Below are 71,052 nucleotides of genomic sequence, written 5' to 3' on the forward strand. Positions count from 1 at the left end.
AGGAAACGGATCGCTGCATAACATCCGTGTGATCCGTCAGCCGAAGTGATCATTTTTAGTTTTATGAAACAATCAAGCAAGCATGACAAAAGCAAATGTTTAAAAACATTACGTAGAGATTTTTACTGTATATATATATATACTATGCTTTATTGCTAATTTACTTTATCTGCAATAACTTCCATGAGTCAGTAGATTTTAGCCACGAGAGTGGTTGTAGCATGATTTCTTTTAGCAATCTACACTAATGGTAGCAAGGGAATTTAAAGGAAATTGAGCAGTACAGGATTAAAGGGAGTATCATTATACGCATTCAGTGTTATTTATCTTCCTAATTTTTTTATGACTTTTTATTGAATTATATCCAACCCATATTATATTTTAATGACCTGTCAAAAACTTCAAAATATTGAAATCAAAGAAACGCATGAAACAATTTAAAAAAAGTTCAGAGAATTTAGATGCATTTCCACACTCACATTTCTTTGTAATGCCTCTGTAAAATTTGGGCCCCCAAAAGTTTTCCACTGATACCTGGAAACAAAGTATTTTGGACACTTAAAGATGACCCAAAATAATTTCCGCAGAACATTATTAATGTCTTGTTAACAGCAGAGAGGAAGCGACTCCTCTGACAACCAGGTTTTGGTTCTGTTTTTATCTGATGAGAGAAGGGAAGTGTATAATTGGTGGCAACATGAGGTGTAACAAGGTGGCTTCACTGTTAAGTACTGAGGAAACAAACATGAACCATGGGGGTTAAATTGACTCACTTAAAGAATTTTTGATGACCAAGCCATCCCATTTTTGCCATTACTTTCAATGTTGACATGTTTTTTTTAAGTGACTCGCTACTTATTGATTGAAAAATCTTATGTCTTGTGTCATGCCTTGTTTTGCACATGGGACTTTACAATCTGTAAATAGAAAGGATTCATATAAGTGTATCCAGACATCAGTCTGAATTATAAAACTTTTGGAGCTTCTAAAAATGAGGGTTAAATGACGGTTTTCACTTATTCACTATAAGTTCACGTTTATGTTGCTTTCCCACTTTTCCATGAATTGAACCATCTACACCAGTACAGATGAATTTCCAGTTTTTTTAACCCATCTTTTTGGATCTAATTACTCACAATTGTACTATTTGCTCAACCTAACGTTACTTTATAAAACATATTTGTTAATGTAGGAATGAAAAGGGAAAAAAATGTCACGAGATGTCAAAATAAAGGTAGAAATCATAATGATGACGTTTCGTCCCAACTTTGATCGAAGCAATATTATGCTAAGTATTATATATATTAAATAAATACTCCTGATTCAGATATATGAAGTGTGCCTACAATTATAGATTGTGGTATTGAACAGGTTCTGTCTTCCATGTAAATGTGTGTCTTTTGTATTCATTTGCATTGTATTAATTTACTGTATTACTTTGTAAACGACAAAAGCATCAGTAAAATTGTAACTGCACAGTCCGGTTCCGCACTGAGCAGGGGAAAAAGGGTGTCCTGCACCTGGTAAAAGGTGAGAAAACATGGACAGCACTGATAGAATAAACTGAACTGGATGAAAGTGCAGAGAAAAACAACAACAAAAAAACGCTTTTAAGATGAACAGCTTCATCAAACTGTGTCAGACTGATAGTGACACACAGCTGCCTGCTGAATGCTGCTGGTGAAGGAGCACTGCATGTTAGCTGTTCATACAGACAGCCTGAGAGATGTACCTAGCAAAAGAAAGCACTTACTTTAACTACACATGCACATTGTAGTAGTGAACACACATGCGTGAATGTAAACAACAGCAATAAGCCAGCAGATGAACGATGTCTCTGGCCTAAAAAATAAAAGTATGCACAAGCTTTCCACTGTAGCGATGCCTTGGCTTGATCATAAATCAGCGCTTTGCCTTGTAGAAAGACATGGTTTGTCTCATGTCTGTACGGTTTATTGCTTTATAGTAGAACGTCATGCTTTGCTCTGTGTGCCTGGATGTTTATGACAAAAATAACTTGTAGTTTGACTCGTTTTGGTTTTTTTTAATTTACAATGTTCTTTGCATATTGTCACAGTTGCTTTATGAGTCGTGTAGACAAGAGTTCTGTGTTGAAGTCTCACACGTGGAGAGTTGTTTAGAAAGCCTAAAGTTGTTTTTTGACAGATGTGAATTTGTTTTGCTCATTGAGTGTAGCTTCACGTAGCCACAGGACAGCCTTTTTTCCATCAACACACATCACCTCGTCTCTGCAAGGCTTCTCACAGGGCAGCTGTGGGCAGCAGCATTGACTTATTTCATGTGCTATTGATGTGACAACAATAAAGTCATTAAACATCGTCAAAGCTCACGTTACTCTGTTGTATTTCAATTCTTTTAAGCCTGGAAGAGTTATACTCAATGATGTATAGTGGATCGTGGTCCTGACGTTGTTCAATGGTAGATCTAAATGGAGTCCTTCGTATAGTACTTGTGGACTGATCTCACAGCTCCAAACGTGTTTTACAATGTTAATCTCATTATTTACCCAATCACACATGCACTCACACAGCAGTGGAGGTTATTTCGTTCCCACGGTGAAAATATCCCCCGTTCTCAATTCCAGGATCTTCTGTCTTTGTATGTTTTCCTAGAACATGGGTTCCATGTACTCCAGTTTCTTCCCACAGTTTAAAGACACGCAAATGATAGAACTTGGTATCTCCAACCATCCAACTGTTTGCAGGTCTGAATGAATGTTTTGTGTTTTGATGGCTGGTGACCTGTGTCAAGTGTTCCCTGCCTCCCATCCAATGTTAGTTGAGACTTTATACAGCTTAAGTTAGATAAATTAGCATCGAAGGTGGATGGATGTTAAACCATTAATATAAGCTATATATAGGCAGTAGATCTCTGGCGGATTAACCCAGCTCTATGACTTTATATTGTTAATGAACCAGCATCATGTTTTTTTAGCAGCAACAATTACATTCTAAAATGAGTTCAAACATTCTTTACATTTCACCGGACAGGCTCTTATTTAGGATTGAGGGGGTTTAACCTCAATTCTTCACACTGCTCTGCACACTGTACAGCATTACAGCTCTAACAGAGAGACAGACCATCATGCACAGATTCATACCTCCTTGTAATTTAGAGTCACTAAATAACCCCCAAATCTTGTTTTTGGACTGTGGGAGGAAACAGTGTCAAGAGAAACTATGTAAAGTCATTCCATGGACCCGGTTAAACCCCCCTGTTTTGAACCATGAGCTATTGGTTTGACAGCTCTGCTGTCATTACCTCATTATGAATTAAACATTACAATTCAGCAATGTTAAGATTAGTGTAAAATTACTCAGAGGGACCACCAAGATCTGATCATAAATAAGAAATAATCCTGATTAGGGTGGTTGATGTGCTTTGTTTGTAGTGGTTTGCATCGTGTCTGCACCACCAATATTAACAAACACCCTCAATACATCATGTCATTATCACGACACCATAACTCCTTGGACAACCTCTTGCAGAGAAGGATTTTTCTGAATTGTGATCTCGCCTTAAGTGGAAATCAAAGAAGAATTAGCCCCTTCCTGTATAACCCTCCCGCCATACATTCTTTAAACATTAAAATATTAATTGCGCGGCTTGCCAAACACATACAGAAAGAAAACATTGTGAGAGTGTAACAGTGTCTGTAGTGTATTTATTATGTGTGTTTAAATGAAAAGTGTGATCTTTGTTTGACTGTTTTCAATGAGGATCTGATATTATGGAAATTACTAATGTGGTTGGATAAGCATAGTATTTCTACCATCTCATCATTTTAAAAGTCAGATGACAGACGAGTGGAAGGAAGAGAAAGCAGTAAGACAATCAGCACATTTTCTCTGGTTAGTGATCCACAGCATGACACACCATGAAAACAAGAAAACAGCAAACGTGCCACTTTTAGTGACAAACCACAAGACACGCCTAAAACAATTATGACCTCAGAGTCATTGAAAAAAAAAACCCTCAAATTTGTCTGTTACATACTTGGTGAGACGTTGTAACAAGTTTGTTAGAATTACTCAGCATTAACATACTGTAAAAATGTGTCAGCCATTTTAAAAAGTTTCCATGAACATAAAAATAATTGCATTGTATTCTATGTATTCTATTGTAATAACAGCTACATTAAATGTTGGGATACAATTATGTGAGAAAAGGTAATAAATTGTCCCTAAATTCACAGTTTAGGGACGAGAGTTAGTTTATAATAGATACAACAGTGTATTTAATAATCAGTATCATATATCAGTTGTTATCGTTAAGTTTTATTTCAAATATAATAAAATTAGTTTACATTTTTTTTAAACATAAATCGGTGCACGTTCTAAGTAACGTCAACCAACGAGTTTTACCGCCATCTCGCGGCTGTGAGTAAGTACTGCAGATCAACCGTGTCACTATCGCTTCAAACTTTCACGATCAAAAATGTGATATCGTGTATTCAATTCACAATTGATAATAAATAACTTTGCGTGTGGTCGGTGGTCAGCGTCCACGATGGAAGAGGAGGCTCACTCAGGTCAGTGGAAGGCGGTGACGGTTTGGTCACATGAGCTGCGTTCATGTGACCCGTTCACGTGCTTCAAGTGTTCATAAAGGAGAGAGAGAGAGCCGCCGAGCTGAGCTCTCACACTGAGGGGCTCTGCAGCCGATCAACACACCCGCTACACCGACAGATCACCACCCGACAGCAGGTACATGTCTTGGATTGTTATTTGAAGATTTGAGGTTATCTGATCTCCATAGGGTGTTGTTGTTTTGACCGGCTGATCCATTTTTAGCCTCAAAGGTGAAACATGTAAACACCCCTCTCTCTCTCTCTCTCTCTCTCTCTCTCTCTCTCCCTCTCTCTCCCCCTCTCTCTCCCTGTCTCTCGCCTGCATATCAATCACTTTTAGGAAATAACCGCAATTCTGAAGCTTCACTGGCTCCGGAACATAAAACTGATGTTTGCCAAATAAATAGAAAGTGAAACTTGTTCATTCAAACGAGTCCAGCTCCTGCTATAAGAATTAGGTTGCGACTATGTTGTACATATGTAATTCTACCAAGAAAGAAAAATACAACTTATTTTACAGCTCAGGCTGGTTCAGTTGATGTGCTTAATGTTTTTTGGTTTTTTTTAAGACTATCACCACACCTTCAAACCTCCTATCAGCAGGCCTCCAGCCTCATGTGGAGAAATTCGGAAATAAACATTATCTCACTTAAGTCCAGTTTGATCTGCCTGACTGTGGTCATACATGTGAAGGAATGCAGGATTGAATTGGCAAAAAGAAAAGTAGAGCGTTGAGACGTGTGATAAGCTGATGTGTTCACAGCAGAAGCAGATAAGAGTTGTAGCAAAGGTCTGCTTCACCTGGAATCACATCAGCATGGCACGATTTACATAACAATCAGTGGCTTTGCTCGTTTGAGGAAGTGAAGGACTTGGTTCTGTGGTGCTGGTGCTGACTCATTGCTTTGGCAGCACTACATCTTGCATGTCCCATAAATGGAGAACATTTCACAACACTGGTATTAAACAAATTGTCACCAACCTGAAAGGGGAGACTTTTTAACTCGGGGACCACAGAGGAGAGCAAAGATTTCAGCCTGTGATGACAGTGCTGAGAGTAAGTATGGAAACTGTTGTGTCATGTGAAAATAGAAAACAAAAAGAAGCATAAAACAGTGAATGATTGATTCTGTATTAGATATTTTATTTGTGTTACACACTGAACAGGTTGTGCAGAAATGGTATGTTCACAACCAAAGTAGTGAGAGTACGTGATATGACCGTCTACATGACAGTAGATGAAGTACTGTCGTCGTTCCAGTGCCACTCTAAAATGTGGTTTACATTGCAGTGGGTGGAAGTGAAGCTGATTCTATGATGGAAAATTATATGAAGTGAGAATTGAGTGCACATACACTTTGGTCTGCAAGGGGATTTTTTGTAAGTTATCACTTCCCCTTTGTACTTTTTGCTGACATTGATCAGTCACACTCACTCATGTGATGTGAAACTGGTTTCTAAAGAAGTCAGATGTTGTGTGTGTCAGACTGGGACGTGCCTGAACAGGTGTGCCGGTAAACACCAAAGTCTGTGTTGGCATGTGGCAGGGACTTGGATTTTTACCCCACTATAGCAGGAAGGGCATCGAATGTAGAAATGAGATCTCAGTTGTTTTTTTTTGTTAAAGAAAGCAGCCCAAATTGCCACTAATCATCTTTGGGTTTTTTTTATCTGAGGGCGTAGTCAGCTCACCCCACCAGAGGCCCAGGGCCGGATGTCTGCATTAATATTGATTTTAGTTTTCATACTAAAGGCACTCTCTTCTGCTTCTGTTTCAGAGCTTGTATTATGATCTCTAATGGTTCTCACCAATCCCCAACAAATTCACTTCCACTGGAGCCATTTGTGAAACACCCCAGTGTTTTTGCATTTGCCTCACGGATGATAATCTCTTTCTACAACTCACCTGACATTGACATGATCTCACAAAAACAACAGCCTGGATGTTTTGAACATGGCATTCCCTTGTTTTTGCAGTTTGTGCCTGCGCCCGTCGTTCAGTTGTGTCAGTGTGCGCCGATGCAGTCTGAGCCCTCGACTGACTCTGTATATGTTGGTCCCACTTCGAGCTCCGGCCAGCGTGACACTCTCTTAATCAGCTGGGAGCGTTTTGTTCTTTTGTGCTGGTCTGGTTCCCTGACCAGTGTGTCTAAAGTAGAATGTAACATGTCCTCAAGTGTCGCATTGCAATGCTTCAGCTTTATGTCACGCTTGAAGCCTTGAGAGTTTTCACAAGCTGTTCAGGTTCATGCTGATGTTGTGTGAACAGGCTTCCTGGTTGAACCACTGTGTTTGCAGTCATTAAGTTGTAAAAAACTGCATGTTTTGTCCCTTTCGTTATTATGGAAGCCTATGCATTCACTCAATCAAAGAATTGACTCTTAGAAGTAACAAGATAACATTTCTTTATATAGTTTTGGATCAGTTGTAAAGTCCCAAAGTTCTTCCTTAGAGTAAATATCAACGTTAGTTAACGCCACAAGTGCTCTCACATACATTAAAATGGGATTGAACTAAGTAGATGGCACATTGCACATCCGTCCAAGCGAAATTTATCATTAATAAATCAGAGGTCAAATCGTGTTTTTCCATGGAAATCTATTTTTAAGACAAAAAATATTTTGTTTTTTGATTACAGTATGTTTCAGTTTGTCATCTCTCTTTACAGTTGGAAAAAAAAAAGTCAAAAACACTGGGGGTGGCAGTGACTTAATCCGTATTTGTTATAAACAAGTTCAGCTGACTTGTGTGCAGGTTCAGGGATTCAGAAACTCTGAAGTTGCTGAAGTTCAGAGTGCATACAGTGTGGATAAGAGATCGTTTTGTATCCCCCAGGCAGAATGTGGCGCGCGGCCCTCCTGCTATTGGCGGCCAGCCTGTCGTTGAGCCTGGCCAGACCTCAACTCCGACCTCTGTCCAGCGAGATGATCAACCACATCAACAAGCTGAATACAACCTGGAGGGTAGGTTTTTTTTTTTTTTTTACTTCCTCACAGACTTGTGTCAGCCAGTAAAGTCAGTTACTCAGACCAGATGTTGGCTTTTGTCTTGCAGGCCGGTCACAACTTCCAAAATGTCGACTACAGCTATGTCAAAAATCTCTGCGGGACATGGCTGAAGGGACCTAAACTGCCTATCATGTGAGTTTCAACCATTATTTTCCTCATAGTTGTGAAGTAGAACATATTTACCTGCATTTTAGTATGAAAAGTTGTTTTTTTGGGGGGGTAAATGTGACACTGACCTCAGTGTCACTGAGCAAATATATTTACTACCTTCCAGAGAGACACAACTCGATCAGAGTATACAGTAACACGCAGTAACGGCAGTTTTCCTCCTCAGGGTTCAATTTGCCGGAGACGTTCAGCTCCCGGATGAATTTGACTCCAGAGAGCAGTGGCCCGACTGCCCCACGCTGAAGGAGATCAGAGATCAGGGCTCCTGTGGATCCTGCTGGGTGAGAGCGAGCTGCTGCTCCATCCTCATGAACACATGTGACATCAAGGGCTCTGCAGTTCATATAGTCTGAGGTTCCCCTCAATTCAGATTCTTTAGTATCAATAAAAAAAAAAGAAAACCTCTAACTGGTGGTCATGTCACTAGTAATCTATTCTCATCCTACTTCTGTCCTGCTTGTTTCCTTCAGGCTTTTGGCGCCACGGAGGCCATGTCTGACCGTACGTGTATCCACAGTAATGCCAAGGTCAGTGTGGAGATCTCTGCTGAGGATCTGCTGACCTGCTGTAACGCCTGTGGCATGGGGTGAGAGGCAGAGAATTTCTTACATTTTTTTTTTTTTTTTTTTACTGTGACATACTACTACTGTGGAAGATAACCCAGCCGTGAAGCCTGCCAAGCGAAATTTCAAATGACTTGGAAATTTTTACGTGGAAGATGAGGTCCAAAGATACACTTGAGCCGTCTGTAGAGAGCCGGACGAGCCGGACTGACCCACATAAAGTCGGGTTTGTTTTGCAACGTTGATTATTGAAGTCAGTCGCGGTGGTGAAGTGGTCACAGTGTGGCTCTCGTTGGGTCCTTCAGCTTCCTCGCGCAATCAAAAGCCACGCTTGTTTTGTTGCAGTGGATTTAACTGTTATCATCACTGGCCAGGAAGTTGCACAAGCTTCTATGTGGCAAAGTTGACGTTGAATACTCAGAGTGCTTCAGCGAAGTATTATCTTTTTTCTGTTTGGGGTTTCAGGTGCAATGGTGGGTACCCTGCAGCTGCCTGGGACTTCTGGACCAAGCAGGGCCTTGTCTCTGGAGGCCTCTATGACTCCCATATTGGTGAGTTTCTGTCTGGGATGTAATCAATATTGGATTCTCACAAGAAGAGTGGCAGACAGTTGTGTGTATGTGTCACTGAGTCTATGTGTTCATGTGGTCAGGTTGCCGGCCCTACACCATCGCCCCCTGTGAGCACCATGTGAACGGCAGCAGGCCTCCCTGCACTGGAGAAGGAGGCGACACGCCTCAGTGTGTACATTCGTGCGAGTCTGGGTACACCCCGGCCTACACAGCCGACAAGCACTATGGTACTTTATTTCTAGAGTCCCTCGGCTCATTTCACAATTGTAATTGTCATTTCCAAAGAGAGAAATTAAATCTAACCTTTCAAAGGTTTCAGCTTAAAGTAAATACATTTTAGCTCTGTGACAGGATAAAGGCAAACGGTCTCGGAGCGTTGTTGGTTATCTTAACTAGCTTTAGAGAGCTTCTTGATTCCTGGATTTTTAGAAAAGCTCATTTTCATTGGAGATTCAGGTGGCTCTCACATAGAGTTACAGCTTGGTCACGGTTTTAACAACATGCATGTCAAAGGAGGTGCTAACTCACAGTGTGTTGCAGGTAAAACGGCTTACAGCGTGCTGTCCGAGGAGAAGGAGATTCAGTTAGAGATCTTCAAGAACGGTCCAGCAGAAGGAGCGTTCACAGTCTACGAGGACTTTTTGCTCTATAAGACCGGTGAGACCGTCACTGCATCACTGACACATGTCAACACTGAGCCCATATTTTCACTCAGTGACTCTGCAAAGGGACATTTCTGACTCGTCTGGTCCCTCTGCGTATTCGTGAGCGGGTTTGTTTTTGTGTTTATTTTCGTTCTGCAGGTGTTTACCAGCACGTTACGGGCCCTGCTCTGGGCGGACATGCCATCAAGGTCATGGGCTGGGGCGTGGAGGACGGCGTCCCTTACTGGCTCTGTGCCAACTCCTGGAATACTGACTGGGGTGATAATGGTAAGCAGAGATGTTTATTTAATTTTTGTGACCTTCAAGTCACACAAAAATAGACAATTTATGGTACAGTGCTCAAACAATTAGTTTCCGATAAATATGATAAACATGGGTGTTTGATACTGAATGTGACTGAGTCTCCTGCCTGTCGTCACCAGGATTCTTTAAAATCCTCCGCGGATCAGATCACTGTGGCATCGAGTCTGAGGTTGTAGCTGGGATTCCCAAATAAAACCTGAGGTAAGACACCAAACTGAATTGTAATGGAGATAAGATGGACAAACCTACCTGCTTACTGTGTTTAGCAATAAATAACTCTGGTGTTGTGTTCTTTCAACATTGTAATCTTATTATCTCATCAAATAATTTAAAGTGATCACGGTTTGCTTCAAATCCTTTTTTTTTTATTTCTCTTGCAGGCTTGAGCTGCAGTGTTATTACATCGACAGGAGAGGGCGACACACTCCGCTTTCTTGCAATGGAACAACACTGACAACTTATAAATTACAATCTTACTGCTTCTAGAGCTCACTGATCACTTTGCACAAATGTCACAGGGTTTTCTGTTCAGCTTATATGAAAACATTACGCAGGCTTCCGCTTGTAGAGCTTCACCTCCAGCTGGAAAAACGACAGCAACAACATACCTGTGAATAAAACCTTAGTGATAATCTGATAGTGGCTGTTTGTGAGCTCATGCCCCTTTCTCAGACATGGTCTTTTTTTAGTTGCACAGGATAAAAATGTGGAACAAAACACATTCACATTTTATTTTACCTCAGATTTTCTTAAGCGGGTTTTTATAGAAGTGATCAAATTGGATCCCAGACCTCATTTGTTTGCACCTGTGGAAATAGTGGGGAATCTTAGAGCAATGAAATTATAAAGCTCAGCCTAATTGGATGGAAGGTATTTGTGAATATTTGTATTGATTTCAGCTTTCATATTGATTGCTTTTTGTAATTTGGATTTTAAACCACAACATTAGGATATGCATTTTTTTTAAGTATTTGGAACAGTGTTTTGTCTGCCTGTATTTGTCATATTATTGACAAGAATCTGTTCTGTTTTTGAATTAAATCAATAAATTGTTCCCTGTTTTGAGATATCATTCAACTTGTCTCTTTACTTTTATAACTGATTTAACAGTTCACCTATTAAAACAAATGTGATTTCAAAATTTAAACTCACTAAGATTAAACGTATTTCAGATAATATTAAAAAGGTGATATGATTTACAAAATTGAAATCCTGAATGTTCTGCTCACACAATGATTACAGTCCACAGTTTTAATGTGTCTAATGACAGAATTACAATATCCCAAAAATATGTAGTGTTTGATTGTTTGCTCAATGTTTGTTTTATTGAAGCAAGATAACCTTTTTTTTTTGTAGGACTGATTAAAATTATTTTAGTAATGGCCCATCCACTCCAGCTCAGTGTCACAACTGTGCCAAGATATTCTGGCTTTGACGCAAAAACTTAAAGCTGATGGGAGACTAAATTAATTGTCTCTAATGTGTGTGAGATTGTACAATGGTCTGTGACTTAAAGAAACGATTTAGCCTGACTAATTGGATTGTACTTGATGGTTAGAATCTACAAACATCGTTAAGTGCTGACCTGACCGACAGCTACTGGACACAATCTAATAAACATTTAACTTAATATATGTCATTGTGACCCTCACCATGGACCACACCACCAAAATATTTTTTTTTTTTTTTTGTAGGTCACTGTGTGTAAAGTGTCAGGGTTCTTAATTGTGAAATCCTGAAGCAGAATGATCATATCCTGAGTGAGACAGTATAAATAAACCACAATTTGAAACGGCTGTTCTGACAACAGTCGGTTACGTTTCAAAAGGGTAACAATGAAGACCAATATGAGGTCAAAGACTTCCGCCTTGTTGTCAGAGAAAACAAACACAGCTCCTCCTCTTAGAGGAGAAAGACGTTCCTTTTATATTACTGCGTCTCCCGCCGGTACAACTTGCTGGGGCCATTTCTGCACGAAGCGTGAAGGGGGGCGGGGAGGAGGTAACATTTCTAAAACTTGTGAAGTGTTCATGTTAACATAAATAACAGGAAGAGTGAAGCAGTGCCATACTTTATTTATCCTCACAAATCCCTGTGACGGTTTGTTATCCGTACCGGAACAACCCGGTTATTAAATCGAGCAGCCCCCAAATACGGCTGCCGTTCACTGGTCGAACGGGCGGAAGTGCCTGGCTCATTATCACCGCGAGCCTCCGCAGCCAAGCAGCACGAGCGAGCGATGGAGGGGGGAGGCAGGGTCTCCTGGATGAAGTATGGCTCTGCCGTGTCTCTGTTCGTCGTTCTGCTGGCGATGTGGTTCCGCTCACCGCAGCGCGCCGGGCTGGACGACCGGCTTGACGCGGTCCTGTCCTCCCTGCTCCGGGCGGAGCGGAAGGTCGGGATGAATAACGTCGCCAGACCCAAAGTGGCCATCGGTACGTGCAGGTGGTGGGAGCCGGCTAACTGCAGCTAGCCTCACCTGGGTACCCGCTAGGGGTTTTAGGGTTAATCATCAATCAGGTTAAAAACAAACTGCAGTCTCAATGATAACCTTTGAGACTGCTCTAGATTGGCATGAACGATTTTTAGCCACTTATTTCCCAAATGTATTGTTAACAGGATAAGGTTGAAGCTTTACTTCAGGTTAAAATCAGCAAACATTAACAAATTACAGGCATGAATATACATGTTGGGCACACCGTATCATTACTAACTCACTGTAAGACCATGACTGATAAGGAAGAGACTCTGCTTTGTGTGGTGATGGTGGTGATGAAGTGTGGTGAGGTGAAAGAAGTGACTGAATGAACAAGCTGGTTCTGCTCCTCTGTGCAGGCCTGCTGGGCTTCATGTGATGAGGGGTAAATTACAAGGGCAAGGGGAACATGATGCAGCCTAGTGTGTGCTCCCATGAAAGTGGATCCACCCTGAGGAGGAATGGAAAATAAGACTGATAGCTGATACAGTTAATACCTGAGTGATCAAACATCACTGAAGACAAACCGGTACAGCAGGATCTGAAACTGCTTGAATTCACAGGAGCAGAAAGTACAAATAATGTTTCAAAATGTTCCCCCAAATTTTCAGCCATGAGTATGGTGGATAACTTTGAGTCATTTTAGATGAATTTCTGGACTCTAGACTTTCTGAAGTCACATTTGTTTGTTTTTTTTGCATTTATCCAAGCAGAGTGCTTGGATAAATGCAGGCAATCCAGGCAAATTGTAAATGGAGACGCGTTGGTCAGGAAACGAGGGTACTGTACTTCTATTCCTAACAATCGACTGTGAGCATTGTCCTTTTAACAGGAAGAAACTTCAGTCAAGTTGGCAGCTTTCTGCTCTCACCAGCTGGAACTAAAAAAAATAGTGGAGCTGTTAAATACGGTGGCCTGAAAGTGCCAAACACTAGAGAATCCAGAAAGTGCTTCCAAATCAAGAAAACAATTGGATGAAACACTAGCAAGTCCCTACAAAGTGAAGAGTTCAGTGTTTTGATAAAGGTCTCCCAGGAATGTAAACTGATGGTCCAGGGTCAACCTGTTTGTAAACTGTTATCAACATGAAAGCTGAGAACAAACATTTTATTGGACAAGTGATCATATTTGGTACATTTAGAATTTCTTCAATATTTTTTACAAAGCAACAAAAGTAAGTTTCCCTCCAAGAAACTCATGGCATTGTTTGATATAAATCCTAAAATAAAGAGCATCTTTTTTGATATTTGCCTACAATAGCATTTTAATGGGACGAAATCTCAAAAATCTTCACTGCCCTTCGTTAAACCTGTAGGTCAAAGCTTCTCACTGCCGTGCGACATGCCTCCTGTTGTCTGGCCGCAGACGACATCATGTTGACTGATGAGTGACGTTCTGTTTGCTTCAGTTACGACCACAAACGAGCCGTCAGATATGAAGCCATGTGATGTGGAACTTTGTATATAGTAAAAACAAGACATAACGTTTTCATGCCCGAGTATCTTTACAGCTGTTTGTCTTTCGTAGAATTGTATCTATCTGTGTAACCTTTACCCAGCTGAACAGCAGGCTTTTTGTGGTAGTTATATTAATTATTTTTTATTCTTCTTGTAATGCAATTTTTTTTTTATTGCAGCTGATGTGTTTTATCACCCGATTCAGTCACCTCACTCCTTCTCCACTCCTTTCATTCTAGCATTTACTACATAAGACAATCTTTAAGAAGCCTATGATTAATATTTAACGTTCGTTTTTAGAGCCGTGCAACCTGAAGTCTTGTTTTCCTGGTCAGACTGATGCTGCCAGAAGCTTGTGTCGCTGATTTCTGACAGGCTGCTTTTAAAGTGTCAAAAAGACAAATGGAATGCGTTTTAGTTGTGGAGTGAGAAATGGAGGCGTTATCAGGCTTTGGAAAAATCAAATCCTTGATTGACTGAGGATATGATTTAAAAAATGATGACGATAAAAAATGTTTTATAACTGCATTTATAAAAGGAGCTAAAAGTAACTGGGAACATCAGAGGTAATGGTGGTTTTATCCTGCAGGTTGACATTTTGTTCAGACCTGACGTAGGAATGTTTGTAGCTCAGAGCGATGATGGAAAAGTTCTATACGTGAGTCTTTTGAGGTCATGCGTTACTGCAGCAGCATGTTGGGATTTTTAATTTTGCACAGTTTGCAAAAATTTTCCTGTAAAGAAAAATAACAAAACACACTTTGCTCTTAATTTGTTTCTACCGTTCAACTCGGTAGAATTGCTGGATCTTCTCTTCTCTACCTTCATCCGCAGGTTTCGGCGGTTGCGTCGACCTGATCGTCGATGGCGTGTCGCTCCTCAATAAGATCGGTCTCCCCGCCACAGATCAGCCGCTCCATCACAACTACCTGGAAAACCCCGAGCAGTTGGCCCAGAGCTTTGCATACTTTTTTGCACCGGGAGCGGCTGCAGAGTAAGTCTGGAGGCTGGCTCTGTTCACACAAACCAGTAAATGTTTTATTATTCACATCTGCCTGTTACCTAAAATCTATATTTTTTTTGCGTAGAAGTAGGATTATAAAACTTCTATTTTATCTACTTGATTGCTATTCAAGTATCCAGCAGACGGGACACTGTGAGAAACTTGATGAATATGAAGACATGGGCCTCATAACTTTAAATCTACGTGCCGTCATTGTGTGATCAAATCAGACTGACCTCACAAAACGGCACACGTACAGTTTGTGTTGGTTTCTTATCCAGCTTGTTTGAGGTTTCGTATCCAGTGGGAGTCGTGTCACAGTGGTTTCCCTCCGGGGGTCCCGTCGGTACTGGAGATCACAAGGAGCTGATCCTCTGCCTGCCCTGAGGGCATTGACGTTAGATTTGAGAAAATGTTAAAGAAAACCTTTAAGACACTTTTCACTGTTGCGTGTCAACATAAGACGCTGACAAACCTCATTATTTTCAGTGTTTTATGATTTAATCTTTTGATTTCTCCATCTCTTGCAGGCGCTTTATGCTGAACGACACGCTCTTCAGTGAGCTGGTGGAGGGCGCCCGCGACTTGCCTGGGAACAGATGGGCAGTAGGCGGCAATGCGCCGGTCATGGCGAGCCGCATGGCAACCGAAGGCTGTGATGTTTTGCTCGGGGGGAGTTTTAGCCCCGATTTCACTGATGTCCTTTCCCAACACATCACAGGTACAAACGCTGAGCTTCCTCATAACAGTACACCGTTTTTCTAGAATAATCCTCGTGCATCAAATTTTCTAAATTTGCATGTCTTTTTTTTTTTTTTTTACCTGCCTTTATGTTTGCAGTGGCAGGCAATGAAGTGGAAGAGCCAGACATTCATCTCATCCTGGAGTACCCATCCGGTGCCAGCTGGGGGCGCTACACATCACGTCGGGCCAACAGGTACGTGTTGTCCAAATGGTTTAGGTCGACAGCGTTCATTTTTGATACGGTCATAGTAGGTCACTGGAGCAGGTTGTCCGCTGCACACGGCAGCGTTGGTGAACGTTGTGTGTTTTGAAGTGGCTCTGCTTGTGTCGGGTGTCCTGCAGGTATATCGTCCACAGCGACGACCACAACCCCTATCTCGACTCAATGGAGGAGTTTGCAAAGAAACTGGCAGACTTTGAACCAGACCTGGTGGTGGTGGGTGGGCTGCAAATGATGGACAACTTCCCCTTCCAGTCTGGTGAGGAAGAGATCTCGCAATCTATTGGTGGCGCGCTTGATCTAGTAAATACAATGTGAACTAAACTTAATTGCTATTGGTCAACAATTCATGGTTCATTGAAAGCCTTGTTTGGGCTCAGTGGGCTGGACAGGTTAAAAGTCTGCACCATCTAGAATAGTAACAATAATGTGCCTTTTCTCTTGTTTTAGTGCCAAAAAGAAAAGTACATTCTAACATGTTTCATTTTGAATGCACTCTTTACCAGGCCCAACCTGACATTTCTTTAAAAAATAGGTTCTTCAGTGTTTCTCTTCAAACTTATATCAGCAGCTGTCAGTCTGTACGTTCACTCACCTTCGCCTTGTGGATGTGATACTGATGTAATTTTGATAGGACGGGAAAAAAAAGGGTTACTTTTCACGGCAGTATCTTGCTGCAATGGACTGTTGTGTCATTAGTTGGTATGATGTCTTATCACAATGTTGCCACTTTAAATCTGATTGTTTCATTTCTCTGTGGTTTGAAATCCCTCTTTACCTTTTTGTCTGACGTTTTCTCCGATTTATCTCTCCTTCTGATAGCTGTCATTTTCATTTAATTCTTCACTCTTGCTTGCTGTCATTCCTTCAGGTGAGCGAGACGCTCTCTTCTCCCGGCTGGCAGATCTGCTGACCTCCTCGTCTCCTCCCATTGGCATCCATTTTGAGATGGCCAGTTTTGTTGAGGAGAGTATAATGGAAGACCTGCTCAAATATGTCATCCCTCATGTACGTATGAGAATGGATCTCATGGGTGAGACTGTAGTCGTACAAACGGGTGAAAATGCAAATTGCCGGTTGATGAGTGGAAACCTGTTGAGGCAGGTAACTTGAAGCTGGTTTTGTTCGGTAGGTATGTTGAATACATTGGTAAACAAAAAAGTGACTCCAAACAAGAACTTTATTTACATTTCTGTGTTTGCAGTTCTATTCAGCTTCACAAGTCATAACACAAAATGATTTTATGAGGGGGGAAAAGTCTGACTGTTTCAGCTAAATTATATTTGGTACTAGTGGAATATCTGTTTAGTTGAACTCTATTTTTAAGTTTTTCAAGTGATGTGCCAACACTGTTGTTTTGATCACCGATAGTATTTACTGTTGGCTACAGGTAATTGATCTCCAACCAACACAAACCGAATCCTTTAAAGGCCTATAAATATGGGGTATTGTACGTATCCCCATCAAGATATGGCCTTGAGTTCATATTCTGTTTCTCTCGGACGGAGGGCAGACTCTGTACCACAGTGATTCATTCAGTATCCAGCCTTCAGTCCGGAGATAACAAGTGCTATCGCTCCCTATCTGTACCGCACAAAACACAAGCCTGCACAAACATATTATCACGCATGCAAATATTAGTCACTATCTTGTAAAAGTTATGCAGTTCAGCTCTCAGGTGCTGCTCCTTTTCCAGGTAATGAGAATTGCTGTTCTTTAGTTATTGGTTTTGTCATCCGTACTGAAGCTTCCTGCAGACCCCCAGATAAGATCCAAATGAGAATATATAATTCCACACTATAGTCCAAAAACCGTTCTTTTTTTTTTATTGTTAAGGCGGACTCTTTGGGGATGAACGAACAAGAACTTCCCAACTTGCTGAGCCTTCTGAAAGGCTCGAACATCACGGTCTTGTCGGACCCAAACCCTCGTGTGGCGACAGTCCTCGACCAGATGAGGGAAGTCTATCGCATTCTGAACCAGCTCCACAAGGACGCCGTTGCACAGAGCGAGGCAGACGGCGCCGAAGCTCAGGTGAAGCCGCTGACGCGGCTCCACGTCCACACGCTGGCCTTTCAGGCCATGATTGTGACGCGTGGGTCAAGGTGGAAGAACACCATGTCGGCCACGGCCAAGGCCTCGCTCACGGCGAACCGCCACGTCTGCGGCTCCAATGACATCGACCCGAGCAAGGCCAGGCTCATCATGGACGACTCCTTCTCCATCAGCCAGCAGGAGGGGAGTCAGCGCATCCCTCTGCAGGAGACCCGGCCCGTCAGCTGCTGGTACGAGGAGGACTACGAGATCTGCGTCGCACCGGTGCTGGTGTGCACGGAGGTGTTTCAGACTGCGGGCGGAGGAGACAACATCTCAGCCGCCGGCCTGGTGTTGCAGATCTAGAGGACTCTTGAGTGGGATAAGTGCGGCGCTAGCTCGAGGTTAGCAAGTGTTCTTGGCTTTGTTTTCGGTGCGACGCTCTCTCGCTGTGACATCCTGAATGCAGGCATCTGCTCAATTCTGGCTCCATTGCAGCCCATGGTGGATAGCGGGGATAAGAATTGTCAGTCAGATGATGGACTGCAGTGGTTATTAATCAGGTGAGGCCGCTATACATCAAACATCTCGGCTGCTTTGTTAAAAAAAAAAAAAAAAAAGTTAAAATCTTTACAGTGAGGCAGTGGAAGACAATCTTCTTATTGAAAATGTTAACGATGATTTTAAATGCCAAAAAAAAGAAATTCAACCAGGCTAAACCTCACGACACACCTTGTGCATCTGGTTCAGGTGATATTTAATATTTCTACAGAACCAAAACATGATCCTGCTCCGTCTCAATCAGATTCAACTGGCCCGGTATCTTTGCTGTAGTCCATCATCCCACTCAGGTGTTTTTTCGAATGGTCGACCCTTCTCTGTTTCTCCATGGCATCAGCAGGCTGCGCTCTCAGTCAGGGTGAGAAGAAATGGGATGAGGTTTGGAAAAACACAGTTGGCCCTGTTCTGTGGTTTTTCCACAACTCCTGCTTGTGAGGAAAAACTCTGCCTCATTTGAACCCGAGACTTTGCAATGCAGCAAACATCCCGGAGGTTCAGAAATGGCTGAACCTCCAGGATGTTAATTCGGGGCTGTTGCCTACTTGAAATCTGCAAGTCTAAGCATTTTGACCAGCGTTTGACCTCGCCTGCCGTTAAGACCATTCAAGTTTCTTTTCTTTTTTTTTTTTTTTTTCCTGCAAAATTTTCCTGCCTCTTCCCTTTCCTGTCTCATTCTCAGATTTATAGTAGAAGGCTCCTGTTCTTCCCTCTACATGTGAAAAGTGCATTGTCGTGTGGTTGTTGGTCTCCGGGCCGTCATTCCTATGTGGTATAGCTGCAGTGCAATAATGCAAAAAACGAAAGTAAAGAGACCACTGCTGATTGCTGGATTTGATGTCAAAGATGTATTCTCTCTACCTCCATAATTGTTCTGTATGTCTTTCACCTTTCCTAAATCACTTTCATTCATCACATCCTCCCTCTGATCTGTTGTGCATCAGTTTATTGCTCTTTAAGGACCAAATAATCGGTGAATGAACACCGAACGATGCTGCAAACAAGAGTTACTGTGCATCTCAGATGATCCTCAATACAGTAATAGACAGCAATCACATCTGGGTTGTTTTTTTATTTTTTAAATCAGACACATTTTGTACTTGAACCAATGGTGTGACTCACCATGAATGCCCTTAATCTGCAGAGGAGTGGGCGCTATAGACATATCTTTCATTCAGTTAGTCTTCATTGCATTTGGAGAAGGATTTGTAGCCTAATTCTCAGCCCTTGTTGTTCAGCTGTCAAGTGATCCAACATGGTGCCCGATGCCACTCCCAATGTTCACTCTTTTTATAGCTCCACGTCTTTACTTGACCACTTTGATACTCGGTTTACACTGAAATCTGGATTTAGTGATGCAATCTGATCATGCATTTTGTTTTCATCCTGTGAAAATCAAACATTCCCATTGCAAAGAAGTTTGTTCCACAAGTGTAAGGCAATATGTAAGTGTGGCGTTGATTAGTCTTTGTAATGATGTTGCCCTTTTCAATCCATTTAGTTGTTTGAGGTCGAGATGATCCAAAAAAATAAATAAATAAAAGGCAAAGTTCAACATATCCATTTTCAAAATCTTTTCTCTGCATATACGGACTATTTAATTAATGCTTTGGTTTGACATGAAGATAAATAAACGTTATTCTGTTTTTGGTGTTCACTCACAAACATGTACCGGTAATAGTTTTCTTTTCCTCGCACTGTACGGTTGTTTGTTTTTTTCTTTCTTCTGTTGCCTTTTATTGTGATTCCAAACGAGGACCGGTGAGTTGTTTTTTTTACTGTGAACTGAAATCATAGCATGTGTTCATGCTCTCATAAAGAACTGCTTTTGCTTGCCACTGCAACACTTCCTGAAGCTCTCAGTCACTTCATCCATGTTCACAGCTGTTTCACTGTATCATGCATGTTGACTATTCAATGCAGAATCACCTGATAAAACTTTACGCTTATTGACCAGTCATGCCTTGATTTTGTTTTGTGGTCATTTTTATTTATTTTTTTCCCATCACGGAGTGGATAGAAATGATTCATGATCATTTTGGCTGCAGTTTGCATTTTCTTTATTTCAGCACAAATTGCTGTTTATGTTAAAGCTTCTTTGCTGCAGCGTGATTTAGCATAATGGTTGACTTCTCCGTACAAACCTCCTTAAGCGATTTAGATTTTAAATAATGAACACAGGACATTTTCTTTGCTGATTTATAATATCCATCAGAATTTAGTGTGACATATTTCTATGTTGGGCTGTTGTATTACCACAATGTCATTTGCACTTGGATCTAAAGGACATGGGAACAAGTGCTGCATGCTGTAGCAGTGGTTCAACATTGTAAGTCGACTGTGCTATTTTAAGACCGTGTGTTGCCTTGCCTGTTATTTTCAGAACACTTTCTGGGACAACAGCAAGAACTCTCTATTTTACTAGCGCCTTGGTCTGAAGTAGCATGAAGCCATTTACTCAATTCGGAGGCAAGTTGCAGCCAATGTGACGTGTTCGAACATCAACTGAAATACCTGCTGAAACAAAAACGTGGTGATCCTGACTTCTGACGAAGTTCACATGAAAGGAACCACAGGGAATATACCTTTTAATGTGATTCAGTGAACAGTTTGAAAAATATCTAGGTCAAGCCTTGAAACAAGAAACCAGATGACACTGAACACAACACTGCTGTTTAAAGCTTTAAATCTTAAATCAGGTACCCCCTCACAATTTGAGCTAGTGACTGAATTGTAACTATTCAGACATGAACACACACAATATGAAGCTGCTTACAGACCACAGTCAGTGGTCAGTTGGCTTAGTATGTTCTTATAATATATCCGATGGTCGTCACGGTCAGCGTGTGCAGTCAGCATCTCGTCCACCTCCTCCTGTGTGAACGGCTCACCTGGTTGTAAGAACACCATAAAAATAAAAAAGTCAACAGCTGATTTGTATAGTGAATATAGATACTTTTCTTTTCTAACATTACAAAGGAAAGCCAATGTCTGTTACCTTCTTGTGTCATGTACAATGTCAACTCCTCAGGCTCCAGGTATCCTTTCTGCTCTTTGTCCAGAACCTAACAACATAAGGTTAAAAAAAACAAAAAAAAAACAACCCAGAACACTCTGTTCTTATAGATCAAGCTTGAGCGAACTCGTGGTTCACAAAGGAAACCATCAACGCTGCCATTGGCATCCATTCTGTTTAAACCTTGTAAGCTGCAACTACTGGACAACATGAGAAAGCAATGATCATTCTCACCTCAAATGCCTGAAGCAAAACATCCTCATGTATGGGAGGAAACCTGAAAGACCATAACACGGTGGAAGTGAAGTGACATGACCGCAAAGGCTCTCGACAGCAGTATAAACCAGTGTGCCATTTGTTTAGAGTCAATATCATTGCAGAACATAAAGGATCCATTTCTATAATTTCCCCTGAAAATGTTTGCCTTAGACTTTGTAAGAATGCTGGACAGCGAGCTGCAATAACTGCCTTGAGTAAGCAACTTTAGAAGAGAAGTATCTTTCAGCATATAAAGACTCCAGTAGAGATGGACGGAATATTATCTGGTCAGGTAACGAGGCAGCTTTTCAATTTAATCCCTCAGTGCAACCGAAAGACACATATATATGAATGGATTAATTGACATTAAGGTGCACACTGAAGATTAGGGGCTTATATTATCGGTCCAAAGACAAACTTTTGTCAGAATTACAGCCTTTATCTTTAAAGAGCCTGGACTTCTTTTTCCACTCTGAGCTTAGTTTTAGTCCACATGTAAAGCACGGGGTTTGAACAAATTTTTACCATTGTAGGAATATATTCAGGGTTCACCTATTTCTCTCTCGGGCCAAAAAAAAATAAAAAAAATCTCCCACCTACAGCTTCTATGGAACTCAGCTGCTGGTGTGTTGACGAGGAACAGAAAGCAAGATCATATTACACCAGTTTTAAAAACATTGCATTGGTTCGTGTCTTTTGGGATCGATTTTAAGGTTCTTTTAATGGTTTTTAAAAGTCTTTAGTCTTGATCAGCCTGCCGGAGAACCGGAGGACCGTCTTAATAAGGCTTTTAACTCGTCAAGGCTTTTTAACGAATGTCCTCTTTTTACCTGTTGTAGGATTTTTGAATTGTTATTCACTCATTTATTTATCTTTGATATGTATAGACAACGGCAGGGAGTGGGCAGATGACTGGGTATTGTTGCATTGTTGTGTACTTAAAGTGCAGTGTAAACAAAGTTTGATTGATTATCTTACTTGTCCTCCAACAGCACCTTTGTCATAGCTGGCAGGAATTTGTCCAAGTGGACATAACCTGAGTCGCTATCTTCAACCTGATGGAACACAAATGCTGGGTTGAGATACAAGTATGTACGACCCTCTGAGTTCTTCAACATGACACATGTTTTTTTTTTTTTTTTTACTAAAAAAAACCACATTATTGTCTTCACAATGCCTATAACAAAAGTTTCAAACGTATATCTAAAGCCACCTAAGATGTGAATGTCATGTTCTGACCTCCGTTATGAAGCCAAGGAGGTCTGCCTGGGAAGGGAAGCAACCCAGTGAGAAGATTATGGTGCCAACCTCCCTGAAAAACAAACGCACAGGGTAATAATTTTACAATAAGCGGTTCTTGTCGCTGAGTTTTTCCTTTTTCTACACCTACTCATTAGAACCTTTCATTTTGTTATCCACAAACTGTTTAAGAAGAAGAAAGTCGCATATTCCAGACCCTGCAGAGTTGCAGGGATGCCACTTTAAATCAAAACGCCCTTTGCGTGCCAGGTCTGCTCTGTCATTCGGGAGATGATTAAGGAATGGTGTCAAGAACCCATTAAACAGCTTCTCATTTCCGTGGAGTCTTGACCTTAAATGCTCCATTGGCAGAACCTTAACAGTTCCCCCGTACCAGTGGTTAATAGATGGTAGCCTTGATTTAGCCCACCAGAGGCGAGAGTTTATTAAAACGTTGTTGCTGGGTATTTGAGAAAAGCCCCTTCCCTCCCAGGTTCAACATAAAGAGCTCAGGATTTCTTTGAATATTTTGGTTTTTAAAAATTGCATTGATTTGTTCTGTGACTGTGACTAAAACCAGAGTATCAGAGTACAACTCCAGGTGCAATGTCTATATTCACCCACCTCCTCTACACACTTTGAAGGGGAGAAACTCCAGAATAAAAAGTATTGAGAGATGGAGGAGGATGCTGTAGCTGTAAGGGATCTTGTACTGACTCTCTGATATCCTCAAAAAAAAACAAAAAAAAACATACCAACCTTCCTCACAGCTCTGGACCAGGCCTCCTCTCCAAATTCAGCCTCTTGGTTGGTCTCCCACATACTTATGATTCTGACAGTGCCTTAAATACTGAGGGTAAGTCATTTGTTGTAAAAGAAGGACAGAATTTGTTTTTGTCGGAGGTAACCACTATACATGAGAATCCGCACGAGGGGGCTCCTTGACTGGAATTTAGAGGAATTAATGAAATGCCTTGCCTGTAGGCAAATGTTGAGACAGTATCACAAATTTAGCTTGGAGTTGTTGAAATTATAATAGTTTACTTGCCTGCAAACCATCCAGGCCCAGTGAATTGTAAAAACACTTTCACCAGGTTCAATGTACAGTATTTAATTTGATGTAGAACCAATAGCAAAAAATACACTTAAAATCAAATAATGAAACAACTATCTACACAGTTGTCAGCATTTACAATTTTGAGGAAAGGGTGCTATGAAAGCTGGGATGGGGGCCGTTCACTGCTGAGGTTTCATCTTTTTTTCTGTGCATGCATGTTTTGTATTTTTCTTTACCAGATTTTTCTCTCATTGTCCCCCCCCAAAAAAAAAAAAAACCCCATGCATTTGAAGTTAACCGGTAGCTCTAAATTGCACCTCCGTGTGAGTTTGGGATTGTCTCTGAGGCCAGTGATGTACTCATAACTTCTCCAGGTGTTTTCAAGCATAACTAGAACACTTGTTTGTTTACAAATATAAAAAGGGGCATTTAAATTTGGAAAAAAAACAAACCCAAATCGTTTGATTTGTGGTCTTGAGACACCCTTTGAGCATTTTCAATGTGCCATAATAAACTTCTGAAGATTAATTTTTGTGCATTTTTAAAAAAAATCCTTTTCCTGTTTGCTGGCATGTTGTAAGACGTGTATTTTCAGAAATGTTACTTTCTGTATATTTTATGTTCCCAGTATTACTGACCAGACATCCACGGTGTTGTTGGACGAATAGTCAAAGGCTTCAAAAGAGGTTTTGATTTTCCTCTGGATATCCGACACGATGGTCTCTGGCAGACACAAGAGTACAGAAACGGCAGTCAGCGTTCTGTTTCTGGAGAAGTCGAGAAAGAACTTACGATGCGGAACCGAAAGTCAAAACGTTGCATAATCTGAAGCGTTCATTGCATCAGACAAACTTCGAGAAGTTGATAGAAGCAGATAGTTGGTGTAATTGTGTTATGTTGTACGTTACCTGCTGTCTGGCCGCTGGTTGCCATAGTTACTCTCTCGACACCGGAAGTCACGTGGTTTTTAGTTAGCAGTAAGTCTTAAGTTTTATTATATATATATATATATATATATATTACAATTAATTTACACGCAACATTACAATGAAGAGCACAGACACACACAAAGTAAGTCTTCTTTAAAAAAAACAAGCTTAACAGAAAACAGAAAAAAACATGTGCCTGGGATGTTCTGTTCATTCTGGATCCACGTTACCTTGGTGATTTATTCTGTGGCGGTTACATTGCTTTTAACAGGAGTCGCTTATTCTGTGTGAAAGTGCCACCACTCGTGTTATGTGGAATAAATCAAACGCAAACCGGAAAGTAGTTAGAGAAGAAAGTGTCGACCTCTCATATCCTTGATGTGAATTAGAATATGACAAATAGTTTATTTTGCATTGTTTAAAAACTGAAACGTTGTACAATACGTGATGAATAATACTGGTGTTCCTGCTTTGCATCATTTGAGCTGTTTATGGTTCTAATGAATATTTCAGAGGTCTGATGAATATTTCAGAGCCACCTCCACCCTTTGAATATTGTGGTTGGCAGTGCAACATGAAGTCGTGTCTCTACAAAGAGAAACTAATCCCCGAGCTCATAAAAACTAGGATTAAGGAATTAATAGACTAACTTTGAAAAAATATGCAATTCCACTAAGTAGTGTGAATACTACGGATATGTCTGTGGTAACTTTAATTTTGATCACTTTTGTTGTAGGTCTCTTTTCCAAGTGAGGTCCCGCAAGAAAAAAATATTTGAATATGGATTTATTCAATAAAAATGTTTATATTTATATCCATATAAATGTCTAATATTATAAAATAGTACAGCTCTTGAATAATGATAATCTGTAGAGAACATGAACTTTAGACATGTACAAGAAATCAAATTGACAATAAAACATGAAATTAATATTTAGAATGCAATATCTGTGGACCTGATTAGAATAATTGTATTTTTTAAACTGAACACGGAGTGCTTTGCCTGTAGACTATGTATGTGTGACTGAATGAAAAACATCTCTTATTCATTGTGTTCACTTGTACTGTACTTATTTATATTAAAAACAATACAATGTGCCCTTGTAAATTCATTATTTCTTTCAATTATAAAAAATTCAATATATTCAAAGCAAACCAGACAAATATATACTTGATTTTTTTTTTTGCCATCAGTGTAAATAATATTAATAATAGAACAAAACAAATAGTAAACTTTTTTTTTCTGTGAACACTTTTTATGTGTAGACATAGCTTCAATCAAACATTCTATAAACTTTTTGCTATTTACTTGACCTGAAAGACTGACTTGAAATGTATCCGATAACTGATTGCCGAAAGCTCTAACTCATTGAAGTAACTATTTTACTGTTTAGACGGTAAACAAACTCTTCAGGAAAACATATTTTATTTGGGTGTCAAACATGACAGAAAAATATGTATAAAAACAGTTTGGGTGCAGTCCTTGTGCATAAAAGCTAAATGCAAAACATATACCAACATCATAAGGCCCTTAAATGTGTACATCAAACACTAACATCTGACATGGTAAACACAAATGCTACAGGTGGTGTAAAGTAAATGGAACACCAGAAAATACGTTTCATCAGCAATTCAGGATGGAATATGATAACAAAAATACAAATAAAGCAATAGTGTTTTATTTTATCAGTAATGGCTTTTGTTTTACTTTTATGACCAATATTGCATTTTGAATTCTGTTCTTTTGTTTCTTTGACAGCTCTGGGAATCATTGCATTCGCATGGAGAGTATCTCACTGCACAAATCACTTTTTAAACCAACACTCCAGTGAAATCCACAGCAGGAGTCCCAGAAAAGACCATCCGTGGAGAAGACAATTTTCAAGACGTAGTTGTTTAAAGCATCAGTTTGATGTGGTGGCGGCTTCTCTTTCATCCGTGCGCTTATATTTCTGGTTGCCCGTGATGCACAGGGACTCTGTGGGCCCGCTCCACCTGTACTGCTGCTTCTGGCACTTGTTGTCCATGTTGATCTATTTGCTGAATACCTTCCTGTTCCTCTGCTTTCACTTCATGTTGAGGTTGTTCCTCCTCCGCGAGTTGGACGTCTTCATGACCCTCCTTTTCCCTCTGCTCCATCACTCCTGCCCTCGCTTCAGTGTCGGTGTTTGATGTCTCCACCTCCACTTTCACCTCATGCAGAGGTGCCGCTTTATTTGAGTCCTTTGAGAGAAAAAAAAGTTTATGTAATTCTGGAGTCAATAGAAATGTAGCTGTGAGGAAGACTGAACACTGAATTGTAAGAATTAATCACACCATCTGTATTGTGTTTGTGTGGGGTACCTGTGTGTGAGTGAGTGGAGGTGAGAGCAGTTCGGAGGGCGTCAGCAGGCCATCATGGTTTAAATCCTGAGTCTGGAGTAAGAAATCAACCATGGAAACTACCTAAACCCAGAAAAACACACACATCCATACTGTATTATAGATAAACAGAGTGAAGTCAATGCATGTCCTAAATACAGCATGTACAAAACAAAGGTCGGTCCAAACATGCAACACATGCATCTACATATGGTCGTCTCTACTCGCCTGCTCGTTGGCCTGTGCTCCAGGTGCATGATGGGGGTTATAGTCTGACAGAAGCTTCATCATCTCCAAACCATCCAAGAAAGCACTGCGATCATAGTCATAAAGTCTAAACAAGAAGAAGACCTCTGAAGCACAAGGAAGATGTTGAAAGAACAAGTTAGATGCACTGACAGACAGCTGCAGAACGGAACCGTCCCGCATCCGGATCAGGATCATAGAAAATACTGCCTACCTTGTTCCCTGGTGCTGAGCTCTGGCTCCTCAGGGCTGCTCTTCAGGTTCTCCTGAATGTAATTCTGCAGCCACCTGCGATAAGCCCAACATATGTAATAATTTATCATTATTAAATCTGTTTCAACATCAGATTCGACACCCGCAAAAAACAAAAGAAACACTGCAAACAGACTTCAGCTGAGCTGTGTCTTCAGAGACAATAACTATTTACAGAATTTATCCCAAGTATATATCCATTTCACCACAATTGCTCTTCCTCATAAATGAAGGTTTAATGGTTGGGGATCATCGTAAAACATGTTCAAACTTTGTTCATAAATCAATGAAATTCTATTTAATGATGGATCTTTAAAACATGTATTTCCCCTCCTGCACATTTGTGGTATTTGAGTTAACGTTAAAGTTCTGCTCAGTCTTGCCATTTGTATGCTTTGCCTCTGGTGAATAACGAAACACTAACTGGCACTGTATTGATGCTGTGTCATCTTCAGCCACAAGATGGCAGAAATTGAAGTCACAAAAGGAAATGTTGACATGTGGCACAGTCACAGGAGATTATTGGAAAGTTGGAAGTTATTATTTGTAATGTGAAGCAGATAACAGTGACCTGTCAATTTGCTGTGTACAATGACGTAATTACTACCTTAGAAACATGTTTGCTTGAATTCTGAGTGTTATGTACACTTTGTAAAAATAAACGTACAAATCCATAAGGCAGATCAATCTAAATTTGCATGAATTCTCCTTCAATGTGTATCGGAAAAACACATTTCTCTACCTTTTAAAAAAAATCTGCAGCCACATGGTCACAGACATCATACTATATCTCATTATGTTGAATCAGACAGTTTCCTGAATAAACTTAATTTATCATAAAGTGCTCATTCTGCTGGCAAACAATAACACAGATGTGAACTGAAACACTATTTGAAGTAGGTGGAAATATGTCATTGATGCAGCATCGGGTTTGACTGGACATGTAATCTTATCTTTATGAGACAGAGGTCACACCATTAGCACCACAGAACAGCCAAAGTCCACGGAGTAACCTGACAGGAGCTGCTTCATCAACTTAAACAAGCTAAGTTTAGATGTGGTTGCACGTGATGCGTCCGTTTTTCAGTCTCCACATTTATCTTGATCAAGCTCCAGGAGACACTGCTCAGTTTTTTGATCATGAAAAATGATTTCTTCCTCAGAGAAACAGACTTGAACTTGAAATTTGAGTTTGAAGTTCAACATTTAAGCCTCGTTGAAAGAAGAGGAGGTACAGAATAAGTTCTGCTTTCACAATTATTCTCTTCAAAAATAAAGTGTTGAGGCGGACGTGCCACCACAGCATAGTGTTGATGGGCCACTCACACACGTTCCTCCTCTGCGGAGCCAAAAGGATTGCGCAGTGGCACGATGGGGCGGTGAGCCTCGAGTATTTCTTCTCTGTGGAATAAAGAAATGAAAACTCCAATTAAATTCATTCAAAGAGATTGGGCTCTTTTAACCCTGTCAATTTGCTTAAAAGCTGACACAAAATAGACTATAGAAGTTTGTTTTGCTCACTACACACAGGAAATCACATTTCATAAGGCATATGTTCTGTTCACGCCTGAGTTGATGCTGTATTTGACCCATTAAAAGAAGAGGCACTGTCAGGGAGGCAATGTTACCTTTCTGACCCGGTTAGTCCCGGAGCTGCGAGGCACACGTGTATCAGTAGGAAAAGAGACAAGATACAGGAGACCACCCGGCCCAAGTGAGGCTCCAAGGACACACCTGCAAATACATAGACATACTGTCCATGACCCCCCACTTTATCACCGCAACACAACACTGTCACCCTAACATCTGGATTACTAGAATAATACATTTTAGTGCGATGTGCGACGAATGATTAGCCACAAACAAAAGAGTCAATGTAAGGGAGCAGCACCGCAGTCTTGCAGATTTCTCTCGTTTCACAGACAGATGACCACATTGTGCATTATTGCAAAATCAATTAAAACCTCCACATCTATTTATAGCACCGCACCACCCACCCACAATGGCCAAGTGGCCACTGCGTTTTGTGCATGTGTCTACAGCCATCCACGCAAACAGATGTTTGACATGTGAGGCAAGAAGCTTTGGTTTGGACTAAAGAGTCTGCGTTGCGCTCAGTGTGCTGCGGGAAAAATAATGAAATGGCTCCAGTGAACTACTGCAGCGTCCTCGTGTGCGGCGTGATCCACTACCACGACCCACCACAAGTCACCGAATTGACTATATCATACCCATCCTGCACAAATACTCGTGATAACCTGTATCACAGGTACTGTAATGAAGGGGAGTTGTAAAACAGTAGGTGCGCATTTCTCAAAGCAAAAGCTTAAATATTTACGCGCACTGGAGTGGATGTGATGCCGCCAGTGGGGCGAAGGAAGAACGAGCCTTACCTGTCTGCATGATGAGCGTGTGGTCAGTGGATCGCTTGAGTCCTGGAAAGGTTACCGGTTCACATCTGGAGATCAGCACCTCTGCCCCGCACCGCACCGCCCCGCGCCTGCTCGCCTCTGCCGCTCTGCACTGCGCAACGGCGGGCGCGTCCCCCCGGCACCACCGCCCCCACCCCCTCCCGCCCACGCCCCGCGTGCTGCCACGGAGACCGGAGCGTGTTTTGGTCAATGACAGGGTCCACGTGGAAGATCCGGATACCTCACATACACGCAGCAACGCGGTTTGTGTGGAGCGCAACTGAGGTGCAGCTGCTGCGTCAGTGAGTTTGCGCATGCCGCTCCTCTTTGTGCTCGAGTCCGGTTCCTCCGCCACGTCCTCACGCGCGCAGTCACTTCCCGGGAGTACCGGATTATCCTCGACACTCACCATACAGTCTGTCTGTCAAAATATTTATCATACGCTCAGATTTTTTTTTTTGTTTTTTTTTTTTGTAAAATGCAAGAGCTTTACTCAACATACAACCAATCTGGATGTAAAAAGAAACAAACAAACAAAACAAAAAAAACCTACTCAAATTTAAAACTTTATCATTATTGTTTTGTAATGTGGTTTTAAGTGCTACTATCTAAAATGTATTTCCCCAAAGACATAAAACACACTTTCACAAAGACATGATATATTTTCCTGCTCTACAGAGAAGATGACTTCATGCGCCGGCACGTGTTACATTTGGTTATAAAGAGTGTACATGTTGAAAATATGCTAAAACGGGCAAACTGATTGTGTGAACTAACGTATAAGCGTTTCATCAAACGTTTATTGTGAGTTTACTCACGAGAAAGTACCGGTCGTATGCGATGTGCTTATTTTGTTTGACCACCAGATGTCCCTGTGACTCTTATCTCAAGACGTGATTCTCATAAAGAGGGAAGTCATCAATTTTCAATAGGGCATCTTGTCTTATCTTAAAATCTTTAATCATGTCTGCATATAATAGAATGAAATAACGCTTTAAATATTTGTGACGTATTATTGATTGGGCAAACACTCACAACATTGTTGATGTTCTTGTGGGTGGAAAACAACTTGATGCTGGACGTTCAAACTGTATATCATGTGTGACATTTAAATGAGAGTGCGGACAAAGAAGCGTGGTGAGGTTGAAATTTCAAAGGAATAATTAAACTTACACTCCAGTATAAATTAATGGATTTACAACACAGCACATTGTGGGTGTTTGTCTGCACAGATACATTTGAGATTTAGTTGATTAATTGTTGATTTTATTTGAAGATCACACAGAGAACTTCACACACAGTGCATCTGTAAACATGATATAGGGAACATCACTATGTTTCCCCGGCCTCTTTAAAGTAGGAAAACAGGCTTAAACTGTCAATATGTTTCAATGTCATCTCACAATGCTGTGCTACAGTCCTTGATTGACCAGTGGTTTCACTTTTATGCTTATATTTATGTTATTGCTTCACTTGACATGAACAAAGATACAGTTGAATCACTGTGAAAATATTTCATTATATTGATCTGAAAAAAACCCAACAACAAACAAACAAAGAAAACATTAGTGAAATCTAGAACAGGTAATGTAAGTTCAGTATAAACCTGTAAAAATGTTCCTGTCACTGCATGTGCAAAAGAAAAAAAAAGATCTCACGCTGTACATACTTAAAATATTGCAAGTTTATATTTGATCACCTTTTAAAATATAGGATCCATCCATCCATCCATCCATCCATCCATCCATCCATCCATCTTCTGTCAGGTTCTATTTCGTTCCATAGAGCTCCGGGAGCCAATTTACCTTTCACAGTGAGAGCAGAGTCTTGTACCCACAGGGGAAACATGCAAATGCCACTCAGAATGGCCTCCAAGACCAAAGAAGTAATGACACACTCAAACAGTTCAAATATTGAGCGATGAACATCTCAAGGTTTATCACTAATCAGGAAAGCAATATTTTACAAACGTGAACCATCAGCACTTGATCACATGCAGTCACAAGTACGTGGCCTTCCGCTGAAAGGTTAGTGGGGAAACACTGTTCACTCCTCAACATGACCACATCAAGTGGCTCCAGTCATGGAAGAACACAAAAATCTGCATGCGTGACTCAACGGAGCGCTGTAGTAGTTCATCATTTCACAGCTGGTTGGTGCGCAAACATCCTTCAGACACGCACTTACAGGAAAGGCGATTACGGTGCTCTTGTAATTGTTAACATGAGTCTCAGATTGGTTTGTGTGCTTGTTTTATTTAGAGAGCGCAGTTTCACTGTCATGCACAGCAGACAGCAGGGAGATGCAGAGAAGTGGCTGTCACACTATGATGGCGTACACAGAGGTCACACTGCTCTATTGTGCGACTATTGTTAACATGATGTCCTGCTGCCTGGATTGTGTGAGTGCTCTTCTCTTGAACTGCGGCTTCACCCAGCAGTGCGTCTTCTGAACAATAGAAACACTTCAAAGGACATTTTAAGCCTCTTTTAACAGTACATATCCATTTTCCGTATCTATTGGCTCGGTTTGTTATTTTTCTTTAATACAGCCATATCAATATCAAAGCAATGTTATTTTACTGTTTGTGCTTTTTTGTGTATCCAGTTTGTATGTATTATTTTAGGATCTTTATCTGTGCCTTTGAGTAGCCTTTGTGTGGTTTAGTTTGGAATAGATGCAGTGATTTGTGGTGTGTCATTTACCACAGTGAAGATCTTCCATCCATCCATCCATCCATCTTCTGTCGGTGGAATGTGTCTTTCCAGTGGAGGAAACATGGAGGCAAAATGAGCGTTCTATTGTGCAACAGAAATGCACATTAGCCTCTCATTATTATTAAGTCTTTTTTTTTTTTCCATTTATTTTTGAACTTTTTACTTTTATAATGGACTCAGTTACAATTTATATAATCACCGGGGATGGTGGAGAAACCTTTTCAGCAGAAGTCACCTTGACATATGTCACAGAAGAAAAAGCACAGGTTTGTCTTATAATAAATTGAAAGCCCATGTAACTTCATAATCATGGCACTGTGCATGACGCCTTACTGTCACTTATGTTGTTTACGGGGAGTGGCAATAAAGCAGAGCCACTGGTGAGTTGTCAGATTCTGGTTATGTACCAGAATTAGACCAATTTCATTATATCACTGACATTTATGTCCTGGGAATGATTATTCCCGCCAAGCTTAATTAATATCTGTCAAACACAGTTTGTATCATCTGTAAATGTCCACACAGCCCTGATTACAGGCCTCACGAAGCACAAATCAATTTAATTCAATTTTATTTTGATTGTGCGAATGCAGTAATAACACAACAATCTTAAGGCACATTGACAAATAAAAACCCAACCCTTCCAAGCAGGTGACTGGAAAGGAAAAAACTCTCTTTCAACGAGGACAAACCTTTGCAGACACAGAGGTGGAGACTTTGATGTTCTGGTTGTGTTTAAGGGATAAAAAGAGATAAAAAGGACAAGACAAAGACAGAGAGAAACAAGCAGACAAGCAAATTTAAACTGATCTGAGTTCTTCTGTGACCTCTGTTGTTCAAACCTCATGAACTTTTTGGTTTTTCAAATATATATTTTCTTTATTTAAAAGTGCCATTGTGTGTGGAGCATTCCGGATAACAGACACGTCAGAAAGTTTTGTGATAGAAACAATATTCAAAGTGCGATTTTTAAAAGCTCAAAATAGTTTTGTTTCTCTTACTGCCTGCTTTCCATTAAGGAAAAGCTTACATGGGTTGTGTTTGAATGCATTCGGAGAGTAGTTGTGCTGAAATAATGATGGCTCATTGTGATCACACTGAATACCAGTGTAATCAGGCGAAGCATGGATTTCCAAGCATCTCTCTGAAACGATTCACCGTTTGTAGTTAACGCACATATTTTATTGACATCGTACAGACAGCAGACTGCTGCAACTCAAAGGAAACAATATCGTCACACTGACGTGTGGCTTGTTTTAAGGTTTTACACTTTTCCAATGAAAAAAGAAAAACCATAATTTTCCGGGTGACACTTCTGCGTCCCATGTCACGCAACTGCATAGCACACACACACACACACACACACACACACTCCTCCTTTCAGTTATGTAACAAGGATTATGTTGCACTATTTAGTGGCCCCCGACTGTACAAACTATGCAACCTATTTTTAACCCCGGACCCCAACGTAATATCAACACATGCTTATGGTAATAATGACAATACTGACAGTTGTTGATGTTCATGAGGTCGGGTCCCCCTCGCAGTGATCTGCAGCACATGAGCCCTCACTAACACCTTTTACACCTTTTACATTCCAAAGCTTTGCTACGATTGAAAGTGGAAATAATTTAGGTGCATTTGTTCGTTTCTTCATGAGCCTGAATTATGCCAGTAAAGTATTGCGACATAGTAATTGATCATAAGTAGTGCCTTTTGCTACAAACAGAGTCAATAGCTCCCAGAGGTGATATAAGGTCTCTGCTTTGTTTTTTGCATTATAATGTTTTGCGCAGGAAGTTTAAACAAATGGAAAACAATGACAGATTGAAAGTGCTATATAAAGTATATGATATAATGTTATGACAAAATTAATGAAGACAAAAAAGCTAATTCCAATCTGGAAAAGGTTTTCTAACTTTAAGAGAATCAGAAAATGAAATCATCCTACATTTATACTGAATGCTAGCAGTCAGCAGGGCTGGAATAAGAAGTGAAAACTTATATTTAAGTACAATTATTGCATAGATTAAATAGTAATCACGAGAGCAGGTTGTTAGGAAAAATACTAAAATGATCATACAAAGTACTTTTTAGTAAAAGAAAAATTTACTTTTTAATTGCATTTAGGTATTGGTATGCAGGTATTTAATTAAATGTACAAATCTAGATTATTAATACATTCAAGGTATATTTTAAACAATACAGCACAAGAGAATCACACTTGATTAAACAATTCTAGATGTACGGTAGGTAGAGATTTTTTATTCCAATGAATAAACGTATAGAGTTCAAGAATTCTGATGAATTAGAACTGTAAATGTGTTAAATAGCAACCTATGATTTTCTGTTAAGATCATATTATTTTTTACCACCACTCCTGAAAGTTTGTTTTCAACTACCACAACTACTACTGCTGCTCTAAACCTGTCTGTCTCACGTCAAATCTTTGCATTAACATCAGCGCATAGTGAGTAAAAACTTTGAGGGCCTGGGGACTACTAAGTGAGGCCCCATCGGCTCCATACCATCAGTTCGTTTGAAATATTTGCTGTCACATTCCAGCAGCTAATTCCTCTGGGTTTCAGGCCAACCAGAGACCCAGAGGAAGCAACTAATTCTGCTACAGAATTAGTGCTTCACACACACACACACACACACACACACACACACACACACACACACACACACACACACACACACACACACACACACACACACACACACACACACACACACACACACACACACACACACACACACACACACACACACACACACACACACACACACACACACAGAAGATGTTTTTCACTTATAGTGGCAGCACACACTGTACCTGTGTACTACACTAGCACACAAACAACCCACACCCACACCCACACACACGCAAAAGCACATGCAAGCACACACATACAAACACACACACACACACACACACACACACACACACACACACACACACACACACACACACACACACACACACACACACACACACACACACGCAAACACAGAGGGTAGTTCCGCTTCATGGGCATCTAATTGCAGCCTTGTGTCCAGCTGCCGCTTAATGTCCTGTAGACTCAGGGTCATTGCTCAACAGGCATCTCAGGGGGCACCAAACTGTCAAGAACAATCACCTGAAGGTACAACTTTGTCCTTTTTATCCAGCTTCATGGTGAAAAAAAAACAAAAAACTGAAAGGAAAGCAGAACCTGTCATAAAGCTCTACTTCAAGTAAAAAAACAACAAACTAATTGTACTCAGTGGTATGAACTTACTGGCCAAGACTCATTGTTGCAGGGTTGCAAGAGCTTCAGTCACAAAAACTGCTCAATCATGAAGAGTGACCGATGTGATGCACATTCATATCATAGGGAAGGACAACGGTAACAGACACAGGGACTGAACAAACATGTGTTACATCTGGGCGTTACTGTGGTTTATGATGAAAAAACAGTAAGACAACCTGTCCAAAAGTGACTTAAAAGGCCAAAGCGGGATCAGATCAAAATGTCTGCTTGCAGTCACACAGAGAAGGATCGAATCAGTCAGTCTGGTACCTGAGCTCTTGACCAGCAGCTCATGACGCCTGGAGTGAGTAAACATGAGCACATTGCACTCGTCTCTCACAATTGGCCACCCGGTCAGGTGGAAGCTTATTTTAAAAGTGCGTTTCTTCACTTACATGATACTGAAAGGCCCTGCCTCATCTTACCCAGATGCTCTTTGAAAGTTATGTGTGCCAACATGTGTTCTGCAGACTTAAAGCATAGGAGGTCTTTGGGGGATTTTATTTTGTGCACTTGTGCTTCGGATCAGTTCTTCAGTTGTGCTCATTGTCTTTGTGTACATACACACACTTGTATTCTGTTTTGAATTCATCACCTGTTTGTACATGTGCAGAATGCAAATATGTACGTAGTGTCAGCACGCGCGCGCACACACACACACACACACACACACACACACACACACACACACACACACACACACACACACACACACACACACACACACACACACACACACACAAGTCTAACAATCCTGACCCAGATATAACAAACACATAAAGACACACGTGCAACAGAAAAAGTTTTATTATTGGTGGAAAAATCAACAGAAATTGTATTTGTAATTAGGACAAACAAGTCAATGGGGCACAAGTTTATTTCCACATGAGACTTGTTTTGATGGTTTAGTTTGATACTTCCTGCATGTTCACAATGTCTTCATTCAGTATTTTACAGAACTTCATCTTTTGGCCTTTTTTTTTTACTTTCCACCATTTATTTCACTTTGTTCTCTATTTTAATTCGGTATTGTTTCATTTATTTAGATCTGCTCAATAAATATAATGTGTCCTTCTGTGTTCAGAAGACAGGAAGACAACAAAGTTGTCAATCACATATTGCTCTCTACATTTCATTGGTGCACTTTATTGTAACTATAGATAGTGATCACAAGAGTGGGTGTTTAGTTTAAAAGCCACTTCTTCCAATAAATACCATCATGTGGAAAAATAAAGTTGGAAACATGGAAGTCAGACCAATTCTTTTACTTCTTAAACCCTATTGTACACCAATCTGTTCCACCTCTGCACTATCGAGACCTTAAATAGTCTGTGAACAGCAGCCTGATTCATCCACACCTGCACACAGTAATCTTCCATTTTCTAACACAGGAAGCTGCCAAATTTGGTTTCAGTCAGACCAAAGTGGTGACTGATGTCCTGCTGTGCAACCAAACAGTCAAGACATGTCTGAAATGAAAGTGATGCCAAACTTTTCCAGGAAAAAAGTAAAGAGCGTATTGTCAGATGTCAGGACTGAAACTGTGCCTGTAGCATTACCAGTCAATATCCCTGAACAAATAGGATGTGTTTCATGCCAGGAAATTACTGCTTTAACAGACTTGCTTTGTGTTAATTCAGTGCTGGTTTATAGCTCATATACTGGTTAAATATTGAAATACGTTCATCTCAATTGACACGTCGATGCAACGATCCAAAAAGAAACTGTTCTCCATTAAACACAACGATAACTACATATCTGATTGCCAGTGAGTTAAGGTGAAGTGTTGAACCGATTACAAGACATAAATCTTGGAAATCATGACTTTAATTGAATGCCGAGAAAACTATCTCTGACGTTGTATTTGCTATTTTTACTTACTTCTGAAGAGAGTGGCAAACAGGAAGAACCTGCAGCACAAATTGAGGGAGACAGACCACATCATAAACACCCACTGCTCTTGCTCAAAGACATTTACTCTGAAAAAAAAAGGTCAGCCTTGATTTCAAAGGAGTCCAACCTCCTGTTCTCCCCATGGGAAGAGACAGAGACACTATATCATACTTTACTGTAATTGAGTAAAAAACGGTTTCTACTGCAAGCAAAAAAACAAAACAAAAAAAACCTTATACATTTATTCTTGAAAAAACCTAATTTTCATTGAATTTGTACATGTGTATATTTCCTCTGTGTCTGAAAAAAATGGATAACATTTTGTTTGTTTTTTAATTATTTTCTTGTCAGCTGTGGTCCTCCTCTGACCTGCAGAATGAGCTGCAGAAGAGTGAAAAATAACCATATAACCAACAAGCAGCAGCCATGACAAGGTAGAATGTGTTCAGATTTTTCTTTAAAAAAGTTATTTGAGAATTTCAGGTTTTATCCAAATTGTGAGTTTTTCCAAAACACACTCTCACATTCATTTATTTTTTTGCACCAGAAGAAAAGGTAAAACAGGCTTTACTGTAAAAAAAAAAAAAAAAAAAACTTTTACGAGAGGTTATGTTTCAGGCCATTTGGTAGTATCTCTGTCTGTTGTGGGGATTTTAACTAGTTCTCATGTGGATCGGTGAATGAAATCACTCAGGAGACACGGGCAGCTTCAGGTGACGTGGATTAAGTTCCAGAGGACGCAAATTACTGCTGTTTTTATGGAGACTAGTCAAACAGAATTCCTCTCTGGGCTTTGCAGATTATAGTCTGGAAAGCACCTCTCTGCACGTTTTCCCTCAGTCCTTCCTCCACCCGTGTCCTCCTCCTCCTCTTCTTCCTCCTCTTCCTCCTCCTCCTCCTCCCCCCTCTGTCACCCAGCGCTCCGTCGGTGCGCTCAAAAGCGCAAGAGCGCACTGGATGGTTCAGAGTCGGGACAACAGGGTGGCTGAAGGTGGGGGAGACCAGACGCGGCTCTTTGCATCGATACGTGGAGAAAAGTAAAGTGTCCTGCGGGGTCAACGTCTGCACTGAACCAGCAGCGGGAAGGAAAGAAGGAGCGGGGCAGGGGCAACACGGAGCGCCCGTTCGTCCCCCAGCAGGAGACACGCAGGAGAGGAAAGATTCCCCGAAACGCAGTGAGAGCCTCGGATGAGGAGAAGAGGAGAGCGGAGGGCATCGGATAGGCAGCAACAAGGAGTAAGCAATACTTTTACAATCTATATGATAGATGGAGAGATTGAAAAAGTCACCCCAAACTTTTCACAGTTCATTCGCAGCGTGACACTGACAAAATAAACATTATACATTTAATCTTGGAACTCATGCAACACCTCTTTTGTTTTGATAGTTACACTCTTTTAATGAAAAATATATACAAATATAAATAATAGATACAAATTGAGGTTGGTTTTTTGGAATGATACATGCTCAGTAAAGGTGGAGCTGTATAAATCAGATCAAGTGAATTCACACATTTGTTTTAGTAACACAAGTTCAACTGTGCTCTATAGGGAAAAATGCTTTCTTCCACCCACCTCCAAATTAAATTAATTAGCACTCCAAACTAATAGGTAGATAGATAGATAGATATATAGATAGATAGATAGATAGATAGATAGATAGATAGATAGATATAATCATTGTGTCCATTCAAGAGATTTGCAATATTGACTGGTGATGAATTAATACCAGTATTAATCTTGCAGTCATTGCAGGGATTATCAGAAATTTAAAAATAAACCTGTTAGCCACTATACATACACCACACATGCAAACTTGACTACATGTTGTGCATGGAGTAAAAAGAAAGGAGACATGTTCCAAAGATGGTCTGATTCAGTGCAAACTATTGGACATATCTATTGTGTGTGCGTACAGTTTGGACATACCTTATGTAGAAGGTAATCAATTTGAGTGCCTCAGGCCCATTTCTGTCCAGCCGTAATACAATTTTGTCCTTACAGTATGTCGACTAACTCTTTAAAGAAAAGAAAGGAAATCTCATAAATCAATGAGCAACATAATTTGATTTGGGGAAGTCAACTTGTGCCACCTGTGACCTTGTTACATGTCAGTGCAGCTATAGTAGTGACAACAGTGCATGTTAACCTTTATCCTGAATGTTGGTCAAATTCATGGTAGTTTGTGCATCTATTTACTAAACAGCACTGCTGAAACTTCTCTTCTCTTCTCTTCTCTTCTCTTCTCTTCTCTTCTCTTCTCTTCTCTTCTCTTCTCTTCTCTTCTCCTCACTATACACTCATTCACCTGTACAAAGGTGAATGAGGTGAATATATATATATATATATATATATATATATATATATATATATATATATATATATATTTATATATATATAGATATATATAGATATATATAGCTCCCAGGCCTCTGGTAGAGGACCCGAGCTTGGAATAGAAAAACAGGTGACCGCCGGGAATTTTTTTTTTAAAACTATATATATATATAGTTTACAAACCTGTCTCGCAACAGTCTTTTAATTTTTTTTACATTAGTGACATTTTTACACGTACTTGGTTATACAAAACAAACACTTTGATTTTGATCACATAATGTCTTAATCATTTCCCTGTATCTCCTTGTTTTTGCTTCAAGCAATATTTTTTGAATGAATGAATGAATGAACGAATGAACGAATGAATCCAGAGTGTATCCTGCCTCCACCCACAGTTAACAGGTTTTAGTTAACTGGATGGATGGATGGATGGATGAATGGATGGATGGATGGATGGATGGATGAATGGATGGATGGATGGATGGATGGATGGATGGATGGATGGATGGATGGATGGATGAATAAATGCACATATTACACACTGAGGTGTTACTAACTGCTTCCAGCAGGCCACTCAGAGGTCTGGTTGATGACTTATTTATAAGGACTTCTAAAATTAACCACTAAATGTGTTGACCGAGCAGTGGAGCAGTCAGGCAAAGGGGGGGGGGGGGGGGTACAGGCCAGGAAAGAAGACGCCTGCTCAATGCCTTTTTCTTATTTCCCTTGACAGTGGCAGCCCCAGACTTATTGGATCCTAAATCCGCCACGCACAACACGAAGCCCCGCCTCTCCTTCTCCACTAAACCGCTCACACTGACTCCTCGGGAGGAGAGTGAGGTGAGAAATATCAACGACACACACAGTTGTGTGTGTGTGTGTGTGCATTGACTGATCAGCTGAAGTGTTGCAGGTGGTCGCAACAGTGATGAAGTGGAAGACGGTGTCGGCCATCTTTGTTTTGGTGGTTCTCTACCTGGTGACAGGAGCAGCGGTCTTCAGGTCCCTGGAACAGCCTCATGAGAGGTGGGCAGGTTAAGAGTATATCTGTCTTCCCATCATACCCCTGTGGGAGTGCAGCTCATGAGCTCCTTCTCAAAAGTCTCATATGTCGTTCATGTCAGATTTAAGCATTTAGGTTTACCATTTTTATTGAAGATCTAAACATTTACATGTAAATTACATGTATATTTGTTGTTCCTTGAAGTGAAATAGGTAAACTAATATCAGTTATTGTGTTTTTCAGTGCTGTTGCCGCAGGTGATTGTGACTCTGTGTGCGTCACTGCAACAGAGCAAATGGTTATTAGTGTGCTGCAGTAATGCAGCATGGTCAATACAGCCAGCAATTGAACCAGGAGCTCATTATTTAAAACATAAGCTGTGAAAATGCCTGAAAATGTGTAATTGGTTACAGTTAGTTGTTTGTTTGTTTGTTTTTTCTTAAAGTTAATTCATTAGCTACTGAATAAAGAAACCGTGAAGTTGAATTAATCAGTCTAATTAATGATTCACTTGCTAAATTCTGCAAAAGTTAGTAGTGGGAAAATGTACATTTATATAATGTTGCTAATACGTCACAGGTATAATGTGGTTCAAGGCAAATATTAATGTTACTCCCAGTCAAGTATCTTTGATATTGTCTAGTTAGTTCAGGATTGATGAAACGCTTGTCTTTTCGTAAAACAGACGGTTAGTGAAATACTAACAGTGTCATAGTTGACAGCCTGCACAACGACGTGCTCTCAAACTGTAAAGTTATCACAGAAACTTCAGTAACTATAAAGTTCTTACTTGTCTTCCTTACTGTTTTTCAAAAATTCCAGGCTAATGAGAGATTGGTGTGGACCAAGTTACCATTTTATGAAGCATTAGATTCCAACAATAGTCATTTCTTCTTTCTAAATAGCTTAAAAAACTTCCTAAAAAATTATTATTTGTCCCTGAACAGTAATATCTCTCTCTATGAAGAGATGTTGTACTCTCTTTCGAACACAGTGTTTTTTCCATCTGTTATGTGCAAAATGTTAGTCACCGTAGAAAAGCATTCTTAATCTGCAACACGAGTAACGTAACGATCTGTGACATGCTGAATCATTTCAAATGCTGTTGCATGCACAATACATTTTCTTCTGTTAGCGATCAGTCAGATAATAACCAGAGAAGACTAACTGTAGGAAATTGCAGCCAACTGCGAGTGATTCAAAGCTTTGCTGATGCAATCTTTATGATTATAATTTTCTGGAGAGGCGGTTTTCAGAGCTGCGAATTCGTTGGTAGTATCGTGTACCGTGGGAGAGAACGTCTTTATTCTTCTGTGTGTATGTGTCAACCAAGTTGTTCAGTCACTACAACAAACATTTTTTTTGTTGGGTGGGGACAGGATATAATGACAGATCTTCCCTTTCTCTCCTACAGCGCTCAGCGTTTTGCCATTCTCTCTCAGAAGCTGGAGTTCCTGTCCAGACACTCCTGTGTCAACCAGAGCCAGCTGGAGGAGCTGGTTAAGGTGACTTCACACTCAAAATATAGTCCACAGCTCTACATTATGTACAATGTGTACCCTACGCACAGCCGTAAAGTATTCAGCACCTTGGACAGCTCCTGCAATGTTCCATAAGTAAACACACACAGTTAGTTTTCTCTTTGTTTCACTATGAAAACCATGGAGCTCTTCAGGCTCCTTCATTTGGAAGACACACACACACACACACACACACACACACACACACACACACACACACACACACACACACACACACACACACACACACACACACGACACATATTTATGTACCTGTAAAGAAAATACTGTGGTTGAAATTTGCATCCTGCGTTTCAATAAATCATATACCGCAGTAAGCAGTAAACAATAGCACACGTGTTTGTTTTTAAACCATAACTTTAACTGTATATTTCTAATAACATGATATTCTCTGTTTCTCCCAATGCAGCAAGTAGTTTCTGCCATCCGGTCGGGGGTGAACCCTGCAGGGACTCTGACCAACCACAGCAGCCTGTGGGACCTGAGCTCAGCCTTTTTCTTTGCTGGGACCGTTATCACAACTATTGGTACGAAATACAGAACCATGCAGAGTTGTGGGGGGGGGGGGGGGGGTTCAGAATACCTGTCTTTAATTGCCACTTACCCCCCGAGATGAAGGCAGACTGATGCCCACATCGATACCTATTGTTGGTTCTCCTGTTGGTTTCTGCTGCTCATGTGGGAGTTGTTTCTTTGTTACTTTACTGAGAATTGAGATAAGGAACTTTCTCCGCAGGTTTCGGGAATACCTCTCCTCACACTGAAGGCGGACGAATATTTTGTATCGTCTACGCACTGCTGGGGATTCCGCTGTTCGGCTTCCTCTTGGCCGGTGTGGGAGATCAGCTCGGCACTATTTTTGGAAAGGGCATAGCCAAAGTGGAGAAAATGTTTGTGGTGAGTCTGAAGTTATTTGTCAAACACAGTTACAGATAAACAGAGACTTGACAAGTTCTCGGTAATTTCACCTTTATGCCTGCTCCCCTGGATTTGCATCAGATCATCTGTCCTCACGTCGTGCATTTTGAAATAAGTCAAACATACTTTAGGACTTATTATAATGGTTAAGTATTCCTGAGATGTGACTGAATCGGCCTCTCACTGCATGGCGTTGGTGTGAGCGAGCTGTGGTGAACCCTGCAACCCCAGACAAGAGTAATACAGTTAACTCCGTTATTCTCCACAGATATTTAGTGTCCACGTGGCTGACATGAGTAATTAGCCGTGCAGTCTTGAATGAACGCAGCAGAAATTTGGAAATGGAAATGTAGTTTCGAATGATTTGCTCCTTCTGTTGCTTACTGTATAGGAGACCCGGGGGACTGGGTAACGGGTCTAATGATTAAGGAAAGAGGACAAAAGTCTGTTGTATATCTGTGAAAGCCTGATTGCTATGTACACACCACGGCAAATGTCTTCAAGCAAATGTTTTCTACGGCACCCGGTGGACCAATTTATGGAATAACGGTATTACTGCGAACAGCATCTGAATGTTTTAACATTATGCATGTCAAAACAAAAAAAAAAAGCTTTCTTATTAAAAGTGCGCTTCACTATTGTAGTTTGTGTTTACGGACGTGGTGTTGTGGTTCGTCTTGTCTGGTGCAGCATCAGATGGTCCGATCTTGTTGTTTATGTGGTTGTTGCCTCTTCGCACTGGGTTTTTAGGATTTCGGTTGTTTGCATCTCTCTCTCTCTCTCTCTCTCTCTCTCTCTCTCGCTCTCTTTCTCTCTCTCTCTCCTTCACTCCTTCTCTGTCTCTCCTTCTCTGTATAATTTTTCCCAGGTTCTTATCTGTTTGACCTTGTGTTGTCTGGTCATATTTCTATTTATATATTATAATTAGTGTTAGGATCCATTTTGAAAAAATAATTTAATTAATTAAGGGCCTTATAATTAATAATTTATCATTATTGCATTTTAATCAGATTTCAGTATTTGCTACAAGAAGCAGCTGTTGCCTGTCTTTCTTTGTTCTGGAATTTTTTCATTTTCATTCTTGAGGGCACTTTTCTGTTTCTACAACAGGGCGAGGTGTTTGTTTTAAGGATGTTGTTTTACTGTATTTAAACTGCCGGGTATATTGCCAGACAAGAAATTGGAAGAATCCATATTTACTTCAATTTTATTTTGAACATCAAATTGACGTTTTAGCTTCCTTCAACACTTTGGTTAACGACAAAAAATCACTTTGTGGACATCCATCTCTGAGCTGTTTGTCACTGCAGTGAGGCTTTTCTCACATCTCTGAGGACTCATAATATTATCGGTAATGTGGAAATGCACTTAGCTCTTTCACAGAATGTCAGCTGGCACTTTAGAAATGTACACTGTGTTTAACAGTCAAATTAAAGGCATATATTGTCGTCAAGGCGGACTTGGACAAGTGCATAAGTATGAAAAGTTTTGGGTGCAATTGAACATTAAGGCTTATCAGAAGGGTAATGAAAAAAATCAGTTTGACGGGTATTTGTTTTCATATTGTCTGATATCGAATGCAAACAAGCATTGCTGTGCAACGTTATCATGCTTAGGACTTCAGGATTCTTTTGGTTGCCCCACCTGCATGGATGAAAATCACTTGGACTTACGGACATGCAGAATCCGGTTGAAAAACATTGTTTATTGAAATCTGTCATCTTGGTGGAGCTCTTGACCAATGATGCCATTGTAGACCTTGCACTTAGTGACACCCCCCCAACCCCCCCACTGTGGAAAATTAACACAGTAAAGTAAAGTTTTCGTGCAGCCTGTTCTCAGTTTGATTGGTTATTGATTCACCTGACAGCCGTTTCACTTTAGTTTCTCATGGCCTTGCAGCCTCTTTTCCTTTGATTTCAATTCAAACCTTGTGGTATTTCAGATTATATTTGCAGTTAGAGGCACAGGGCAAAGTGATAGAAATGTGCTTCATGTAGTCCATTTTCGGAAATGTTTAGTTTTGTCACCACGGCAGACGGCATCAAAAAAAACATTTCCATAGTGAACGTCTCAAATGTTCTTTAATATTTAACTGGAGCCAAAACATGATTTGTCATTTCTGTATTAAAATAATTATTAGAAAAACCAAATAAAGTAAAGTTTGGATTGAGAGCATTGGTGAACCAGCTGCCGTCAGATTTTGGTTTGGCCACTTTTTTGGATTCTGTCCTTTGTCATGTCCAGCTTATTGGCCTGCTCTCAGACAGACTGGTCAGTGTCAGTGATTGCTTGTGACCTTGTCTCCCTCCTGCAGCACTGGGACATCAGTCAGACAAAGATCCGAGTTATATCCACCCTGCTGTTCGTGCTCTTCGGCTGCCTGCTGTTTGTGGCGTTCCCGGCAGCCATCTTTAAACACATCGAGGGATGGTCTGTGCTGGAGTCCCTTTACTTCGTGGTCATCACCTTGACCACCATTGGATTTGGTGACTTTGTGGCAGGTGACAACATATCCAGTAATTGACCGCCATCTATATTCTTATTCTTCTCAAATCTGTTCTTTTCACATTATTGAGTTTACATTCATTCTTACCACAGGATTGTTTAAATATATGACGTATTTGTATTTCTATTAATTTAGCATAGTTTGCCTTTTTAAATTATTTAATTCTTGCCATAAATGTACTGTCTTTGTCTGATGATGAGCTTTGACTGTATAAACCTGCATGGAAGTTTCTGTATGAATACATTGGATTGATTAATTTACCACCCTGAATCTGTCTTGTTTTTTCTGTATCAGACATTTAAACACTCTCTGTCTTTCTGTGTCCACAGGCAGCTCAGAAATTGAGTACATGGACTACTATAAGCCTGTGGTGTGGTTCTGGATTCTGGTGGGACTGGCTTACTTTGCTGCGATCCTCAGCATGATAGGAGACTGGCTCAGAGTCATATCCAAGAGGACTAAAGAAGAGGTAAGGGACTATGCATGCACGCAAACTAACCCGAACCTCATCTACTGTCCCCTGCTTAATGACATTACAATGATAGGGTTGTCTTCTAATCCAATGGACGCTCTCTGACATCAAAGCACACAAAGACAATCTGAGGTCATTATTGTAAACTTCTCTAGAGACACACTGAGAAATAATTCAGAGGCTTTACAATGAGGTTCCGATCATAAAATGAATCCAGAAATATCTGAACGCCAAATACAAGAGAGCTCAAATAAATATATAAATGAGACCGTTGGCAAAAGTGTAAAGGTTACAAAACGTACAGTGTCGGACTGGAGTCGGGGTCAGGTTAAAGTTAGAGTCAGGGTTAAACAAGCAGTCGAGTCAAATAAGTTTAGAGTAAGCTGTCATTCTGGGGACTGCAGATGGAACCAAATGCAAATGGATAAATCTGGTACGAAGCATATTTTCTTCAATATTGATATTTTTTTGCGCACGTTCCCTGAAAAATAAACAAATGAAAGGCATGTGCATGTAGCCACTTGTGATTTATGGCTGAGTGTGATATGACTGTTGTTAATAACCATTACCAAAGTGAATGAAAGTGAGTGATAATTTGGTCTTTTTAAATCTGAAGTGATACCAGATTGGCCGTGAAGCTTCATCAGTCACTTTCTAAGAAGTTGGAACAAACTTCCTGGAATCAGGCATCATTTCTCCCCTGGAAATGTCATTCAGCTTTTTCAACCTTTTCTCATTTATAATTTAGAGCCGTAGTCAATTCAAAGCTTATTTTAAAGGTCATTGTGATCCGGGTAGACGAGTTGATGTTTCTGCTCCGCAAATCAAAACATGATCTGTTTGTGTGTGTTAAGTAGAGTGTTGAATGTCTGTTGTAATATCATGGTCTGCTTTCACCAGTGACAACCCATTTTACAGCCTCTTTACTTATTTTAAGATCTGCTCGCTTGCCCACGTCAGATTTTCCATGGTTGATGGATAAAGTACCTGATGTCCTGTTTGTATGCAGATACGTTGTTTCAATGTAATTGAGTTGACTTCCTGGTTAGTAATCCGCTTCACTTACATTCTGTTTCTTTGTCTCTTTCTAAAAGAGCAAATTCTAGTATTGATTCAGATTGAAACAAAAATCAACCTCAAGATTACATTTTGGTCATTTTAGTTAGTTTAAAATCTCTCCATCCATCCATCCATCCATCCATCCATCTTCGAACATTTAAAGTGCAACATGTATTTCCAGTGGAGGTAAAATGAGATTTACTGTAACAGTGGGACTGGCTGCTGTTGACTCTGGCCTGTACTTCCTGCTTTCATAACTTTACACCACGCAGCCATTAAATAGAAGCCATTAAAGGAGTGTGATGGTCAAGTTTATAAAGCCATCCTACATAAGAAGTGACCATGACACTAACATTACGACAGAATGGTTTCATCACGTCAGAAAAAGGTCCCTACAACAAACATTAGTACAGTTTGAATTTAAGCCTTCAAAATATCAGTCTGATCATCTTCCCACAGGGAAACCCATTCATATTTTTAAAGTCAACTCCCTCCGAGCCTAGCTAACAATGTAACATCTGTTTTGAAGATTTTTTTGTTGTAATTTCAATAAACAAGAACTTTTATTTTGACAAGTGTGTTGATTTTGAAAGCCAGCGAAGCTCTAATTGAGCTCACCCCTAAATATAATTTTTTTTTATGAGAATGCCAAATTCCTTGGTCCTGGTCCCTCGCCTCACGTGCTCTGCTCTCTCTTTACCTCTTTCGCAGGTTGGAGAGATCCGAGCGCACGCCGCCGAGTGGACGGCCAACGTGTCTGCGGAGTTTAAAGAGACTCGCCGCCGTGTCAGCGTCGAGCTCTACGATAAGTTCCAGCGGGCCGCGTCCATCAAACGCAAACTCTCCTCAGAGCTCGGCTTCAGCCCGACGTCCGAGCTCACGCTGCCACGGCGGACTGTGTCCGTCAACTTTAACGACGAGAAGAACGAGAGGGACGCCAGAAACGGGGGTTTGTTCATGAACGGGTTGGACCTAGAGAGGGGAGACATCTCCATTATTGAGCAGCTCAAGTAGGAAGACGGCTGTAGAAAATCTTTACAAGGACCTTCTATCATCATTGCTCAGAGCAGATGAACTGTCTTTACTCACAAATCAAATCACAAGGGCACCGTGGTACTTTGAGACGCCAACAAGGACATTCCTGGTCCTTCTTCGTGGACACAAGAGAAGTCGAAGCGCCGCTCCTTAAACCCCGGAAGGATTTATGTCAAGAGGATGCAGCTCTGCCTTCACAAGCTTCCTACAAACCACCACACAAAGTGCACGACACATCTACAGCAAACAGGATTGATTGGGATGCTCGATAACATCTCAGTGAGGCCACTTTTATGATGGGATGTAACGACGCCCCAATAGTGAAGGTGACTTTAGAGTGGGTCGTGTTTGTGAACAGCAGGTCTCAAAACTCAAATTCCCATCTTATTTGCAGTATATGTCCTGCGTATTTGCATTATAAACTTTGAAATACCTTTTTAAATTCCGATGTTGGCAACTATCTAGACCTTTGATTTTACAGAGTAGTTCAGACACAGTAGATGAGGTTTTACTCAATCACATGTTCACGTTTTCACCTTAACCCGGTAGAACTGCAGATTAACTATGATCACTCCAGAAAACTATTATGACAACGAGAGGCAAAATTGGTCACTTCTGTGTTAACATCGATTTTCCCCAACTTAAGATCTCATTCTGCACCTGGAACACGCAGCTCTGGAACTCAAATCACATTTTTGCCAATATATCAAATATGGTTCTGGTCAATATTTTTAAAATTCTTTAGAAATTATTCATTTTTTTTTTTAAGTTTGTTAGATTGGAGTCTGTGTTTCACAAAGTTGAATCACTGGGCCTGTTTTCCAGTCAAATCCATGTTAATCTCACATTGCTGTTGCTCTCAGACATTATTTTCTCCAGTGATCTCGACATGATGCGACTTTCCTATCAGCACATCTAGAAAGAGGTCACCTTGGTTGACCCCTCTGATCACATTCGTTAATTCTCCCCCAAAAAATTTAGATTTTCTTAAAGAATACAATGTTGACTTGAGGACTACAGGAGTTAATAATATATGTGTGTTTAATCCTGAGACTGAAACTTCTTTCCAGAATGTTCAAGAGTTCTTGTATGAAAAACATGAAGATGAAATATTTGTGTATTTAAATGAGAGCTCTAAAATGGTTAACCTTTATATTTACATCCCGTTGCAAAAGATTTAGACAGGAGCAAATAAAAAACTAAGTAAAAAGTTTAAGAATAGGACTTTTTCCATCATATTTATATGTTGTACTTATATCTGCTTCTATGTGTTTAGTTTTACGAAGGACAATATGTATGGACTGAAAATCCGATCGAATCAACACGCATAGTTTCTAAAGAAGTGACTCCGTGAAGTTTTTTTCAAAGCTTATGCAGTGCCTCAGACTCTTTCCGTTGCCTGTTTGACTTTACAGTCTCAATAATGCCACAAGCTCTATAAAAGTTGATCAAATCAATAAAGTTTGATCAAAACGTTCATCCAAACCTCTGGAAACAAGGGGTTTACGCTGCTTTCCAGTTGCCTTATATTTGACAAATCCACATTTTGTTTGAATGATGTTGGCATCAACACCTTTTTTTTTTTTTTTCAAAGTTGATTTTAAAGCATGGAGACGTCTTCTGACCGATTCGAAAAGTCTTACTTGGAAGCACAAAGATTTACAGCTTGAATGGAAGCGTTCATATTTCTGTCTGATTTCCGATGTCGTACTAAACTAAAACACGGCAGTCTTCCTGCACAGCTTTGCCGAGCGGTTAACCGTCAGTTGTGAACGTACAAGTTTTTGATCTACAAATCACAAAACTTCACTGACTTGCAACAACATGGCATCATCTGAATGAGTTGTGAATATACAGCTAACTTTGTGGATCGTGTCAGACTTTCATATTAATGGTAGTTTTACTCTCTTAACAACCTGAAGCTGCTATTATAACTCAACAGTGACTGTCTGCTCTGATTTTGAATACTGCAACTGCAAAAGCCTTTCTTGCAAAAAAAAAAAAAAATTGCAAAAAGAATTGATAGCGAAGAAATGTTTATCATCGTTATTATTATTTGTCAACAGAAGTATTTGTGGTGATCTTTACATACATGTATGGCCTGGTTTTGTTGAATTTGCTGAAGCATTTGAGCACACTGGATTGTTGTCATAAGACAGATTGTGAAAGTCTTGTGTTGGTGCAAGATTGTGTATTATTTCCCAGATTACACACACACACACACACACACACACACACACACACACACACACACACACACACACACACACACACACACACACACACACACACACACACCAAGGGTTAACTGCCATGTTTGTACGCCTGCTGCTGAAAATGCACTTTGATTGAACAGCCTGTGAAAGTGAAATCACGCTGTCGCCTGCACAGCGGATCAGTCCATCCACTCAGAAGGCTCTGATTTCTGTTCCTATGTGGCAATATCGACAACTGCACGATTACACACACAGATCTTTTTTTTTTTTTTTTTTATAACTCCAACTGAGAGACGTGTTTACATTCTTACCACAAACACAAGCAGTGTGAAACCAAATTATGGCGAAAGTACACAGACAAATATGGCTGCAGTCATTTACTGTGTTTAGGGTTAATTACTGTGGTAATGTTTACAGTTTATTACTGTTAAGTTTTTCCTAAAACACAATAATGGACATGTTACTGTACAATTTACATGAAAGGATTAGAAGGAAAATCACAGGAGGGAAATGTGACATCAAACCTCGTACTTTTTGCTCAATGAGACAGTGAAAAAATGCAGGAGACAGTAAAAATGCTGTATTTTACAATGAAACGGTTCACTGGTTGATTGCTGCCTGTTGACAACACTTCACAGTGAATGAAACGAAACAAAACTTGTAGTTTTTGCTTTTGTGACACTCAAAACGTAAATACTGGATCTATGTTGAAAGATTTCCAGCGAGTTATTTCCTCTTCTAATCAGTTACTGAATTACATCTGTGAGAGGAGAAAAATATTCTTGTAATTTCAACTGGTGTGTTATTTTTTTTAAATTTTCCTACTGAACTTCCTCATCAACCTGACGAGGAGTCGGGAGGCTTGAAGCCTTATAGGTGATTTTCTGTAGTTTTTCTTCTTCCTGTATTAACTCAGAGTCCGTATGGTATAGTACTAACGCTGAATGGAAACTGCAGCTCTCGCAGCATTACCACTGCTGCTTGGTCGCGATGCCTGCCCTCTTTGCTGTTCAATGTGCCATTCATCTGTTTTTAGCTGTGCTAAAATGAGACTAACTTTTACATTTCTCTTTCTGCGCTGGATATCTTAACAGCATTGTTAACATTTTTAAGATCACAGATGTATTTTTCTAAACGGTGTTTGTACTCCGCACTGATGAGTCTGAGAGAACATGTGATAACAATAATGATATTAGGCCTAATCTCTTATGTAACAATGATTTTTGTACAATTTCTGACTTGAAAACATACCGACTTGAAATTTTTACTCTGTTTACTGTGTAATTAAAGGATCATATTATTAAGTATTAACTCTTCACGGTGTACCTCAATCAGACTAAAGTGTTGCCTCTTTTTTTCCACAGAGCTAGATTGTGTGCTTTACATTCATGAATCTATTACTGTACCTGATCGAAGGTGATCGATCGCTCTAAAGTATATAAACTATGAATAGAGGTTAAATGCAGAAAATGAATTCTACTTCCATGACACCATCATTAATTACCAGCACATACAAACAGGACACCAATGTTTTCAGATTCATTGTGGTGACACTTTAAATGATGAATGATGTCAATAGTTTCTTGTGCTCCCTGAAACCTCAGAAAACTCCAGTGTTCACCTGGCGGATTGTTTTCTTTGTTACTGGAGCAGGGCTGCAGTGCCGTGATCACATCTCTCTCTTTACAATTGGAAGATTCCAGTTTAATTCGGAACTGTCTGTGTTTACATTTGCATTTGCATACTCCCTATGCATGCATTGGGTATTTCGAGTTCCCTCCCTCAAATCAACGACGTGTCTTTGGTTAATTGTTGATTCAAAATGCCTGAAGAGACGTGTGCACGGGTGTAACGTCAGTTTTCAACCTGTGCTTATTCAGTAAGGCTGCATATGCTGTACATGGGTAACTAGAACACTGAACCATTGTAGTGTTAACGTTCTTCTGTAGCTTTTTCAAATGCTTCAATCGGTACCATTAAAACCTCTACATAAACATTACAGAACGGTAATATTCAGGACTTTCTCATTCCTCTCTCAACTGAGCTGCCAAATCCGTTCTCCTGTAAAGGCCTGAACTGAAGTGGATCCCGTATTTGGGAACGTATGACTCAGTAGGTTCTCTCACAGAGTTCACAGCCACTGAACCACTGTGTAGTTATTCGTGTTCAAACACTGTGGGTGACAGAGCGACCGGTGGCAGCAGGTCTGATGATGCGTGGTGTAAAGTTATGAAAGCAGGAAGTACAGGCCAGAGTCAACAGCAGCCAGTCCCACTGTTACAGTAAATCTCATTTTACCTCCACTGGAAATACATGTTGCACTTTAAATGTTCGAAGATGGATGGATGGGTGGATGGATGGATGGATGGAGAGATTTTGAGTACAGTAGATTCACAAGAAGCTGGACTCCATTGTGGCAGGTACAGTATGTTGGTACAATCTGGACACACCAGCACTTCAATGAATCAACCAACCAATATTTTTATGGCTGTTTTCATATAAGCACAATGCAGCACAAAGTGGTTTACATAATAAAAACAAAACCAGTAACCCCCTCCTGAAGCGCACGCACACAGACTAAATTTAAAACAGAGGCAGCAAATACTGATGAGAGGTTCTCCTGGAGAGGCAGCTCTCATCTGCAGTTATTAAAGATTAGAGCCAGAGTAAAGCGTTAAAAAGAAAAAAAACAAAACGATTAAAAACAAATATAAAATTATTATATATATAGAGGTAGAATACTGTTGGTTCGAAAGAGACAAAAAAAGAAAGTTTGACACAAAGATGAAATAATCAAACACAATGGTAAAACACTAAAAGGAGGGATGAAAAAACATGAAAACATTTATTAGAAACAAAAGACGGTGAGAATTAAATTTCAACAGAAAGTACTGAGAGAGACACAGGCTGTAGTAATAGAAAGATTGACTTCAGGGCTCCAGAAGGCTCATATGATAAAAACCAATTGATAGGTGGGACTAACGCCACCAAGAGTTTAATTAATAAAAGAAAAAAAATACGTCTTAAAATCAACTCTGGTCAACTGTGGCTTTCAAGAGAAATGGCTTCACCCTGGCAATGTTCTTTAGATAATGACAAAAAGCAGTTTTGGTTACATTGTTGATGTGTGACACAATATTGAGGTCTGAGTTGAAAAAACGAACAACCAAAAAAAGACAATGAGGTTTTTCACCGTCTCATGTGGGATCAATGCCAGTGCACGCAGTTTAACTCTGAATTTCTCTCTCTGAGCTTAATGATCAATACTTCTGTTTAGTCCCAGTTGAACTATATAATAATAATAATAATAATAATAATAATAATAATAATAATAATAATAATAATAATAATAATAATAATAATAATAATAATAATAATAATAATAATTTTTTAATGATTTGCCATCTAGCATTCGATATCTAAAATCCAAATAAAAACGACATCCACCTGCCCTGGGTCAGCAGGGGACACGATGGAGCACAGCTGTGGACGGTGATTCAGTCTCTCCTGATGACATTTCCAAGCAGCAGCATGTAAAAAGGGTTAACAAGGGTTGGACATAAAATACACCTTTGTAGACCGCCACAGTTTATTTTATAGCTTTTGGATGAAAACTCATCGAGACTGACGATACATTTTGGCTGTTAGGAACAGACGTGTAGCGTTTGGTGTACCCATTCCATTTCTGGCGAATTCAGCAGATGGAGACAATTATTACATCCAAAATCGTATCAATATCTTCTGGAAAATTGGAGTGAAATTCATTCAGCACAGCCAGAATGACGGGAACAAAATGTCCCCAGGATCTCCTTGGGGTTAAACTCTTAAACTCTCTCTCTCTCTCTCTCTCTCTCTCTGGTTCATGGTGCACACTTCCTGAGAGTGACTGTCCTCTGGCCCTGAGAGCTGCTGCTTACACAGTGGTGATAGTGAAGAATGGGACAAATCATGCATACAGGGGGGGATCGACAGTCGGTCCGTCCGTAAGTTGTACAGACAGACACACACACACACACACACACACACACACACATGCATAAACAAACACGCACACTCTCCAGTCCGAGTGCCAGTGATAACATAGCTCAGCGCACCCATCTCCTCATTTCCCGTGTCCTCAGCCAGAGTTGGTTCTGGCACTGCAGCTTCCGCTAGCAGCTCCCACCAGAGACATCAGAGCATCACTGCATCCGCTCTGAGGTGTGTGTGACTGCATCGCCTCCTCTTTGTTCCCATAAATCAGTGTGTCCTGCGGCCCCGTTGTCATTGCCGGGCACAGGAGGTGTGTGGGAGTCGAGGCATCAAGCCAGGTGAGTGAGGTGAGTGAGGGTGACCCAGCGCCCTGGCCTGAAGAAGAGTCCCAAGACAAGCTGCTGTGTCAGACGAAGTACTTATTAGTACAACAGGTGAGTGGGACAAGCTCACCAGGTAGAAGACGCCCAGTGAAAGGGGGTGTGGGTGGACCATACGACCTCTCGCCATAGGCACTCAACCTTTTCCCCTGTCTGAATGGGTGTGGTGCATTGAAATAGATCCTGGAGGTCGCAAGTCACAAGGTCCTGTACCCGTGGCCTCCCCGTCCCCCAAACCACGAATGGGTGTCATGGAATTATTGGGCAACTAGGCAAAGGAAATATTATCACATTCCCTAATTGGGAAAGAAGAATTGATGGGGACCCTTCTTAATTTTTAAAGAACATGTACCATCTTTACTTTAATAGGTCCTAGTAACTGTAATAAAAGTTTCCAGTAGCGTATGCAACATATGTCCTATGGGTCTCTTTCCGACCGATGAAACCCTACTTCTTAATGTGTCCTCACAAGGCCTCGTCACAAGAGGTGAAAAGGTCGAACACACATCAATTCCTCTAATTGTAACATCTCCAGAAAGGATCGATGTTATTGATCTGAAGCAGCGTTCATCAGACGCTCCATAATGTGCCAACCTAAAAAAAGAAAACCAACTAGTCATTTTTGACACTGAGATCAGAGTCTCACGGGGAGGGCTGACTGACCAGCAGCTGTAAAGTACAGTGTGTCAGCCGAAGGTTTACTAAAGGCAGGAACAGATGTGTCAATGAAGACTATATGAATGGCACACAAGCCAAGGAACGCTTCACCTTGAAACACCACAAGTCACCACGGTGGATAAAACCGCTCCGAGCAGACAAACTGAATAAGGAGGGAGCAAGCTCTGTTTTATTCAGCAGCCAGACAAAAATTGATCTAGAAATGTGTATAAGAGAAAAGTGTGTGGGGAAGACTGGATGTTTATCGTGGCCTTTTAGAAGAGGAATGTCTTAAATGCTTTGCATGAATTGAAGCTGACCAGTGTTTTTAAAACAGCCCGAACTTAACCAGGTGAAGGAATCACTTCAGAAGTATCCTCGAGTTCTCCTCTCAGGCACTGGTTTCAATCTCATGGGGGCTTTTTAAAGACACAAAACGATGCCGGAAAAATCTAATTGAACATGGGTGTGACATAATCTTGCAAACTGGATTTTCTCTAAATAACTGCCTCCGTGAGACTAATGCTCATCCACTACTGCTATCCACTCGTTCACTAAATATAAACTAGAAAAAGGGGTTAATACAAACCAGCAGGTCATCTTGTGATGCTTTGAACGGTTCTGCAGGAATAAAAAAGGGAAAATATACTGCTGCCGGAGCAATGTGAATATTCTTCATTCATCAGACTCTTTTGAAGCGCTCAGCAGCCAACATGCTGCCGGCGCTCCACATTGAAACCAGCTCTGACAAGTTTGTATTCATGGATTTCCTTTCAGAGGGTTTTTCAAGCTCAATGTGCCGTTTGCCTGGCACTAAAGCATCTCTCAGGAAGGACTAAACATCTCAAACGATTAAATCCACACATTCCCATGTGATTCAAAGGCTCCCCCCTGTGGCCGCAACGTGAACTGTGTGTATGCTGAGCAAAGAAGTATTAGTATTAAAAAAATTGTAATATAACTACAAACAGTAATTATTAACATTGATCTAAATATCAATAGGAACACGTGGGACCTTCAGACAGAAAACAACACATAAAAGTCAGATTTAGTCAGAGTTTCCTTTACTTACAAAAAAATGAGAAAAAGTTAAAAGAAAAAGCAAGAACAGAAAATATAAGTAGCTGCCAAGTGATGCTTGGAGAGAGGGAGTCATTACTGTACAAAACGTTTCTGAACATTTACATCAATGCAAACAACACTAAAGAGGGGAAAAGGGCAATGACTCGGTGGTAAAAAAACAAACAAAAAAACAACAAAAACAGGCATCCACAAACATAAAACACTGACAAACAACAAAAATTCAACAGAGGAATACAAAAAAAAAGTTTAACCCCCCCCCCCCCCCCCCCCCGCCTAAAAAATACCTCATTTACATGAAAAATATATGCTTCCTCCAGTGCTGTGGAGAATATCTGTGTGATTGTGTTACTCAGGTGGTCAGTTAATTTTATGGGCAGCGAGAAGCAAAGAACAGTGAGAAAAGTATGCTACTGTAGTTTGTTTAGTCTAAACTGATGATACAAAAAATAATAATGAGCAAACACATGTAGAAGGAACTCTATAGTTCCCCTACTGGACATGACAGTTGTCTTCTTGTGGTTGTTGCTCGGAGGCGCTGAGAGAACTGAGTGAGCGACGGGTTGCTTTGCCGTCAGCAGTCGTACCAGGAGAAGCACTCTGGACGGGAATGTCCTGGAAAAGAAACACCAAAAGGAAGAAACAAATGTATTATTTAGAGAATCATTTGATACATGTTTATATATTTACTTTCATTTTTCCCCCACTCTTGAACCTGGACTGTTTGCCGTTCTCCAAGTCTAGCATTGCTTTATTGACCCAGAGCGACCCACCTAAAGGAGGGGGTCCAGGGCTCCTGGAGACCCATTAAGAGTCCTGGCGAGCATCTGAACAGTCCCTCCTATCTCCTTTCCTATCCACTTTTCCTTAACCCTTAAAGTGTTTAAGTGGCGGCCATGATAAGGAACGTTCGAATTCTCTATAACCAAAGGAAAGGATTCTCAATGCTTCCTTCAGAGCCTCCTTTAGCCTAGGAAACACCAACACCTTTCCTAATCCCTATGACCTCATCCACGGGGTGAAGGAAAACAGAAAGGAGGGACTATTTGGAAGCGTCTAAACTAGTACCTACGTACAGAACCAAACAGGAGGCAGAATATTAGGTCCTGCTCAAATTTGTTGCTCCATTGGTGGAGTTGGTTGCAGATTTAAAAATAAAAAAACGGGGAGCCAACATTATATATAATGGAGACAGTCAGTAAGATGACTGAGCTCCCGCTGACATCAAAATGACAAAATCCACTAAAATCTGAAAATGTTTTAATTGTAATTGAAACACTGTTCAGAATTGCCCACAAGGCTCGACGAAAATTCCCTGAAATGTCCAACATGTTCTCAGCACACTGTGAGTGGTGCAGCTTGGAAACACAGGAGAAAGCAGATATAACAGTGTACAGACTTCAAAATCTTACATACCACAACATGCAGCTTATATTTAGATCTGTTCACTCTGTTGTGCTCGATTTGATGTGTTCAGACTTATTTTCCCCCCCCTGCCTCTGTCATAATACTGATATTTGTCATTTTATCACGTTGGGATCCACTCGAAAACAAAATGATACGTCCACATTAATTATTTGAGCAAAGAGACTTTGCAAAACTGCCGAGTGCGGTGTGAAATGCTCAGTGTGTTTTTGTTTGAGTCGACTCTGCCGGTGAGAAAGATGCCCAAACAGCTCACCTTGACATCGGCTGCAGGTGTGGAGCCGGCCTGTCGGGCCGCCAGCCGCGGGCTGCAGCGCTTTGTGGTTCTCCTCACGATGAAGGGACTGGCCTCCCCCAGGGGGATATCAGCAAACCCTGCGCAACAAAGAAAGAAGCTAACGTTAATCCCAAGAGTCATGTGAACAAAGCATCAACGGTTCTACACATATATATTTACTGAAAGCAACACAAGGTTGGAGAAGCCGTATGAAATTCACAACCCACGATGCCAGAACAATTCTAAGTCGCGATAACATTTGTATTCATGGGTAGGTCCCTACAAGATTGACCCATGGCCATTTTCCTGTGAATATATCTTATCAAGTGCAGTGGTTGGATCTGCTTCCGTGGAGTTTCAATATAATAATTCACGTCCTCCAAAATGAAAGTGAGTAATTTTTCAGTCGACAAATTCCTTAGTTATTTCTAGACTGTCCCATTATAACTCAAGTAAAATCTTCAATTGACTGATCAGCTGCTACAGGTTTACTGCACCGAGCGTCCCTCCTTTCTCACTCTCCAAATATTTAAATGGAACCATTACGTGTCAGTAACTTAACTAACCAGTACTTTCCTGCAGGATCCGACAGAAGTGGAGGTTTGCGCTCTTGTGCCATTCTACCGTTGTGGCTATAGAAGAAGAAGACGACTGGACACTGACCTCTCTGGACCAGCTCAGGCAGCCCCTCTGGTCTGAACTCCTTGTCCACGTCTCTTTGTTTGGGCGTCATCATGGCGTGGGCTTTAATCTTCTTTGTGAGGTTGTGCAGTGCCTCCTGGGCACCGTCTTTGTCGCTGATGTTACCGTGACCCCGTTTCCCCTGAGGAGACTTCTGAGTCACTGAAGGAAACACGTTTTCCAGATTTTCCTCACAGTGCTTGGAGGACTTCCTGGTGGAGCGGCGGCCGTCGGTGGCTTCGTTCCCCTGTTGGCTCACGGTCATCACCTCCAGCCGGGTTTTCAGTGCGTCGTTGTTCTTCTCCAGCTTGTGGACTTTAACCATCAGGTTGCAGTATTTATCCAAGCTCTCGTCAGCCTCCCTGCTCTTCTCCTCCAAGACTTGGTTTACTTCATCCAGCTCGCTTTTCATTTCCTCCAGCTCTTTATCTTTATCCTTTAATTCCATCTGTTTTTCTTCAGCTTCAGTCCTCTTCTTCTCGAGAGCCGCCTTCAGATCTTCCACTTCTTTCTTTCTCTCTTCTGCCTCAGTTCTCAGGCGGGTGGCCTCAGTCTGCACCTCTTCATCACCCTTTCCTTCGCCTGAAAAGAAAAGATAAATAAAAGGGAAAACATTCATTTGCACTTCTTGGAGATCACACAGTAAGTACCAGTGTGGCTGAGCTTCCTTTGTATACGTGTGTAGAGCCTAATCTGACAATGCTCATTCAAACCAAACAGTTTTTCACCTGAGCCGCTTAACATGAGCTGCTTCTCCTGCTCCAGCTGTTTGCAGGTCTTCATCCACAGACTCATCTTGCTCCTGGCAGAGTCTCTCTCCTTGGACAGTCTGGTGGTGCAGGTTGTCAACTCAGACACCTGAGTTGGGTGGACAAGAGGGAAGTGAAATTTAAGATGAGATTTTTGTGTACTTCATATAAAACCCCACTTTCACTTTTTACATTTTCGTGTGTTAGACTGTGAAGTAAAGAAAAAACTTTAAAAAAAAATTAAAAAAAAGGTACACATGCCGATTACAACTTCATATCTGATTCACTCTTGACCTGAACAGATCTGAACTGATGTATTTACCTGCCCACTGAGCTGCGCCACGGACGTCTTGTGTGTTTCCACTTCCTTCTCCAGCGAGGCGACGGAGGACCGAAGGGCCTCGAGTTCACCTTTCAGTTTATCTTTCTCTTGTTCCAGTGAAGAAAGAGCTGCCAACAGGTTTGTTTTCTTTTCTTCAATCGAGCAAAGAGACGACTGCAGGTCTTGTTTTTCAGCCTCCAACTTGTTACTGTCCTCCTTGAGCTTCTCCTTCTCTTGCTTCACCATCAGGAGAGTTTGCTGAATATCCCGTTTCTCCTCCTCTATGGAGGCCAGGTCCGACTGAAGCTTTACATTCTCACCAGCCAGCCCACTCATTTCCTGGTCAAGTCTTTTCCTCTCTTCTTCTACAGATGACAGACTGCTGCGGAGGTGATCTCTCTCTTCCTCCAGTGAGGACAAGGTCAAATGCAGCTTTTCGCTTTCTTTTACAAGTCGTTCATTTTCTCTTTCCATCTGTTCTTTCTCCGCCTTCAGAGACAAGAGTGATCTTATTGAGGCCAGTTTCAGCTCTTCCTCCCCCTTAAGCTGCTTTTCCAAAGTGTCTCTCTCTTCCTCTGCGTTTTTTATTAGCGTTTTATGCTCCTCAATTTGCTTCTGCAAGGCCTCAATGTGAGTCTTGGAATCGTTTCTTTCCTTCTCCCAGCCCTCTTCCCGGGAGCGACGCGCCTCTTCTCTCGCCTGCCACTCCCGCACACAAATAAGCAGCTGTTGTTTCTCCTCCTCCAACCCGACCAGCAGGGACTGCAGCCTCTCTTTATCCCCGTCTCTTTCCGTGCTCTTTTCTTCGAGCGAGATCTCCCTCTGGCGAGAGGCCTGGAGCTGTGCCTGGAGCTCGTCCACTTTTTTAACTTGCCTCTCGGCTTCCTCCCTCATTCCCCTCTCCAGCTCTTCCACTCGGCACTTCTGCCTGTCCTCCTCCGCTCGTCTGTCCACCTTTTCCTTCTCCAACCCTCTCTCCAGCTCCTCCTTAGCAGCCCTCAGCTCATCTATTTCTCCGCTTTTTCTCTCCAGCTCCTTCTCCAGAAGGTCTTTCTCTGACCGCAGGCTGTCCAGCACAAGCGAGAGCGCCGATATTTTCTCACCAAGTTCTTTCTTCTCCTGCTCCACCTGATTTAGTAGTTATAGAGACAACAGCAGAAGGGAAGGAAGAGGGGAAAAAAAAAATGCATGTGTGAAATGGAGAAAGGGTGTATAAATTGAACACCCATTGAATTTTCTGTTATGATATAAAGGTACCTGATTTCTTTCTTCTTCGAGCTCGGCTTTGGCCGTTTCAGCCTACAAGTAAAGCACATCAACATGAGATGCAGGTCAGTTTACGGAGTTTACAGCTTTTGACGATCTGGTTGACTGTTATAAAATACCTGAAGCACAACATCCTCGAGGCTTTGCTCCATATCCTCCTTTTCCCTCTCGAGTGCATCGATGCGATCCTGCAGTGAGTCAGACTTTCTCTGGGCAGCTGCAGAAACACAGTCAGGTTTACAACAACGCTTCACAATAATACTCTAGTAGTTATGTGATTCCGAACAAGTCTTGAAACTCACCTTTCAGCAGCTCTCCCATTTTCTTTTTCTTCCTCTCATCCGACTCAATGCGGACTTGGAGTTTTTCAATACCAGTTTTCATTTGCTGAACCTCGTCTTGTGTGGAGTTCAGACGAGACGCAATTTCTCCCTTTTCAATCAGAGAGAACTCCAGAGACTGGGAAAGGCGATGAACTTCTCCCTCTAATGCCTTTTTTTAGTTTAAAACAAGAGGGAAACAAATGAAGATTTAAATGATTTAAATGCATGTATTGCATCTCCTTCAACCTTACAACATAAAATGGCTTGAAAAGTGGCCGACTCCCTCTTTACCTGTATCTTCCCAACCATGGACTCGGAGCTCTGACTGGCACATGTGTGATCTTCTTTTATCTGGTTGAGATGATCAATGAGCTCCTCTTTTTCTCCATGCTGTTGAGAAACTGCCTGTTCCAGCACCTTCATCTGATCCAATAGCTTCATGCAAAAAAAAAAAGAAAACAACATACATTTAGACCAGTGATTCGCAAATATCTTAGTGTTCACCACCTCAAAAAAAACTTTACTTCTTCAAGTAACACAACTATTATGATGGCATTAAAACAGGCCTGTATATTCAACTTAACAAGGCTCATAATCCCTTTATCTCTGACAAAAACATCAAGCCAGATTAACAATTACAACTGATTTTCATCAAACCAAAGACAGACAATACTGATTCCAATGTGAATTTCTTGTTTAATGTGTGCTATTTTTTTGTGTTTAATGAGGGAAAAAAAAAATCTATTTCTTTTATATACCATTAATGGAGTACTGTGACGTTAGTATTAATCATAACAGAACATAAGGGAAGTAAGGTAAACATACTTGATTTATAATAAAGACACAGAAATCTAATAGCATTTTACCGTTATTGTCATTTTAGCCAGTGCAATATAATCTAAATAACTGACCTCATCAGAACATCTCAATAAGACTTAATCTTGTGTTCAATGGTTTTGGACCATCAGCAAACCTAAATACGTAAATGCTCTTTCAACAAATGAAAAAAATACCATTAAAACAAAACAAACCCCCAAATGCCCGGAATCATAATCATTCGCAAATTTAAACATAAATCTATGTCTTTACCTGTTGTTTTTCTGTCTTCAGATTCTCTGTGGTGCTTTGCAGGGTTTCATACTCCTTTCTTCCCATTCTTATGTCATCTTCCAGGATGAAAATCAGGTTTCTTGTGTCACAACTACTTTTCTCCAAACTAGTGAATTTTTCTTTCCATTGGCTTAAAGACTGGCTGAGCTCATCTCTGTCCTCGGTGCATGACACAAGCTCAGATCTGAGCTGCGTCGTCTGGATAAGAAATGAGATTCAGAATTGTGAATATACAGAAGTACAAGGTAGGTTAAATACCGATTGCAGTTCTGTTGAGTTGTTCATTTTTAGGCTTTTTCCTGAGCACACCATTGTTATTATTACCTCCGTCATGAGTGTTTCTACTTGATGCTCCATGCTGGAACAACTCTTCCTTTGGGTCTCGATTTCATTCTTCAGTTTGGCCGCCTCCATTTGCATGCTCTCCAGCTCAGACTCCATTCCCAGGATATGTTGCTCCAAGTTGACTTTTTCAGAGCGAACCCTCTTCAGCTCGCTCTCCTGCTGAAGAAACTTCTCATCCCATCCACCTGTAGAGCCAAAGACGATCTTTTTTATTTTTAAACAGGAACTAACTTTGAATCCTAACAATGGTGTGTCATCAATAACCTGAGTGTATACCTTTGGACATCTCAAGTCCTTCCAGCATCTCCATCACATCAGCCACCTGACATTTAGCCGTCTGCAGCTGTAGAGTTAATGAATCTTTCTCTTCCACCAGCTTGGTCAACTAGATATCAGACACAGAGTTTAGCATACAGACAGAAACTAAAACTTTGATTATTGATCTGGCACTGAAAGAATGTTTAGCAAAGTTTTACTGTATTTCACCTCATCAGCAAGGCCTTTGTTCTCCTCCGAAGTGACGCTCAGCTGATTCGCTGCGCTGCGCGCCTCCTCCTCTGCAGCCTGAACTTTCTCCTCCAAATTCTGAACTTGGACTTGGAGCTCAGACGTCAACTCCTTCCTCAGTTCCAGGTCAGATCTCAGGAGGTCAAACTCTGACCGCAGGGAGTCAAGTTCGTATACTTGTTTGGCGATTGTTTCCTCGTAGTTTTGGGACGACTCCGGCACTATTAAGCAAAGGTTTGATTAAATAACTTGTATATGTATTAGATGAGTAATAGTTGTTGCAGTTCTGACTCACAGCAATGCATTTAGATGAGTTTGATATGCATGTAGTACAATAAAATAACGTGAATGAAGTTGTTCTTTTAAAGCTGTATCTGACTGAATGGTAGGAAACATTTGTATTCAATCTACAGAAAACCTAAAACCACTGAATCTAAAAATGAGCTTATTGTGAAGCTTTAAATAAAAATATAATGTTATCGGCACAGCAGAATGACTCACCACAGGACCTGAGATTGTTTCTATCAGTGCGGGGGGAGGAAGGTGAAGTCCGGTCACACACCACAGGCTCACCTTCAAGATCTCTGGAATTACAGCTTTCCCCAGAAACCTAGCGCAAATAATATTGAGACTTGAATCATGACAAAAGCATGGCGTAGCCAAAATATAATGGTGATATCTTCACGAAACATGCAACTCCTTATAGGTCTGCATCCATTTAAACCTTGTCATCAAACATCTACAAATAAATTCCTAAACTCAGTACAACTTTCACTTTTTTGAATGCAAGGTTATCCAAATATAAATGTATAACATATCTAAATTAATTTTTTTTTACCTCTTGATGAGGCAGCTGCTCCTTCTCATCACTCATTTCCCCGAGTTTGGTTGAGCACAGCTCCTCCTCCTCCTCCTGCTGCTTCCTGGTTGCTTCTTCTTCAACGGTGTCAAAATTTGGGGCCGATTCGGTCTCACTATGAGGGAACATGGGAGAATGAACTTCAGATTTGGACACAGACCCAACGCATAACAGGAGGTAAACTGGACATCTCTGCTGAATACAAAACCGTTCATACCAGAGAACCTCTTCAGGTTCATCCTTTCGAGGAGAGGATGCAGTCGCAGTGTTGCTCACGTCACATGTTGACTGTGCAACATTTTCCCTTGCTGCCGCTTCATCTGCCGAAACAATTACAAATCATTTAGTCAAATAAAAAGACAAATTTCTTCAGAAAAGCACGCACGTAGGCTTGGTCTGGACTCACCCTCAGCTTCTGCCTCCTCACACTCCATGTGGCGGAGATTCTCCGAGATGTTCTGGGTTTCATGTGATTCAGAGAGCTGCTGGATGAGGCCTTGTTGCTGGCTGACCTGTTCCTGCAGGACGTCGTACTGCTGTTTGAATATGCTCAGCTCTTTCTGTAGAGCAGCAAGCTTCTGGCACAGTTCGGCCTGCTGCGTCTCAAACCTCTGGCTCCTGTGATACAACATAAACGTCAACACATCCTTTTAGTTTTCTTTCAAAATATCATGCAAGTTTCCACGGCAGCAGTTCAGAGGAACCTGAAAGTGTGCGTGGGGGGGGGTTGCAAATGGACATACTGCTCTTTCTTCTCCTCCTCTGAGATTTTTTCTTGCATCTCCAGCTTTTCCTTCAGCTTCTGCTGCTCTTGCTCAGAGGACAGGAGGTCGCCATGGATACGCTCGTTCTCCTCTCGAAGAGCAGCCACCTCGTCCTCGCGAGTCCTTATGGTTTCCTGAAGCTGGAACTTTTCTTCAGCTGATTGAGTCACGCCAGCCTGCAGCTCCAGGTTTTCCTCAGACAGTTGACTCCAACTCATTTGCAGCTGCAGCTTCTCCTCCAGAGCAGCATTGTACTTGGCAGTCAAGTCACTCTTCTCAGACGTTAATGTAGACAGTTCATCCTCAAGCTGGATTTTCCCCTCATCCAGGTGTTTCAGAGTGGCCTCCAGCTGAGCTTTTTCTTCAATCACCTGATCAAGAGTTGCTTTAGCTTCGTGACTGTCAGCTCTGACCGACTCCATTTCAACTTCTGTTTGCTGCTTTTCTTCAGTGAGCTGCGTGACGATTGTCTGCAGTCGTTTGTTGTCCTCAGATAGTGTGTCCACGCTGCCCTCCACTTGTTTCTTCTCCGCATTTACTTTAATAATCTCGGCACTGACTCGCTCTTTCTCATCCTCCAACTGTTTTAAAGAGGCCTCAAGGCAGTTTTTCTCCCTTACCAACTGATTAAGATGATCGTCTTTGTCTTGAATTATCCGATTGAGAGCTGCCTGTGAATCTGTGTTTTCTTGTGCCGTCTGACTGAGTTTAGACTCCAATGCAGCAAGGCTCTCTTCCAGCTGGTTTCTTTTGATGGATTCCTCCTCCAGGCGACTTATTTCACAGCTCCTCTCAAACAGCTCCTCCCGGGCGGTGACATATTTTGTCTCCAGCTCAGAGTTCTGAGCTTGAACATCGTCCAAGCGACTTTCCAAAACGGAGACCTGAAAGTACACCCATGGATTAACATGTTTGCTCTTGAGATGGAAAAAAAAAGGGGGGGGGACATGTGTGACAAACATCTGCTTGAAACAAGTGTTCCAACCTGGGCCTTGCCGTCCTCCAGTTGGGCCTCCATGTGAGAGATCTGTGTCTGGTTCTCAGTGAGCTGACCCTCCAGTGACTCAATAGTTCTCTTTAGTTCTTCCACCTGGTTTTCAAATGAGTTCATGACCGTCTCATTGTCTTCCAGGTCCATCTGAAGCATCTCCAGCTGAACCTTAAATGAATACGTGAAAACACATGTTTACCACTTGTAACACGTTTGAACTTTGTGAACTTGATGCATACCAATAAACCAGGCATGTGAACTACAAGTACTTTTGTAACTCACCTTGATTTTGTTCATGGCGGCCATTTTCTCCTTGAGGTGGTCTGAGGTTTTGACCTGCTCTACCTCCGCACTGTTCAGCTTCTCCTTCAGATTGCTTATGGTGTCGTCTCTCTCCTTTAAGCCTTGTGAAGCAGCAGATAGAGTTTCCTTCATGGTCTTGATCGTCTCTCGATGAGAACTCAGCTCAGCTTTGGCAGCGCTCAGTGATTTCTGATTGGCTTCAACGTGCTCTTTTAAGCTTTTCACTCTGTTGAGTAACTTTTCGGTCTCCAGAGAGTGACACTCGGATTGCTGACTCATCTTTTCTGTGAGGCTGTCCATGTCTTTTTCCAGCACAGAGATCAGTTTAGCCTTCTCATCCAGAGTGTGCTCGAGGTTGGACTTCGTTTCAACTGTGGACAAGTGGCTCTCCTCAAGAGATTCAAAAGACTTTTTGAGCTCGGCGTAGGACTGATTGACCAGATCCAATTCATTCTTCAAGACTGGAAGCTTTTCTGCTGCATCTGCATTCACATTGACCTTTTCTTCCATGGAAGAAATCTGATCCAACAGAGCGTTGTTCTTCTCAGTATGATCATGCTGGAGGATCTTAAAGAAAAGCAGATTTAGGTTTGTTATTTGGATTTCACCAACAGTTCCATTTGCAAGGTGTCCTATCACAAATGAACAACTAGACAAAATGAGATATGCGATGTTTCACCTCTGCCTCTTTCTTCATCGTTTGAACCGTGTTTTCCAGTTCAGCCTTTAGTTTCTCCACAGACAACATCTGACATTCAGCCTCTCGGAGCTGCTTCTCCTTCACTTCCGTTTGGGATCGCTGATCCTTCAGCGCCTTCTCCAACTGTGTGAGCTCCTCAGATTTTGTCTCGTACATCTTTCGAAGGTCTTCTTCTCCATCGGACATTGTTTTGATTTGCTTCTGCAGCTCGGCGCAGAGTTGCTCCTGCACCTTGAGGAAATGCTCCACGGAACTGATCTAAAACAGACAAAGAATAAAAATACAACTTAAAACAGACTAAATAGACACAAGTAAACAATGGCGACTCTGTTACAAACCCGATACAGAGCAGCTCAACATTCACACGACAGACCTTTTGTTTTTTGAGCCCCAGCTCTTGTAGCACCTCCTCCAGTTGAAGCTTGACAAGTTCCGTCTCTCTGGCCTTTGCGGAAACCGTCTCGTCACACTGCTTCAGTAGAGCTGCTCGCTCTTCCACCGCTCTGAGGGACATTGATGAAATATAGAAAATAAAACGTTCAATAAAGTTACAATCACTTCTCATAGGAATTTTGCTTTAATATAAATGTATTTTTCATCATAAAAGCCATTACACCGGCTAAAAGGTGGAGGAAGTAACATGACGGTATTTATTATCGGCAAGAGAAAATATGTTTTTGTAAATCTGTGGTCAAAAAACTTGGGAAGAGGAATAATCCGGTTCACAAGTCCTACCGGGTGTTTTGCTCTTCCTGTTGGGCGGTGACCTGCTCCAGGCTCTCTCTCAGCTGGCCGATCTCACACTGACTCAACTCCATCAGCTGGTCTTTGGAGTGCACCAAGTCACAAGTCGCCTGATGTTCGTCCCGCAGCTCTGCGTTTGCCTTTTCAGCAGCTTCTGCTCGAGTCATTTCTTTGTGCAACCGAAGCTCCAGATCTTTGACCTGCTCATATGAAACACAAAAGAGGTGATGGATAGAAATGTCAGTTTGATTTGAATGGTGACTCTTGATCAGAAGAGTTACTTCAGCTCTTTTACAGAACAATTTAGGAAATCGTGACATTTATTTGCGAGAATCAAATGATTAATGGAAGGACAGTTTGGGTCACCTGAGCTTCAAGTTGAGTGACCTGCATGCCGACATTCTCCAGGTCTTTCCTGTGCTTCTGCGACGCCTCAGAGAACTGAGACTGGAGCTCATTGTACTGATGCTCCCTTTCCTCCAGCTCTGTGCTCTTGTTGAGGAGCTGTCCCTTCAAAGAATCAATGTGAGCGGAGAGACTGGCCTTCTCTCCCTCTGTACACACAAGCTTCTCCTGCAGAAAATAAAGAAAATGTTAGGGCTATTCAACTGCCATATTCTCACAATCCAACGATTACCCCCTCTTTTTTTTAAACTTTCAATTAAAATGAATATCCAATTTCATGCACATACCTTCAGTTCATTATTAGCCTCATTTAGTGAACTGAGATTGCTCTCCAAGTCGTTCATTTTGTCAGTGAGTGCTTTTTGCACTGCTTCAGTTTCATTAATCAGCGTCTCTTTTTCTGCCTTCCACTCCAGCAGGGCTTGATGTTGTTGCTTCAGCTCCGCACACTCTTTCCGGCTCACAGTGAGACTGGACTTCAACTCCTGGGCCTCCTTCTCCAAGACAGTCAGCTTGTTGCTCAGCCTCTCGGCCTCTTGTTTCTGTTTCTGTACTTCATTTTCAGATCTACAATGTAAGGACGACAAATACATCACAACTGAGTCGTACTTCAGAAATATTCACTTCTTAGCAACACGAGGGTAAGTTTGTGTCGCTCTACACAGTGAACTTGTGAATACCTGTCGGTTTTAGACTGTGCATCAGAGAGGCCTTTCTTTAGGTTTTCCAGCTCTCGTGCTGAAGTTTGAGTCTGCTGCTCCAGTTTGGTCTGAAGTTTCTTCAGCTCCTCGGCCTGCGTTTCTGATTTTGCTTAAGAGTCAGGAGACAATCAATTAAACCACCTGGTAATTCAAAGAAAATGCATAGCTTTGACATTGCCTTTCGTAAAGGAGATTTACCTTTGAGATCATCGAGTAGTCCTTGGGTGCGTTTGAAGCTCTGATCTAAGTTCTTCTTCTCTTCCTCCAGCTGAGACAGACGACGGCTGCTTTGGTCCAACTGGACAGTAACACAGTTCTTGTCTTTCTGCAGCTCCTGGTCGGACCAAGAAATGGACATAAAATTGAACAGGTCAGGTACAAAAGACAAATTATTACATCCAAGCCAGCAGTGATCCCCGTGTGATGGAAACTCACGGTTATAGAAAATAGATCAAGATGAGTGACACCCACCTCCATTTTCTTACGGACGTCCTGTTCTCGGGTCTGGCTGGCCTGAAGGTTTTGTTCTGACCTTAGCAGTTTTTGTTTGTGTTCCTCTGTCTCTCTCTCCAATTGTCTCTTCTGGTGGTCCATCTAAAAGAGAGCGAGTGTGACAAAATCATTTAGTGCACATGCTGATCTTTAGTAAATGAGTTTAATTTAACAAAATGGTTCAAATTAAACTACAATAAGTTTTTGTGCCGTACATGCAAACTCAAAAAGCTGAACATGCATCAGTCGTGCTCTGTGAACCAGAGCATAAATGCAAGAACAGAGAGAGCAAAAGTCATGAAGCTCCTCAATGAATTAAAAATTTCTAGATGAAAATAGTTTCTACTCCATCAAAGGGTTCAGAGCCGTCTTAGCAAAGTGTGTTTATATGAGACATGAAAAAGTACATAAACATAAAGATGAGCAGTTAAATCATCTACCTTCTCCACGTCGGCCTGCAGTACATTGTACTCTTTTTCGGACTGTGTGATTTCTTGAGTCAGTTTGTTTTTGGTCTGGTTCAGTTGCTGATCCAATGCCTGGTGAGAACTCTGCAACTGGGCAAGCTCCTGCAAAAAATAAATAAAAAGATTCAGCAATTATACTATAACTTCTAATTCTGCATTAAAACCTTAAGAAAGTCAGACGTGTTGAAAACAAAACTCTCCGCTGCTGCACCTTCTGACTGTCTCTCTCCTGGTCTTTGATTTTCTGCTCCAGAGCACGTCGGCAGCTTTCAGCGTTGTGCCTCTGACAGCTCATCTCCTCCGTCACTTGTTTCAGCTTCTGCTCGACTGACGAACACTTAAAACAAGCCATAATATGAAAGTGATTATTGACATTTGACTCCTCTTTACTACAGAGAGCAAAAAA

At 41.1% G+C, this 71,052-nt stretch overlaps 5 protein-coding genes across 5 annotated transcripts in view; 3 read left to right on the forward strand and 2 right to left on the reverse strand.

The window, feature by feature from the left end:
* The first annotated feature begins 4,600 nt into the window (after positions 1-4,600).
* On the forward strand, positions 4,601-10,942 carry ctsba (cathepsin Ba). Its single transcript, XM_080496049.1, has 11 exons — positions 4,601-4,727; positions 7,427-7,554; positions 7,646-7,731; positions 7,934-8,048; positions 8,238-8,353; positions 8,796-8,881; positions 8,983-9,129; positions 9,443-9,559; positions 9,706-9,834; positions 9,990-10,071; positions 10,251-10,942. The coding sequence occupies exons 2-10, from the start codon at positions 7,432-7,434 to the stop codon at positions 10,061-10,063; spliced, it is 993 nt and encodes a 330-aa protein (XP_080352175.1). The 5' UTR covers positions 4,601-4,727; positions 7,427-7,431; the 3' UTR covers positions 10,064-10,071; positions 10,251-10,942.
* Positions 10,943-12,109: 1,167 nt separating this feature from the next.
* On the forward strand, positions 12,110-20,307 carry adpgk2 (ADP-dependent glucokinase 2; the record flags this gene model as incomplete). The annotated part of the gene is made up of 7 exons (XM_080501094.1): positions 12,110-12,305; positions 14,638-14,797; positions 15,337-15,527; positions 15,647-15,743; positions 15,893-16,029; positions 16,642-16,778; positions 17,607-20,307. 7 exons carry the CDS (start codon positions 12,110-12,112, stop codon positions 18,168-18,170), a joined length of 1,482 nt encoding a protein of 493 aa, XP_080357220.1. The 3' UTR covers positions 18,171-20,307.
* An 827-nt stretch (positions 20,308-21,134) lies between these two features.
* On the reverse strand, positions 21,135-30,232 carry drc8 (dynein regulatory complex subunit 8; the record flags this gene model as incomplete). The annotated part of the gene is made up of 13 exons (XM_080520766.1): positions 30,114-30,232; positions 29,349-29,454; positions 29,047-29,121; positions 27,683-27,756; positions 27,451-27,575; positions 27,205-27,306; positions 26,817-27,084; positions 24,571-24,655; positions 22,876-22,948; positions 22,615-22,691; positions 21,613-21,655; positions 21,361-21,427; positions 21,135-21,253 (listed from the first exon to the last, which is right to left on the reverse strand). Exons 1-13 carry the CDS (start codon positions 30,121-30,123, stop codon positions 21,135-21,137), a joined length of 1,224 nt encoding a protein of 407 aa, XP_080376892.1. The 5' UTR covers positions 30,124-30,232.
* Positions 30,233-41,111: 10,879 nt separating this feature from the next.
* LOC308133453 (potassium channel subfamily K member 2-like) lies at positions 41,112-48,889 on the forward strand (the record flags this gene model as incomplete). Its single annotated transcript, XM_080500825.1, has 8 exons — positions 41,112-41,213; positions 41,287-41,399; positions 42,791-42,881; positions 43,327-43,444; positions 43,654-43,814; positions 46,153-46,339; positions 46,674-46,813; positions 48,587-48,889. The coding sequence occupies exons 2-8, from the start codon at positions 41,302-41,304 to the stop codon at positions 48,887-48,889; spliced, it is 1,098 nt and encodes a 365-aa protein (XP_080356951.1). The 5' UTR covers positions 41,112-41,213; positions 41,287-41,301.
* Positions 48,890-57,574: 8,685 nt separating this feature from the next.
* Positions 57,575-71,052, reverse strand: part of cenpf (centromere protein F) — a gene marked incomplete at its 5' end in the record, with an annotated part of 15,770 nt that continues 2,292 nt past the window's right edge. Inside the window, 30 exons of the mRNA XM_080520778.1 lie at positions 57,575-57,830; positions 58,897-59,015; positions 59,581-60,180; positions 60,327-60,456; positions 60,670-61,797; positions 61,927-61,968; positions 62,055-62,152; positions 62,238-62,427; positions 62,550-62,693; positions 63,348-63,566; positions 63,693-63,898; positions 63,990-64,098; positions 64,200-64,441; positions 64,722-64,830; positions 65,059-65,194; positions 65,297-65,399; positions 65,486-65,697; positions 65,823-66,727; positions 66,829-67,002; positions 67,117-67,704; positions 67,817-68,095; positions 68,211-68,340; positions 68,573-68,781; positions 68,948-69,154; positions 69,274-69,553; positions 69,667-69,796; positions 69,886-70,021; positions 70,159-70,281; positions 70,620-70,748; positions 70,858-70,983. Of these exons, the coding sequence (XP_080376904.1) occupies positions 57,708-57,830; positions 58,897-59,015; positions 59,581-60,180; positions 60,327-60,456; positions 60,670-61,797; positions 61,927-61,968; positions 62,055-62,152; positions 62,238-62,427; positions 62,550-62,693; positions 63,348-63,566; positions 63,693-63,898; positions 63,990-64,098; positions 64,200-64,441; positions 64,722-64,830; positions 65,059-65,194; positions 65,297-65,399; positions 65,486-65,697; positions 65,823-66,727; positions 66,829-67,002; positions 67,117-67,704; positions 67,817-68,095; positions 68,211-68,340; positions 68,573-68,781; positions 68,948-69,154; positions 69,274-69,553; positions 69,667-69,796; positions 69,886-70,021; positions 70,159-70,281; positions 70,620-70,748; positions 70,858-70,983 (7,326 nt within the window). The 3' untranslated portion in view covers positions 57,575-57,707. The remainder of the gene's footprint in view (positions 57,831-58,896; positions 59,016-59,580; positions 60,181-60,326; positions 60,457-60,669; positions 61,798-61,926; positions 61,969-62,054; positions 62,153-62,237; positions 62,428-62,549; positions 62,694-63,347; positions 63,567-63,692; positions 63,899-63,989; positions 64,099-64,199; positions 64,442-64,721; positions 64,831-65,058; positions 65,195-65,296; positions 65,400-65,485; positions 65,698-65,822; positions 66,728-66,828; positions 67,003-67,116; positions 67,705-67,816; positions 68,096-68,210; positions 68,341-68,572; positions 68,782-68,947; positions 69,155-69,273; positions 69,554-69,666; positions 69,797-69,885; positions 70,022-70,158; positions 70,282-70,619; positions 70,749-70,857; positions 70,984-71,052) is intronic.

Source organism: Blennius ocellaris, assembly GCF_963422515.1.
Source record: "Blennius ocellaris genome assembly, chromosome: 1".
Lineage (NCBI taxonomy): Eukaryota > Metazoa > Chordata > Actinopteri > Blenniiformes > Blenniidae > Blennius > Blennius ocellaris.

Excerpts from the sequence above, each read along its gene's own strand:
- ctsba (XM_080496049.1), top strand. The coding sequence starts at position 7,432 with ATGTGGCGCGCGGCCCTCCTGCTATTGGCGGCCAGCCTGTCGTTGAGC. Across the intron at positions 7,555-7,645 it reads AGCTGAATACAACCTGGAGG|GCCGGTCACAACTTCCAAAA; the intron begins GTAGGTTTTTTT and ends TTTGTCTTGCAG. Across the intron at positions 9,560-9,705 it reads CTTTTTGCTCTATAAGACCG|GTGTTTACCAGCACGTTACG; the intron begins GTGAGACCGTCA and ends TTCGTTCTGCAG.